Genomic DNA, 72,089 nt, shown 5'->3' on the forward strand with positions numbered 1-72,089 from the left:
TTTGGTAACTCGGTCCAAATTAAAGTTCCCACTTTTTCTTCCCCTCTAATCTACTTCCTTCATTTCTATTTAGTTGAGACATTTGATTTAGGCACACATATTAAGGAGAAGTGAGATAGACATGTGAAAGACAGTAATACCCTTACTTAACCTACCCTTTCCTTCCTCCATCTATTGCCTAGCCATATGAGCCACCACCAGCCCACCCAAACTCCACACCTATATCTAGTTATCTAAATTCTACTCCACCACCACCATTGCCACCACCCAGATCGGCCATCACATAAAACCCACAAAATTACTCAACCTTAATAATTATCTAAAACTCCAAAAGCATTCACAGCCCAATAACTGCTACTACCTTTAGGGGCTTTAGATCTCAATTCTCAAATACTCCGTACTAGAAGTAGACGATGATGATGAAGGATGACAAATATGATGCTGCAATCAATGTTCCAGTAATTCAATTTAAAAAGTTGAATCAAAGAAACCCATATCTACACTTTGTTAGTTTGTTATGTGGGGATGAAATTACTAGTCCCACCAAAATAGAGATCTTAATCTAGTGTGTTCGATGATTTGAGGGTTTTTGATGTGTTGAAGGCGGAGGGAGGAGAGAGAAAGAGGTGACGACTGATGAGTGTGGTGGTGATGAGGTATGATATTAGTATGTGGCCATGTGGGTGGTCTGTTTATTGGGTCAGGTGATAGAGAGAGGAGAGAGATTGGTCTAATAATCAGATATGAGCAGGAGAGAGGTAAGGGTGCAATTGACCATTCATAATAGAAAATATGCCCAAAATAGAAACGTGTCACTTTCAGAAAGGAATACGTGTCAACTAATAAAAGGGTAATATGTATTTCCTCAGTTTCCATTCATGTTAACGTTACATTATCCATCACATCAACACTGTTTTCTTTCTCAAATTTAATACTTTTTAGTTTTATATGTATTTATTGGTTCATTTTAGTTGACACATTTCTTTAGGCAAGTTTGCTATTGTATGATTTCAAACATAAATATTTTCAATTGTCAAAAATTATAAATAAAAGGCTTATATTTATACATTTAGACAAATCTAACAAGACCACAAACGACTTTTTTTTTAAAGTACAAATCACAAAAAAAAAAAAAAAAAAAAAAAAAGTGTCAAAGTAACTTGTGTAAATAGTATCCAAAGTCAAAATAAGTGTCAACTAAAACGAAACGAAGGATGAGAAAAAGTAAAAACATTGAGCTTCTCCAATGGAGGACTCAAATAGGGAACCAAGATTTATGTCGAAAGAAGCCCGCCATTGGATGTGTTAGGATTAATAAGAACACTGGATAAATTTGACAACTTTTTAAAATAGCTCTCTTTCTACAATATGGAGATTGTTTATGTACAGTGTACTACCTATACTTTTTTATTTGTTTGACTTACTTATTCCAGATACCTAGTTTATGAAAACTTTGAAAAAGATGACGGGGTGTAAGAAAAAGTAAAAAGGTTGTGGGTGTAAGATAAACTCTGTGTGTGTGTGCGCGCGGTGGGTGGTGTCAAATAAAGTAAGAGAGTGGGTGGTGTCAAATAAAGTAAGAGAGTGTGTGGTGTCAAATAAAGTAAGAGAGTGTGAAAATGTGTAAATATTGTGGAGTACTATGGGTATGATGGTGAAAGGAGTATGCCAAAATGGAATTATGGTGTCACCATTGGACATTTTGTCTCTAAATATTGAAGTGATTTTGAGTTAGACCATTGCAGCTTATAAGTTGCCACGAAAATTCTTTGAAACACAACTTGGATAGAGATACAAGCTTGGTTACTTAGTTTCAAATTTGGAAAGATGCATTCCAATTTTTGTAAATAAAGTGCTAAGTGTGCCTCCTTAGATTCACCCTCCATTTAGCTTATTTACTTTGCCTCTGTTGGACAGAGACTTGTAAATGTGCTTGTGATTGGAATTTTAAAATGTGGCAATGTGTCATATAAAACCTTTTCCTTGGCTTCCTTTTCATGAAACTCATTGAGAATTTCAAAATACCGTTCCAAACAATAAGCTGCAAACCATCTCTTGTCAAATGGATTCAAGCACTCTTACGTCTCTTTGCTTAGAAATCGCTTTTATTAGTTTTAGCCGGCCTATAAAATTAGAAAACAGACCCTCACTTGTTAGTTGTGGGCATTTTTAGTGGATAAGCATTAAATTATACCAATTAACGGACAGTGATATATATTTTTATTTTTGCATCCAAAGAGTTTGTATATATTTCTTACTACAGAAGTCCCCTTGATCTCCATGCTCATGTCAAGTATTGTATCAAGAAGGTTTATCTCTGCCTAATTTCTAGCTGTGAATATTTAACTAGAAATGTTTCTATTTTTCCGTTTTATAAAGCATTGACTTATAAATACTCAAATACTATAGAACAGTAATGATAATTATAATTTTGACCACTGTGGCGAGATCATTTCTATGTGAGAACATTTCAATGACCAACTGTGACTAGTGATCTTTTCTCTGTGAGAACATTTCAATTAAAGGGTATACCCAATCTTGGCAAAGTCATATTTGCAAGAATGAAGGGGTCTTTTCAGTTTACCAATTTTTCACGGTTGTTTTTAGCCTCCATCTGAATAGGGTGGTACCTAGTCTTTGAGAGAAGGCGATAAAGATAAAGACGACTTGAGTAAATTTGGTATTAGTTAATGTTACGAGTAATACACTATTCTTGCCAATCCTGCTTTAGTTATATAGCCCCCTCTTCGTATAATAAGCATGCATCCCATTTTCTTAGTTTGCATTTAGAAGAAAGTGTAATATTGTTTTTCAGATAAAGACTCATTTGTCTCTCTCTTTTTTTTTTTTTTTTTTTTTTTTTTTTGGTGAAGCCGAGGGGCAAGCCCCACTCATTTATCTCTTATAGGGTTGTGACTTGAAGTCATCGTCGCAAAAAATGTTGACCTAGTTGTTCTGTTCATTTTGTTGGATATCTGGTAATATTAAAGTAAGATATTTAAATTAAGGTACCATGATTGTCAGGTTTTAATAAATCAACTGAAGGAAGTTGCGCCTGCTATTCAAAATTCTATAGAAGAACTCACAGAAGAAGTTAACACTGTTTCTTCCAGCCTTCCTTTAATGAATAAATGTCCTGGCCAGTCTAGTTTGCCTATGCAAGCTCAAAGCTGTGGGAAGGTAATGGTAATTTTGTTTTGGTTTCCCATTATATGTTAAAGCTTAGATGTTTTAATGTTTGATTCTTTGTACTTTTTCTTTATTAAGATTGGTAAAAGTGATGATACTACTGAAGTTACGTCAAAAATGTCCAATGTTCAACTTGAGAAGGCGGTTGCAAGCCCTACTTTAAAGCTTCCTCCATTGTTCAATCTGACGCCAAACTCAACAGCAAGAGGAGGAAATTTACAAAAAAGTTTTACTTCTCCTGTCAACCATGGAGATAATTTATCTGAAAGGAAGAGTATTGATAGTGCTTTTTTGAATAATGCAATGGATATTCTGCCTCAAGGTTTGCAGCAAGTCTTATTTTATTTATTTATTCATTTTTTTTTTTTTTAAAAAATATTGTTATTATTGTTTTTGATTTCTGCTATCTAATATGGCCTTTTTCTGAATAATTCACTTCTGCAGACTCAGAGTCTTTGTATGTCCAGAAGTTTAAGCGGTCAGTCCGAGAAGCAGCTTTGGCTACAAAATCATGTGATTATGAATCATCACGTGATAGCCACTCAGAAGACGGTTCAGAACACTTCTTTGTTCCTCTTTCAACTGCTGGAATTCCTTCTGTGGGTGTCGAACAGAGGGGATCTTCAGTTAGGAATAACCGATTTTCGTCTGAAGCCGAGTCCTTGTTACTTGGGAATTCTATTGTTGACAATTGTGGAGGCAAAAAGTTTGATGAAGTATCAGATGCTTTTAATGAGTTTGATTCACTTTCAGAGTATGATCGAGTAAATGGGTTTCTATCTGCTTCCTGTTCAAATTATGCAAATTCTGAATCGCAAACATCTTTTTATGACCTTGATGAGGCTTCTGATCAAGTCTTCTCTCCACCTTTACTTATGGAAACATCATTGCTAGCAGATGCATATGAAGATTTACTAGGTATGTATTTTTGGTTTGCTGAAAGATTTGCTTCATCTTTCTTCCTAATGATTTTCTCCTATTCAAATATATTTCCTGGTATCATTGGTATGTTTCATATGTTCATACATGTATGTACTTTGTTCAGTTAGTGTGTGCAATACATATCTCAAAGGAAGATGTACGTCTTCTAATGATTAATGCCATACCCTTTTGTGTATATGAGCAATCTTCAATTTTTAAGTCTACATGCTACTAAAGTTTCTCATCATTTTGGCTGAGAAAATTGTTGGAACTTTTGACACTTGATGGACATTCATTTTGTATCAATTACGGGTCTTCTAAATTATCCTCTACAACAGCCTCTCATTATATTGGAAAATTTGTCAATTACTACCTTAAAAAATAGCGTCTTGTTAGTTATTACCCTAAAAATAAAAGTTGTTAATTACTGCTTTTAAAAGTAATTATTACATTTAGGCTCATAATTGACAACATCATTTGACTAATTTGCCGGAAAATAGTTTGATGTAATAATCGTACAAATTAATCACTCTTAAGGGTAGTAATCAACAACATTTTATATTTTTAAGGTACTAATAACAGCATCTATTATTGAGGGTAGTAAATCACAAAACAGTCTTTTTAGGGTTAGTAATTATCAAATTTTTCTTTTATATTCTTTATTAGACTCTATCCTTGGTCTTTTGCCCTTGTTTGGTCGATCAAATCTATGTAGAAGAGATTGAATGGGCAACATTTTTCTTTGGTTGTATCTTCCTTTGTGAGTCTTTATTTAGCTAAAGGGCCTATTGTTTTCTACTTTTATGTAAGAACTTTTTTCTTAGATTGTTTCATCTCTTTCTTTTGTTGATAAATATTTTTCTTATGCGCAAAGCTTCAACACCCGTTGACACTTCATTTAAGGGCCTATTGTTTTCTATTTTTTCTAGTAAGAACTTTGTTCTTAGGTTGTTCGATTACTCTCTTTCTTTATAAGATATTTTTGAAAGGCAAAGCTTAACATCCTCTCTACCACCCACCACCTTGCATGTGCGGTGAATCACGATTTTAATTATTTCCCCCACCCAGGGACGCTGGGCAGGGCAATAGGTGCCGCTGCCCAAGGCCCAATGGATGAGGGGCCCAATAAAAATTGGCTCAAGATTTTTTTTTTTTTTTTTTTTTTTTTTTTTTTTTTTTTAAGTTTTTTATTTAAAGATTAGATGAATAACAAATGCTCCAGTTTTTTTTTACTATTTTTGCAATCCGCATGTATAAATTCTTCCACCAATTACTTCCTCCAAATTTAATATTTTAAGTTTACGTCTATTGAAGTTTCATGTATTCCATTCTGGATTCAATGTTATGTCTTTAGCTAATTTTTGTAATTTTAGTCTTTTAGATTATTATACTTTTTCCTAAAAAAAAAAAAAGATTATTATACTTTAATATGGCCTATTGTATAATGGTTTTAATTTCTTAAGTTTGATATATTTTTTTTTCAGTTTCAATTACGTAAATTTTGATTTTGATATTTTTTGTTAATTTAAAAATTAAGTTAATCTAATAAATTTTTTTTCAACGTAACATACTCCATCCATTTACTGATTTTTAGCCAGTTATCATAGCTATGCAAACAAAGAAAAAGTGGTAATAGCGGCCATATATCTGAGTAATTTTATTTTAATAGATAGATAAAGAATAAGAAGTTTATTAAATAAAAAAATATATAAAAGAAAAAAAAAAGTAGGATTGGGCCTTAAAGTAGAGTTGTGGGTGATTTATAAAAAATTAAGTAAAAACATTTGTATAAGGAGTACCATATATATGAGTAAACTCAATACAACAAAAGAAATGTTTTAATAGTCATCTTTGGATGCTTAAATTTTAAATGTGTATTTTTAAGTATTCAATAGCTGTAATAATAAAACTAATGTATTAATTTTTTAAAAAATATTCTATATAAGCTAATTTAAATTTGTTAGTTTACTTTGTAATTCAGAGCCCAATTTATCATTGCGCCCATAGGCCACCACAAGCTTAAAAACGGGCCTGCCCCCACCCTGGCGTGAACTCACATAATGTTTTACATAAATAATAATGTACATGAGATGTAGCTTATGTAGTGATTTCCAAAGGGTAGATCAAGCTATCAAGGTTAAGAACAACTCTACATTCATATCCATACAAGGATGTATGGATACATTATTTGTTACCCATTTACAAATGATTTAGGGTCAATTGAGAAGCTCCTAAAAAATGAGAAGTATTTTATGTGTATAATTTTTATACTAAATGTGCAAAAAAATTCAACACAAATTTGATGTGCATAAAATTTGTACATAATGTGCACAATTTCTGTTCTATCCAGCATATTGAAATTTTTTATCAGCTCAATAATCAAATTTGCACATCTAATCTAATGAAGAAAATATGCACATTTATCCTCCTCATCTTTCTCATTGGATCCCAATCCTATATATCATGTTATCAAGTTCCTTAAGGGTTCATCAATTTAGGTAGCATTGCATAATACTTCATATATAGAAGGGGTTTTGGCCTTTATTTTCCTTCCCCCTTCCCCCCGGGAGGAGTGGGGGATGGAGTTTGGGAGAGGGTGGGGGTGGTGAGGGTGGAGGTGATGATATAAGTTTGTTTCTTAAGGTTTCTGATTGTAGATTGTACAAAATTTGTCATTACTACTCTTAAAAATAAAAATTGCTAATTATCACCTTTAAGGTGATTAATTTGTACGATTATTACCTGTAGGCTGTAGCTATTTTTCGGCAAATTAGCCTAAGTATGATGTCACTTATCACTTTAAATCTATTTATATGAAAGCTAAGGGGAAACGATTGATAAATAATTAAATTGGGACTAAAGTGCCATTGAATACATGTTCGGCTAATAAGTGAAGTCATAAATTCCCGCTTTCACACTAATAAAGTGATTTAGAGGTCACAAAATGGGATTAAAATGATATATTTAAGATAATAAGTGACATCATAATTAGGCTAATTTGCCAGAAAATGGTTGAAGAGAGTAATTGTACAACGTAATCACTTTTAAGGGTAGCAATCAACAGCATATTTGACTTTTGAGGTTGTAGTTAACAATTTTGTTTTTTTGGGGTAGTAATTGACAGCAATTGACAAATGTTTCCATTATTATCTCTATTGTAGCGCATGTAAACTTGTCTTTTATCTCTATGGTGCAAAAAATGCTCTCTTGGTACCAGAAACCCTCTAACAATGTGAGATCATGTTATTTAATGCAGCACCGCTTTCGGAAACAGATGCTGCTTTGATGGATCATTAAGTGGGTGTCATGCTGTTTTCTGGTTCTGCAATATGCGTCGTTTCATCCCTACATCTGAATGCTGTTCGGTTGAAGTGTGGATAATACTTTGCATATTATGCTAATTAATGAAGAAATGAATCCACAGATGCGGGAATGTAAGTTTCATTAGAACCCAAAGTCTGCCTATAATGCTAATCAGTATGACCTCGATAAAGCAAACCAAGGGAACAATAGGGTCAGCCTAGTTAATTTTGACATAACATGTTACATGGTTGTAAAAGCCTAATGGTTGTAGCTAGTAGCTGGTGCAACGTAGTCAGATATATCTTTTGATTGTTGGTTTGACACTGAGGATTGTTGACATCTTCCATCATGCAGCATAGTTGTTTAGCTCTTGTTTGACTGAAGTTTTGCAGATGGACTAGACATGGAGCGAGTTATATGATTTGTTTGTTTTGCGGTATATCTTGCATTTGGTTTCAGAATTCCGAGGGTGCCATATTTTGTTTTTTTATTTTGTGAGTAAGGATGTTCAAAATGGATTACCTTTGGGGTGGAGACTTTTGGGTTTGATGATATTAGGCAGCTGGACATCATCAAAGTTAGGCTGTTTATTGGTTTCAGAACATATTCTTCCCTGTGGTTGAGCCTTGGCTTTGGGTTGCTGTTTGTATCTATATGATGTTTGTACACCATTCTGTTGCATAATGATATTACTTGAATGGTTTAAATTTTTCTTGTGTATGAATATAATGTATAACATATGTTTAGAAATGTAACTGTAATGGAGTTTGTGTCCTATTAAAATTTTGCTGATGCTACTTTAAACAAACATGGGTTATGTTGAAGATGGCAAGAACATGTCTGCAATTAGATTAATGGTCATTGCTATATACTTCTTCATTTTGCTTCTCTTAGTAAGCATATTTGAGTATGTCTTTGTAATATAATCTTTGTTGAGAATGATTTTACAACACAACGTCAATATGTAAATTGATTTATTTTTTGACGAGCCCACAATGAACCACTGCCAAAAAAGTAGCTTTTGTGTACAATGTTTTTTTTATTTTTTTTTTGGGTGGCAATAAAGCCCCTCATCTTTAAACTAATACTTTGCATAACTTTTAAATTATCTATGAATTTTACAACATTTAGAGGATATTTTACATACAACGTGACCGTTAAATAATTTTTTTTTTCTCATCTATAAAACCAGTTACCAACTTGTTAACACCTAATTACAAAACTATTTTATTTAGCACAAGTAGAATAAAAAAAGGGAAATTTTTGGTTGTCGGATGGGTTAGGGGCTGGGTATGTCGCCTAGGTTCACGACGGCTAAAGTGGGGCTGTGGCTTTGACTGACTAAGGTTAGAGTTGTGGTTGGAGGCTGGGTGGAGAGGTTTAGCAGCTAGGGGTGGGGGTATGGGTGGATCATTACTAGTTAGGGGGTAGGCAAGGAATGTGGGCTGGGTGGAGAATTCATCAGCAAGGGTTGAAATGTTGTGTGGGGATTCATGATTGACGATGGAGCAGGAATAAAAGGTTAAGTAATGGCGCATAGCTGCTATTTACATGGTAAATAAAGTGAAACGCCGTCCAAATTTATTGCCACCACCATCATTTCGAGCAAACTGACAATTTTGCTCTTATTAAACCGAAACCCATTTTTCAGCCTTATTTTTTTTTCTCTCCTCAAACATCAACCACTCACCTTTCTTACCACATGACCACCACATATTTGAGAATTACCGGGAAGCAATTGGCGGCGAGCTCAGGCAGCGGTGGCGTCTTCGATAGCGGAATGGGTGGAAAGGAGGTAAGTAGTTTCCAATTTGTTTTTTTATGTAATGGGTGGCGGGTAACCGAAGGTGAAAATCGGTTGCCAGCACCGGTAACCAGCGACCTAATCTGGTTGACTGCAGCCAGTAACCGGTTTCACCTCCGGTTACCATGGTGGGCAACCGGTTTTCACCTCCGGTTACCAGCCACCATTTTTTTTTTTAAAGAAAACTGACCAATTTTTTAATTGGGCTCCGATAATCGGATTTGACCTCCGGTTACCATGGACGGTAACCGGATTTGACCTCCGGTCGACCGTGGTAACCGGATTTGACCTCCGGTTGACTGTGGTGCCCGGAGCCCAAATCGCTCCGGTTACCGTGGAGCTGCGGTTGACCCCCGATTCTTTTTCTGTCGAGCCACCTCCTCGATCACCATCCATTTCTCGTCGACTTTTGTTGTCGTTGTAGCTGTCCGGTGTAGAAGGTGGTGGTTGACACAGTTTTGGTTGATGGGCTAATGTTAGAGAATGAAATGGAAAAAAAATTAATAAGGCAAAATCGTCAGTTTGCTTGAAATGATGGCGGTGGCGATAAATTTGGACGGCGGTATTTAACACCCCCCATAATAAATAGTAGCTACTTCGTATAAGACAAAAGAGTGGTGAATTTTTTTTCTTCTAGTGGTACAAATTTTGTACCACGGTCACTTATAATGGCTATAAATAGTACTAATAAAACAACTTATACTCTAGTAATATAATACATGTATATACATTAAGAATATCATTGTAAGTATAATAGTACATTAAAAATACCACTGTAGCAATAAAAATCACAAGATTAAGTGAATTTACCAATTAATCCTCCTATATGCATCCAAAACAAATAGCAACTATGCGCCTAGTTGCACTCAGAATAAGGTGGCTATTTTTTTACATAATTTATTTTAATTTATTTGACTAATCACTTATTGTCACGTGTATAATTGTTTATTAGACCACTTTCAGTCATGGTAAAAAACATAAAATGTCATTTTCTCTCTACCCACTTTCTTACTCCTCTTTGCCACTTTTTTCATGGTCATTTTTTTAAAACAACTCCTCACACAATATGGACAAAAAAAACCCACAATAATAGTATAATTATTAATAATGACGAATTAAGTAGAGAAATGTGATTTTTCAAAGTGTGTAAAGCAAACTAAATGTCTAGAGAAAAATAAATTATGAACATTTGTAATTTTTATTTTTAAATTTGTAAAATTGATCAAAATAGCTGTTTTTAGATTAAATTTGTGGGCTCCACCAGTTACATTCTAAAAGTGTCATGGCTTTGGGCATTTCTAATTTTCCTCATGGGCATTTATTTATATGCCCATAAATGGGATGATGTTTTTGGATTTTTACCTTGAGTTTCTCCTAGAGGTGATCTAATTAGCCTAGCCCACAGCCCAGCCCGACGCGGACCAATTTTGGGAGGGATTTGGGCAGATTTTTCAGCTCGAAATTGGAGAAATTTTTTATTTTTGGCAAGTTTGGAAATGTGTTTTAATTAAGCATATTTACTCGATTTTTTTAGACTCGTCTCGAAAAGCCTGCACGGCCCGACCATTTTACACAAGTTTGGGCACAAAAATTCCAGCCCATCCGTAAAAGTGGGCTCAATTTTTTAACTAGAACCCGACCCGGCCCGCCTAATTTTCTCCTCATGAACATATTTTTGACCATGAGCAAGAATGCTCTTATAACAAGTTGGTGACTAGATAGGCTATGATCATAATTTAAAAAATAAATAAATAAAACCCTTCGAATCATTTATACTTCGAAGAAAATCAGTCAAAGCTGTGATTATTAAAACTATTGTTATTCCTTTTTCATTATTTCCGATTGTTTAAAAAAAAGGTAAATAGGGAAAAAATAAAATAAAAAAACTCAAATATGGTAAATTATAAGCTCAGGTAGGAATCTATGTACCACTTTGCAAAGCATCTCAATCCCAACTCCCTTCAGAGAGAGGGCGGCGACTACCTTGAGAGAGAGGCGTGACCTACCCTGTTCGTGAGGGTTTTGCTCCGGTCAGCGATGGCCGATGACCCAATTAATCAGTGTGTTAATCTACGAATTACCAATCCTGAGAACGAAGTGGTGGATGTTGGAGATGTAATTGATTCTGAACACAAGGAGAGAGTTTCCCTAATGTTGGTGGGGAAATTGATTTCCGATCGAAGTTTTAATCTGGAAGCTTTTAAGCGCACCGTGACTCATGCGTGGACTCTGTCTAAGAAAGTAGTAATTAGGGTTATCGGAACAAACCTCTTTGCTTTCCAATTGGAAGGATAAGGAGAAGGTTTTAGAAGGACGCCCATGGTGTTTCGGGAACAATTTGGTTATCCTTAGCGAAGTGGCTGGAGATGAGCAACCAACAGACGTCACTTTAACCCATCCCCCTTTCTGGGTTAGGCTTGAGAACTATCGTCAATCCGATGCGGTGGTCAGGGCTCTGACTGCTTCGATGGGGGAAATTCTTGAATTTGAAACAGATGACCTTGGACTGGAAAAATATAGGAGAGTAAAATTAAACCTGGATGTGACAAAACCTTTGCGAAGATTTTTGAACATGAAAGGGAAGGATGATAAGATAATAAGAGTTGACCTGAAGTATGAAAGACTACCTTTCTTCTGTCTTTTGTGTGGCATAATTGGTCACAGCGAGAAGGATTGCGCCAATGTCTCTGAAGAAGAGCAACATTTGGGGTTTGGGTGGAGTTTACGCTTGAGGGCTACTCCAAGGAAAGGTAGGCAAAAAATGATTGAGGAAGTGGAGGAGGTAAAGGCGAGTAGGAAAGTGCTTTTTGTGTGCAAAAAGCCTTTACAGTATAAAGAGAGTGAGGAATCGAGTGCTGGAGAGCTAGTGGTACATAAGGAGAAGGAAAAAGGGGAGGTAGAGGTGGGTATTTCGGGGGGAATTATAATTACTAACCCACTAGATTTTAGGAGTAGTGAGGGGAGTGATCTGGAGATGGTAGGGGGCAGTACTATTAGGGGTGTGGAGACTGGGATTGAGGGAGAGGGGGGGGGGAGGTTGACAGAGTTCAAGAGCAACCCTTGTTCTTGTTCTCAGCTACTGGTTTGGGACAAGGGAAATCACTTGCAAAAAAAGGAGTTAAGATAAGGAAGGAAAAGGGGTGTGGGGAAGGTAAAGGAGGTAGAGGTGAGTCTCTTGGTAAGTGAAAGGATTGCTTGTCAGGGAATTAAAGGGAAGTTCATGAGGTGAACAAAAGGGCTCGTGTATCTGATGCATTGGCTAATGATGAAGTAGCGGGTTTTGGTGTTGACCAAACCCGCGAACAACCATGAATCTATTGTGCTGGAACTGCAGAGGGGTGGGCAACCCTCTGGCAGTTAGAGCACTGCGTAGGTGGTGTTCGTCACTTGCCCCAGACTTGTTATTTCTTTCGGAGACAAAAATCAAGAAATGCGAGTCTAAGAAATTGAAAGATAAGCTTGGGTTTGATTCTGCAATTGGTGTGAGTAGGGGTGAACATGGTCTGGTTTGGTGCGGTTTGAGTAGCAGAGGTCTGTTAGGAGGACTTTGTTTATTCTTGAAGAGTATGAATATTTCTTTTTCTCTTGTCTCTCTTTCTTAAAATCACATATGTGGGGACATTGTGATAAGTGATATTTATGTCACTCCTAGGGGTAGTGTTTAGGTTATTTTCGTGTTTATTTTCCCTTATTTTACCTTTTATTCTCTTGTTTTCTCTTTAATAAAGCTTCTAATTTAATTTGGTAATTTTGGAGTGTTTTAGTTTATTTTCTTTATTTTATTAGTTTTAGTTTATTTTCGTATTTTATTTTATTCTATTTGCTTGCGTAGTTTTAATTGTTTTTAGTTTAGTTTTATGTCTCTTATTTTCTATTTTATTTCATTTTATTTTATTTATTCCTATTTTATTTATTTTATTTTATTTGTCTTGGTTTTATTTTATTTCGTCCTTTATTTATTTTCATTTTATTTTATTCTTATTCTTTTTCCCAATTCCTTTCTCGGTTTTGTGTGTAGGGTCCCGGGTTTCATGTCAAGTGAGTTCGGAGTTCGGGGATGAAACAAGTGTGTGCACATTTCCTAGCTTCTAGCTGCCACCTTATCCTTCACCACACTCCTCCTCTATTTTCCCCTAATCCTCCACCACACCAAAACACCAAACTCCCTACTCTTCCCCTGCTACCAGCCAACCTTACCACTACCCCCTGTTCTCGCGCACACCAGAAATCAAAACCCCCTGCTCCAATTCACACACCAGCAGCAACAATTCACACCCACCAACAATTCACAATCCTTCCCCAACAATTCACACTCACGCAACAATCACCACAACAAACCACCAAAACGCCTCGCGCAACCCCACAAACAACCACCAACAGCAGCGAACACAACTCACTCGCAACCACGCACCACCTCCAACCAAACCGCAACAATAGCAGCCCCGCACCTGCTGCCACCCTCAAAACCCACACCAATTAACCTCCTCCGTCCACCCTTCGCGCACAGCAACACCACCAAAACCAGAGCAGCCCGCACCTCTTCCCTACAATTCCCAAACCACCTCCAATCACCACCATTGAACCACCGTCAGCCGCCAGCAACAACCTCTAACAGTAGCAGCAAGCAAATCGCAGCAATTCGCCCCCAATTTCGATACCCTCTAGAGCGGGCGCTCAACTATATCGAAGCGGTCGCTCCATTTTTGGTTCGAATTCGCCAATTTGAGGCAGAAGCTCGGAGTGGACGCTCCGATTTGGGTTGCGCGGCCGCTCCTCGTTTCCATTAATTCTCATGTGACTTGCGCGTGAATGAGGGTTCTTATTGAAATTGAATGGCCACGATTGATGGAGAGGAGTAAGCTGCAACAAATGTCGTTGATGTTGATTTGATGATGACGATTGATGATGGAATTGGTGAGGCGTGTAGCAGGGGATCAAACCCCATTTGAGCAGCTAAAGAATCGAAGAGAAGGAGGGGGGGTCTGCTGTGTTTTGGGGGGATTTGGTGTTTTAATTATTTTCTTTTCTTTTTATTTTATTTCCTTTTTCCTTTCTCTTTTATTTTTCTTTTTATTTTCTTTATTTATTTTTCTTAGCTTAGTATTTCTACCCATTTTTGGGGTAGTTAGAAAGGACTTTTCAATCACCCATAATTTATTCTACTCTCTAATTAGTTTTTAGGAGAGCTTCTCTCTCTAGGTTTAGCTTAGGGTTAGGGTAGTTTAGAGAGAGAAAGTGAGGGTTTCACCATTGTTGAACTTGGATTTTGAAGAAGAAATTGATCATCTTTTCTATTGATTTACATCTTCAATCAATGAGAATCTCTAACTCTCTCTCCTCTATTTTTATTGCTTTATTTTATTATTGTTTTAGTTGGTAGTATTACTTGTTAATCATGTTGATTCTTGGTTATTTGTTAATTAATCTTGTTATTATCATGATTAGTGAGTAATTTCCCCATTAAGGGGGTGGCTGTGGTGTAGTTGGATTTTGAGCATATTTTAGGTTTAGAGTTGATTTATTTGTGATTAAAGTCTTTATATGCTTGATATTCTTTAGTCTTCTTGCAAGTGCACATTGTTGGTTGATTAAAGGTGAATCTTTGCTAACAAGGAACGGAAGTTGACTTAGTTAAGGTTCATTATTATCGATTGTTATTTGATAGTACCTCCTAGTATATGGTTCTAATGTGGAAGCATAGAGGCTATGTTAGGAGAAGCCAATTGACCCCGGAAGGCGGCTAGATTGGATCTTTTATTTCGATATTTGAGCATGTTTAGTTCATAATTAATTCAACTTCTATGTCTTTGTTTATGTTCAAGTGAATGCTATACCTAAACCATTTCCCTTAATATTTTATTTCTTGTTTTAGCATTTTTAGACTTTAGTTTATTTATCTCCTATTCCGGACTAGCTTAATTGTCGATAACATTTGGTGGTGTTTATCCGTTCTCTGTGGTTCGACCCCTATGCTTGCCTTATACTCGTATTAGGTTTGTTTAGGTTGTATAAATTGTATTTGATCTAGGGATAGGCAATTGACGACGCGTTTATTCCCTTGTCACATTGCAACGACGGATGGTAGTATTTGGAGGTTTATAGGTATCTACAGATGGCCTGAAACCGAAAATAAAGCCAAAACTTGGCAATTAATTCGAGAGCTATGCAGCTCTTTTGATGGTCCTTTGTTAATGGGGGGCGATTTTAATGAAATCTTGCATTATGATGAAAGGGAGGGGAGATCTGATTGTGAAAGGAGAGCTATGGCTGGTTTCGTGATGTTTTGGAGGAATGTGGCTTGAAGGATATGGGATACGAAGGACAGTGGTTCACGTGGGAAAGAGGTTTGACCATGGAAACCTTGGTGCGAGAACGCCTCGATAGATACCGCTGCAATGAAAGGTGGAAAGCTCTGTACCCCGACGTGAGAGTTGAGCATCTGGTGCGCCGTGCGCTTAACTTCAGATCATACTCCTATTTTGGCTCGCCTAAAGCGTGCAAAGCATAAGAGTAAACAAGGCAAGAAATAAATAAAATTTGAGACTTCATGGCTTCTTGAGTCAGCTTGTGAAGAGACTGTGAGGAAGGCGTGGGGTAATTCGGTGGGGTTGGATGTTGGTGGAAGGTTGGAGACAACTCTTGCAGCCTTAAAGAAATGGAGTGGGAATTAATTTAATGACCTTGTCAAGCAAATTGAGGAAGCAGAGAAACAATTGAAAGGGGTGCAAAGTGGGCGCATGTGGAATGAGAACCTTGCCCATCATGCGAGACTTGAGAAGCAAATTATTGATTTGGGTGACAAGTTGGAAGCACACTGGTATTTGAGATCTAGAGCAGCGGAGATCAAAGATGGCGACCGCAACACCACTTATTTCCACCATAAAGCATCTCAACGGAGGAAGAAAAATGAAATAAAAGGACTTTATGATAAAAATGGGGAATGGCGTGTGGAGGAGGAAGATTTTGAGGGCATCGTGGAAGACTTTTATAAGGACCTTTTCACCTCGTTGAACCCATTAGACGATTGTGCGAAGGTGTTGGATGCTGAGAAACCCACCATCACTCCCCTCGATAATAAGTTTCTTCTTCGACCTTTTGACAAGGATGAGATATTTGCGGCCATATGTAATATGCATCCGTGTAAGGCTCCGAGTCCGTATGGTTTACATGCCATTTTTTTATCAGAAATTTTGGCACATTATTGGTAATGAAGTCTTTAGCCAAGTTCGTAATGTTCTCCATGGAAGGGCTTCCCCGAAATCGGTAAATAACACTAACACTGCTCTCATTTCGAAAGTTAATTCCCCCACTATTATGTCTGAGTTTCGCCCTATTTCCTGGTGTTATTTATGTAATGTGCTTTATAAAATTGTCTCGAAAGCAATTGTAATGAGGTTAAAATCAATCCTTCCTGGTGTTATTTCTGAAAATGAAAGTGCTTTTGTCCCAGGAAGATTGATCACTGATAATGCTCTTATTGCTATGGAAGTTTTTCATACTATGAAGAAACGAAGTAATAGTAAAAAAGGAACAATTGCCTTGAAATTAGACATGAGTAAAGCATATGATAGGGTGGAGTGGTTTTTCCTGGAAAAATTGTTACTCAAGATGGGGTTTGCGGAGCAATGGGTTGAAGTGGTCATGAGTTGTGTTACAACAGTGTCTTACTCTTTTATTATCAACCGTAGTGTGTATGGTTCGGCTCAACCCACTCGAGGCTTAAGGCAGGGGGATCTTCTCTCCCCTTACCTTTTCATTATTATTGTTAATGCTTTCTCTGATATGATTAAGAAGGCAACGGATCATACACTTGTTCATGGAGCAGGTGCCAGTAGGAATGGCCCGAAAATTTCCCATCTCTTTTTTGCAGATGACAGTCTGCTTTTTGCTAGAGCCAACCGCGAGGAATGCTCAAAGATAGTTGATATACTCAACATATATGAAGCAGCTTCCGGACAGAAAATTAATTATGAGAAATCGGAGGTCTCTTTCAGTAAAGGCATTTGTATGCCAAAACGGGAAGAGTTGGTGGAGTTTTTGTAAATGAGAATGGTAGAGGCGCATGAAAAATATCTTGGCATTCCAACAATTATAGGTAGATCGAAGAAGATGGTTTTTCTGCTCTTAGAGATAGAATTTGGAAAAAACTGCACAGGTGGAAGGAAAAGTTATTATCTAGAGCCGGGAAAGAAGTTCTTGTGAAAGCAGTAATCCAAGCTATCCCCACCTACATTATGGGGGTATATAGGCTGCCTAGCAACGTGATTGGGGAGATAAGATCTTTGACTGCAAGATTCTTTTGGGGTCATTCTGGTTCTTCAACATTGGCGGAGTTGGGAGTCTATGTGTGAACCGAAGTGCCTTGGGGGTTTGGGTTTTCGTGATATGGCAGTTTTTAATGAGGCCTTGCTCGGGAAGCAAGTTAGAGGTTAATTACTCATCCGGATACACTTCTTAGCAAAGTTATGAAAGAAAAATATTATCCAAATGGTGGTATTTTAGGAGCCTCTCTTGGTTTAAATGGCAGTCACGCTTGGAAGGGGATTTGGGGCGCAAAATATTTGGTGAAGGAGGGATTGATTTGGAGGGTTGGGGATGGTTGTAGTATAAATATTTATGATGACCCCTGGGTTGCGGATGAGCATGGAAGGTACACCTTGTCTCCCCGTGCTAGTGGTGTGGAGAAGGTCCGTGATTTGATTGATGACGAGAGAAAGGACTGGAACTATGATTTAATCACCAGTATTTTCTCGAAACGTGATGCCGATTGTATATTGGCAATCCCCTTAAGTGCCCGAGCTCATAGTGATTGTTTGACATGGGCTTTTACGAAGGATGTCATTTATTCAGTCAAGATAGCATATATGCTTGGTAAATCTTGCAATATCGACTCCTTTCACCAAGTTTGGGTCGATATTTGGGGACTTGACACCATCCCGAAGGTGAAACATTTTCTTTGGAGGATGTGCACAAAGTCCCTGCCTACTCATGAGCTTCTCTTTAAGAGGCATATGCTGGAATTTGACTGCTGCCCATGGTGCACATCAAGCACCGAGACTGTTGTACACGCCTTATTTACATGCCCAACAGTTCGTGATTTATGGAGAGAGTGTGGGTGTGAGGAACTGCTGTGTGATGATCCTCAAGCTGTTTTAAAGGATGTAATTGTTGGCTGGGGTAAGCTTCAGGATGAGAAAAGGTTGAAAGGGGTTGCCTTGCTGTGGTATATTTGGAGTCGCAGAAATGATAAAATTTTTAATAACAAAGATGTGCCGCACCAAGTTGTTGTTGATCGTGTTTCGAGGCTCCTTGAGGATTGTGGGAAATATATGAAGCGTATCTATGGCTCTGCCAGCCTGTGAAGAAGAAAAGCCCGAATATTTGGCTCCTTCCCCCGCAAGATTTTGTTAAGCTCAATTGCAGTGCGTGCTTAAAAGACGAAGGTTGGGTGGGGCTGGGTGCTGTTCTGCGTGACTGGAAAGGGGAGGCGCTCCTTACTGGTTGCCGTAGAGTGTGTGGCAGATGGTATGCTGAAGCTGCCGAGTGCAAGGCCATTTTATATGGGGTGCAGCTTGCGAAGAGGTTCGGCTTCAAGCGGATCATAATGGAATCAAATAGCCAAGCGATCATTAATCGACTGTCGAAATGTGCTACCTTCTTTTCTGATCTTGATTTAATTCTAGATGATGTTTTCTTTGTGTGTTAGGACCTTGAATTTGTGTCTTGGTCTCATGTTAGGAGGGATGGTAATGCCGTTGCTCATCATCTTGCTAGACTAGTGCCTTCTAGGAACGAACAAGTTTGGGTTAATTGTTGTCCCAAAGATGTGTCGTCGTATGTACTTATGGACAATTTGTCCAATGATTAATAATAGGAAAATTTGTAAATTACCACCTAAAAAGGGGTCCTGTTTTGAAATTACCACTCATTAAAACTTTTATTTAAAATAACCACCCATTAAATTAAAAAATATTTCAGATTACCACCTTTTTTCCGGTGGAAAATCCGGTTGAGAGCCCCACATAACGGCTAAAAACGGCGAATTTGACTATTATAAATGTTTCCCTCGATTTTTTTTTCTTTATAAATTATCCAACATCAATTCACAACTTTTGCCCCAAATTTCATCCAAATTTCCTCAAATTGCAGCTGGTACATGTCTGAAATTTTGGAATTAGGGTTCCTGGGGCAATAAAATTGGGGGTTTTCCGCAATTTTGAAATTAGGGTTCCTGGGCTTTAAAATTGGGGGGTTTTTGCAATTAGGCTATATGTCTGAAATTGTAAAGGGTCCCAATTGCTCACATCAGGCTCGCTATTGACATCGCCATTTGACAAGAGTTTCACCTATGCGCTTTTGGTCCCCTGAAAACACACCAAGATGGCGACTTCAACAGCAAATGCAATTACAAATAGGGTCCCAGAAAAAAAAAATAGTTAGGTTCTGATTCAATCCTTAAGCGGTAATTGCAAAGTTGACAGAGAATTAAAGGAAGAAAAAGGGGAAAGATTGATGCTTTTGGATGAATTAATTGAAGAAATTGATGAGAGAAGATGTATTTTGAGTTTAATGTTTTAATCAGAAGGTTAGGTCGAAAAAAAAAAAGAGGGAAGTTATTAGGGAAGGGCCCTCAACCGGATTTTCCACTGGAATTCCAAAAAAGGTATGTTTTATAATTTAATGGGTGATTATTTAAAATAAAATTTTTAATGGGTGGTAATTTCAAAATAGGTTCCTTTTATGGGTGGTAATTTACAAATTTTTCTTAATAATATGCACTAGTCTAATTGCTTTCAAAAAAAAAACAAAAAAGCATCTCAATCCCAAATAATGATACAAGGTCTTTCAACAAATGCTACTACACAATTCATAACATGGGAAGCAGAAACTCCCGGTGTTACACAAATAACATAAATTCACTAAGGATGAAAACACAATCAAAATTTTCGGAGACTCAAGCTCACAAAGGCAAGATGGACAAGGTACCAACTCTTAGTCATCTTCTTCCATCGGTACTTCTGGTATATCAAACCTGTCTTCCTGGATTGGTTCATTGATAACAGATACTGAAGAGGAATAAGTCAAGGGAGACAAGCAACTTGCATAAACAAGTGTCAGCTATTCATGAAAAAAGACTAAATCTAGAAAAATTGCGAATATTAATAAAAAAAGATGACATTAAGACGGAACAAATCACTATTAGTAATACCCTATATTAAGTAGGATGAGAAGCTAATAGCATACAAGCTCATAGAACTTACAATTTTTCACAGTATTTTCCATTAAAAATAATAGAGCTTGATACCTTGAATAAAGCAAACAAAAGCATGACTTAGCACACCTGGCAGAAACTATAAGAAATAATTTTGAAGGACCATGAAAGTCCTGTATACATTCTATCCTTTTCTATTTACATTTGGGGGAGGAGGGAGGGATTAAAGTGGTGCAATAGAGCATGGAAGGCACAGCTCAAACAGGAAAAGTGGCATATGATCAGCAAAAAACTTATCAAAGTGAAGGATTTTGAATAGAATTTCAACTTCTGATAAGAATGATATAGGGAGGTTGCAGCACACATTTTCAAAAGGTCAATATGAAATAGTCCATTTGTCACAAAGACTGCAACAGAAACAATTCGCTGGACAGACAACAGATAAAAAGCTAGCTAACCCAAGGCTAATCTGCTTCCAATAATCTGGAAATGATTCCGTAAAAGTATATGAGTTGAAAACACTATGGATCAGGAAAGACTGCTAAAAGTAGATGAAAATAAATGGACGCATTTCCTCAAAAGATTATTCTAAATGCACCTGTCCAATGTCTCCCAACGTTATAAGACGACCTGCTCCAAATAAAGAACAAAGACCAAAATTTAATGAAACCCTAACCCTTACTATTACATTTACTGCCTACCTCCACATCTGGTATTCTCTTTGTTTTCTAGGACCTCTAAAATTAGACATACATCTTTGTATCCATTGTCTGTCCTTATTCTCATTCGATGCAAAACACAGCTTTCCCCTCTATCCATTCCATTTACCATATTTGAAATCAATCATTCGAATCAAAACAACACCCACTCTATTTAAAATCATTTTTCGGTCACATGTAAGTACCAAACATGCATAAATTTAAAAGATGTAGCAGGAGCAATCTAGCTGTGCGTTCTCTTTTTCAAATCAAATCTGTGCTCCCAGCATCCAATCTGCTAAGTCATAAATACCAAGTGTATTCAGCTAACGTTGATTAAACCAGTCATTTTGACTAACTCCATCAAAAATAAAACAAGATTCTTGACTAACAAGTTGGGCTCTCCTAGCACTATAACATGCTATCCAGCAAACATGAGACATGTAAAAAGCATTCATATATAGTATGCCCAATCAAGCAAAAACAAACACTACATGATTAGATTCAACAGAGTATTGCAAAAAAACTATCAATGGAAAGAAGGTAATATGTTGGCATAAGCATAGCCACATAAAGTAGAGAAAAACCATGAACACAATATGAAGCAAAGGATACACATCATAGAATCGTCTTCTTTTTCACCGCGATTACGACTATTATTAAGCTCTCTAGAAATCTCAGGTGTTACCTGCAATAAACAATAATAGAACACACCTCAGCCAAATAAACATACTATGATTAAACAAATCCTTGCATAGGTGGGGATGCTCTTACCAAATAGTGTCTTTGGTTTTGCATTAATATATTAAGATTATCTTTATCTTCCTTTCGTAATTCATGTTTGTACCTGTTGAAAATACAAAATGCCATGCCACCATTGCATTTAAACAGATTTCAAATTGCTAAAGCACCAGATAGTTTTCAACATAAAACACACATTCACGCAAGACAATTTAGTACAAATAATATCTTGAGGAATAAAACCTACCCCGGCAATGAAGACATATTTAAGGCTTCAAGAAGCTTTACATCCTAGATAACATTTATCACAGGGTACTAAACTAGAAGCAAATGCATAATTCAATACCATGTTGATCAAAAAGTCATAGTAACAAAATAGTACGAAATATGTCCCAGGAAATTGTCAGTCACATGGCCACATGATATTATTATCACTTTTTATAATCCCAAAAAGAATTGTACCTATGTTTGCCCAGTTATTCAAACACAAGAAAATCTTCCATACCCCCTAGAATTTCATTTACTTCCTCTGTTTCATTTTAGATGCACGGACTCCTAGGCAAACTTTAGAGATGAGAGATAGAGAGAAAGAAAAAAGAGTATGACATAGAGTGAGTATATACCTATACTAAACTAATTACAGCTAATAGCATTACTGCCCACGTGTCAACTTCTCATATAAAAATTTTCCAGCCAAAACTATTAATGACATCATTTGTTTTCAAAATCAATAAAGGTTTGGAAATGGTAGATTAATTGTACAATTTCCTAAAAGATTTTATGACTAACTACACAATTTTCCACGGAGTTGTGAGGTGTTAAGAAAATCCTACATATCATTGTCCAAACAACTGCTTTCATAAGGCTCATAACATAAAATGTGACAACTCATAAAAAGAAAAACATATATACAAGAACTTCATGAAGGATTGAAATAATTGTCCAATCATTGAATGTTTCATTTAGTAAGATGTCACAGAGAAAGATATTGCAAAGAAAATCAAGAATAATCAGGAATCAGAGAATACTGATACATTTGGAGAGAACCCTGAGAATTTGTAATCTTCCAGAATAGGAAAAATAATTAAATAAAAAAAAATCTGGGAAACATGTATGTCATTGACAAGGGGACAATTACTTACCTCTGAACAAAAGCAAGAAGCGTCTGATGCCAGATCACAGGCATGACCCGTGAGTCTTCTAGAAATCTCATGAAATGTGCAACCAAAGCATCCAGCACACGATAAGGCAAAGCATACTTCTTGTCAATAAAAACCTTGATTATATAGCTGCGTTAAGGTTCCAAGTCAAATCATATATTAGAAATATTCACAAAGTCCCAAACTCCCAATAGTTATAGCCCTTTATTGTGTTAGGACACCAAATCTTGTTATCAAATCAGAGCAAGTAACAGGAACAAGATGAAATGATTCATTCTACAAGAAACTCTTAGAAAAGAAGTAGAAAAGAGTTCCAAGTCAAACCATATATTAGAAAAATTCACAAAGTCCCAGTAATAAAGCCCTTTATTGAGTTAGGACACCAAATCTTGTTATCAAATCATAGCAAGTAACAAGAACAAGATGAAATGATTCATTCTACAAGAAGCTCTTACAAAAGAAGTAGAAAAGAGTAATAGTCAGAACAGATTTGTGACCAAGGTGTCTATAGTGAGCATAAGCAGGCGTTTTATATACCGCTACAACAATGTAAAAGGTCAGTACCAGGGGAAGCATTATTTCACTCAATATGGCACACTAAGTCTATACATGTTCACCTTTTCCAAAGTTAACGTGTAAAAAGCAAATAGGGAAATATTCATTATGAAGAATTTAAAACAATGAGATTTAAGATTTATATTAGATAGATGGAAAAGAAATCATAAGGCCCCTTATAAATTTACATTTCAACAGGTAGAAGGGTACATATAAGTTAATCTGCTTTGCATACAAATACCTGCACTAGGGTATGGACAAATCTCTTGAAAAGTTTTTTCTTCTATAAGAAACTTCACCACCAACGGGGTCTCATAATCAAATACGGCTATACGAGGGCCAACAGATTTTATCACTATATAACCTTTTACCGGTAAGAATGCTTTGTCATTCCAAATTTCATAGCAGAGAAAAATAAGAAACATAAATTGTACTTGTTATCAAGGACAACAAATCTTGCCATATACTTCCTCCGTTTCTTTTTAGTTGACACGTTTCTTTAGTCACGTTTGCCAATGCACAACTTCAATCGTTAATATCTTTAATTACCGAAAAGCAAAAATTATAAAAAGTTGATATTTTGAAAATCTATTCCGCGACGAATCTAACAAGACCCCACATGATTATATTTTTCATTACTTATAAAGTACAAAACACGGTCAAAGAGAGGCGTGTGAATAGTGCCAAAGTCAAAACGAGCCAACTAAAAAAAACGCAGGTAGTATATATGGATTCTTTTTTCTAGAAGAGTGAAAAATCGGTAGATAAAATAAGAAATTAGGTAAATAGGTGGGTGGGTATTAGAAAAAGGTGAATTAAGTAAGTAAAAGAGAGTGAAAAAGAGTAATCATTGTAAGATAAAGCATAGAGTAGAAACCATAACAAAAAGACGGATTTTACCTGGTAGTCCCACAGTAATCCATCTCAGCTAGCCTCAACAACGCAACACTGCATATTCATAAAACTACATGTTATATAAACAGCTACAACCTCATATGCACAGTAAACAAGAGATATACATTAAAATCTAGCAGCAAACACACACATGCATAGAGTATTTGAATGACACAATATATACAGGTTTTTTTCAAGGGCAAAAAAACCAGGTCTTCCAAATTTTTGAGAATGCAAGCCCAGGATCGATTACAAGTTTTGCAGTTCCAGTCTCCATAGAACATCAAAGGTAGATTTACAAGGCATTATTTAACTTAAAAGGCATTCTTCAATTTTAGAACCACAATTTGGGGTCTAAGGTATTGTGCACAAAGCTGAAAATGCTCACAATGCCAAACACTAATTATCCTAGCAAAATCCAAGTAAAAAACAGCACATCTAATTTCATTCACATCTATCCATGACTCTCACAATTGGAAGCTTGTACAGCTAATACATAAAAAGTTAAAAAGCTTCTTGTAGATGTACATGTCCTCTTTTTGTTACCTTCGCCCTCCCCTTCTTCACACCCTCTAAATTCATATTTAGACCCAAAGCATGACATAACATTTGAAGATCCAAGAGTAAAGAACAGGTCAATGAGTAGCATAATTTTGAACAGATTTTTAGAAAGTGGCTTGGCACTGGTACCATCATTTGACACATTTGAATAGGGCTGTGGAGAGTACAGTCTAGACCGCACCAAACCGCAATTTTGCGGTTTGGTGCGGTTTTCAAATTTGACCAAACCGCAGTTTTGCGGTTTGGTGCGGTTTCAAAAAAAATTCAAACCAAACCGCACCGCAAACCGCAAAATCAATAAATATACTAAAATTTAAAAATAAACTAAAAAAAAAAAAACAAATTTAAAAATAAAAGACCCTAAAATTTTGTAGGGTTACTGATTTTATTTTGCAATACATTAGTAGCCGACATCTTCATCTCTAATCCTCATCTATCCTTCCTCTCCCTCATTTTTCTTCCTCTCTAACTCTTTGTATCAATTTCACATTTTCTACATCTCTTTCTCCTTCAAATCTTAATTTTTGAGAGATAAAGACCATTGATTTTCAAACAATCGACCACCACATACAATCATATTGTTAATTGCTCGCCTCCAATACTAAATTCACAAAGAAATCTGGTGTGGGAAGGAAACATGGAAAATAGACTCTTACATTGTATTTATATGTACTGAATTGTGTGGGTCATTATTAAGAAAACCAAAAGTTTTCCTTTCTTACTGTACGTTTCTTGTGCTTTGGAGTTGTAAGGCTTTTTCATTTGTGATTTAACTTTTGGTTTTTGTATCAGTTAAGTTATAACGAAGTGGTTATGGTTTACTAAATAATTTTGCTTCATGTTTGCCTTGGCATGTTACTTCGGTCACTATTAGTAAAGCCCTACCTCTTGTATTGAATCATCCGCATAGTTGTACAGTTTTCAAGTAAAAATTTCATAAGAGAAGATAAGCAAATAAACATTATTTGTGAGGTAAAAAAAACTGTGAAAAAACCGCAAACCGCACCAAACCGTATATTGCGGTGCGGTTTGGGCGGTTTGTATATAATTGCGGTTTGGTGCGGTTTGAAAAAATCACAAACTGCAATTTTGCGGTTTGAGATCCAAACCGCACCGTGCACAGCCCTACATTTGAACAAGTGCCAATAAAGCAAAAATTGACATAGGGCCTCTTCTGATGAGTTTGAGTTGAACTTCACTTAACTTATTGGAGCTTAATTGAACTGAACATAAGCTGAATAGAATAGGCCCAGAGAATTCATACACATAATATTGAATCTTTTGTTTTAAAAAAAAAAAAAAAAAAAAGAAGGAAAAATTGCCCGGAAATCCAAAATTTGCCTCATCCGCCCAAAATAATCCCACCTTTTGATTATTTTTGAACAATCCGACCTTTATATCTAATCCACTCCCAATGGTCTCAAGTGACTTGAAACCGGCTAAACAGGTTATTTTATGCGACTTGGACATGTTTTCACATGTGTCACCACACAATTAGTCTAAATTTTCTTATTAAAAAAAAGAAAGAAAAAATAATAAAAAAATATTATAAACTACAAAATAAAAAAAAATTAAAAAAAAAAAAAGATGATCACCCTCTCTCCAGCAAACCCACCACTAAAACCACCTCAACTACCCAGACCACCCACCAAAACCACCTCCTCTACCCAGTCCATCCACCTAAACCACCTCTCTACCCAGTCCGTCCACCTAAACCACCTCCTCTACCCAGTCCGTCCACCTAAACCACCTCCTCTACCCAGTCCGTCCACCTAAACCACCTCCTCTACCCAGTCCGTCCACCTAAACCACCTCCTCTACCCAGTCCGTCCACCTAAACCACCTCCTCTACCCAGCCCACTCACCGAAATTGTCACTTTGCCCTTGGATTGGCGGCTTTAATGGGTTTAATTTGCGATTTTGGGGTTGATTTGTGGGTGCTCGAAGCGGCAGCTCTTGTTTGTGGTGCATGTCAGCTATTATTGTTGCAATTTTGGTGGTTAGCGATTGATTGTGATGGTGGTTAGTGGCATTGTTTGGTGTTTGCTGCGAGGAGATTGGTTGTGATGTTGTGGCGGGTTTGAGGATCCGCATATGTGAATTGCGGAGGAGAAGCAGCACTGCAGCAGTCGCTCTACTTTTATGGCAGTTTTGCGGGCTAGTGCTACGGTCGAGTCGGCCGAAAACAAGGAGGAAGAGGAAGGGGTGGTCGGAATTAGCAAGGGAAAGGGAGTTGGTGCCTGGATTCGAAGAGGGGAAGGGAGATGGTGGCCGGTGGCTGGGCTGCCGGAATCTGGGTTGGGGTTTTTTTTCTGATTTTAATTTTCTTTTTTGTTTATTATTTTTTTTAAAAAAATTATTTTATTAACGAATCACGCGTCTAGTAACTTGTAATAACAAGTTAGGAGACCGGTTAGGACCATTTAAAGCGAAAGAGATATAAAGGTCGGATTATTTAAAAAAAATCAAAAGGTGGGATTATTTTAGGCAGATGAGGCAAAGGTCAGATTATTTTGGCAATTTTTCAAAAAAAAAAAAAAAAAAAAAAAAAAAAAAAAAAAAAAAACAAACAAAAAAAAAACTAAGATTGTTATTTTTCAAATTCAACAAAATTTGATCAACAAATTCACCTAATTAGCATTTCCTTAAGTTCATTCACTTACATCCTAATAAGGGGCAGATACCAAGGTGTACAAAAAGTGGTGGAAAAAGGAAAAAAGGAAATAATAACAAGAAGTTGACTATGTAAAAAAAAAAAAAAAGTGCTTAAATATGTTGTTATTGAGCCAATCACAAGTTCATAATATCAACTCCTTTGTACTTACAGCACTTCTCATTTCATGATTGCCAATGCATTATTTTAGTTACTCATATCCCCTACTCCCTATGTTTTCCTAAAACCTACTCACTTTTTGTTCTCATCTGTTTTTCTAATCAATATTACTCTACTACTTTTAACGTTTTTTTACCGTCTACAATCCCACTTTGTGGAGGCAAGTTAAAATAAATAACACCTTACTCTCTATCTCTCCCCACTTTAAATCAAAAGTAGTCACATGCAAGTTAAGAGAGTATTATTTATAAGTAAAAAATATAAAAATTTAATATTATGAAGGTATACACTACGGCAAATCTAACAAAATCTAAAGTGAGTATTGTTTTTCTAAAGAAAATTTGAAAAAAATTATACTCATTTTGCTAAACACCACCAACAATTTTTTTTTTTTTTTTACTTTACTACCAACAATTCTTCAAAACCTAAAAAATTGTCACCTCTTTTCCAAAATTCACCTACATAACGTCACCGTGGGCCCCATTAACTACCTTCCCCTTAAGTTCCCCAACTCCAATAAATGTTGATAATTACACAAAATTTAACATTAAAAAACCCCTAATTAATAAACCCGTAATTAATAAACCCCTAATCAACACAAAACCCACTACTTCAAATCACATCAAAGTATTAAACTACAATTCGATGCACTAATTTAACATTAAAAAACCCCTAATCACACAAAATTGGAAAATTGCAATAATTCATTACAATTATAAACTAATTGCATGTATTAACAATGTACGGACTCTAGGGTTTACCACAGTCAACCTCAATTTTCAACACCAAAATCTAAACCTTGGTCCCCCAAATCCAATGCATCTAATTTGGCTACGCTTTTGGTCCCACCCCCCCTCCCCCCTTGCGCTTTTTCATTTTGAAAAAAAAAAAGAAAAAAAAAACAAAAAAACCTAATTTTAGAAAGAAAGAGGAGAGCGAGAGAGAGAGAGAGAGAGAGAGAGAGAGAGAGTGATAAATGTAGGGTTTAAAATTCAATTTGGGTGAGTGAGAATTCAAGTGTTAAAGAAGAGAGGGAAGTGATGGGGAGAATAGGGGAGAATATCGTGAGAAGAGAGAGGAAGTGATGGGGAGATTATCGTGAGAAGAGAGAGGGAAAAGGAGGGAAAATAAGGAGAAGGTAGTTGGTGGGGCCCACAATGGCATCATGTAGAAAGGTTTGGGAAAAGAGGTGACAGTTTTTGGGTTTGAAGAAATGTTGGTGGTGAAGTAAAAAATAAATAAATTAAACAAAATAAAAAAATTGTTGGTGGGTAATCTGCCTTTGGTGTTCTTATCTGCCTTTGATGTTCTTATCTTACATGAACTCAGTTACAATTATCAAAGATACATTTATGTCCCCAAGTGCAAAAGTTATAACCAAAAATAATTTTACCACATAAGAATTTCGCATACTCATGCTAATATGGATGCACAAGTCTAGTACTCCACAATTTCGCTGAAAATTCCTAAAGCCTTTAAATGTCCATATGGTGGTACATATGCATTAGCAAGATCAAATATGGAAGAAATGCAAATGTTGTTCAATAAGGATATTTGAATACAGATTTTGTAATGAACTGACTAAGGGGAGGGTATTATGGGTAGTTTAGTATATTAGTAATTATCAAATGTAATATGGGCAATATGGGAAGTCTAGTATTATTAGGTTAGTAGTTGTTAGCCTTAGTATAAATAGGGAAAGGAGAGAAAGAAGAGGTAGGCAGAATTTTGGAGTAGTTTCTTAGGAGAGTTGTGACCTAAAGTCACTGTTGGAGCTTTGTAGGCTAAACCTACTACTATCGTTGTAAAACCATTAATTTGTTTAATCAAATTTCTGAGTTTTGTCCTTCGTTGTACTGTTATTACAGAGAGTAATTTCAGTTTATTACACTTGGTATCAGAGCGGTTTTCCTGAGTAATTTCAGTTTATTACACTTGGTATCAGAGCGGTTTTCCTGGCTGTCTGGCGCCGGAAACCACCACTGCGTATTTTTCAAAAAAAAAAAAAAAAAAAAAAAAGGACAGACTTTGAAAAGTCAATTAAAAGGGAGGTGGAGGCAGCAATCGCCCAAGCAATGGAGGATTTCAGGAAGAGGGTTGAAGAGGCCTTCATGCCCTTCAAAGGCTTGCCTACGCGGCGGAACAGGGAAGGCATATCAGGATCTCTAGAGGAGCCTACCATCAGTGTGGAATTCCACAGAGAACACCGCAACTCAAGGGGTTGCCCAGAAGAACTGCTCTATCACGTTAGAGGTTGAGAAGAAAAGTGAGGAAGACGTTGAGGACGACCCCACTCATCTTATCGGCCGAGAAGAGAGCAGATCCGTGACGGCTGGAAAACAAGATGGCTCCAAAAATACTTGACGGCGAGTTAGATTGCGGAGTTGTAGGTGTCACAAGAAATTTTAAATCCGGTGGAAGGCTTGGAGATTATGGAGCGGGATTTACTGATGGAGGTCGAGGCGGCTTCGCCGGCGAATCTGGTGGACGTGCTGGTGGTTTGACGGGTGGATTAATCGGTGTTGGTGGTCTTGGTGGTGGGGTTAGCATTTTAGAAGGTGGCTCGGGTGGAGATTTTGGTAGTGGAACTCGTGAAATTGGGGGTGCTCTTGATATTGTAAGAGGAGGGTATTATGGGTAGTTTAGTATGTTAGTAATTATCAAATGTAATATGGGCAATATGGGAAGTCTAGTATTATTAGGTTAGTAGTTGTTAGCCTTAGAATAAATAGGGAAAGGAGAGAAAGAAAAGGTAGGCAGAATTTTGGAGTAGTTTCTTAGGAGAGTTGTGACCTAAAGTCACTATTGGAGCTTTGTAGGCTAAACTTACTACTATCGTTGTAAAACTATTAATTTGTTTAATCAAATTTCTGAGTTTTATCCTTCGTTGTACTGTTATTACACCGAGTAATTTCAGTTTATTACAGATTTAAGACAGGGAAATTTCCATGAATAATCAGATGAGTGAAGACCACTAATTCTCCAAAAATTATTTATGAAAACAGCACTCCTGTTTGTACTTGGGAGAAGACTCGTGAGTATGAACCCAAGTATATACGAGATAGACTACACATAAAGATATGTTGCTAGATTGCCAAATGCAGAAAGTCCTCTTCTTTCTCCAACTATAACCACCACGTTATAACAAGCATAAATTCTAACTGCCACAAACCCACAATATCTTCCACCCAAATTGCTATCACATCTCATACATGAAATTTATAGTTGCTCCAAAATGGTGGCTGAACACACTAAAACATCCTAACTACACATAAACTGAATGCATTAAAAGATAGGTTGGCTTACAATGCTAAATAATGTGAGATGCCTAGAAACTAAAAATCTATTTGGATAGAAGCCAGCAAATTAGCATAACTTAATGGGATTGTAGCTTTCTCAAATAGCAACTCTTTATGTATCTCAAGAAATTTCTATCCAGTATTATCAATTTCAAACTTAGAGAATTCACGAATTACAAATAATCTAAAAAACAACAAATTACCTTCTTTTTTTTTTTTTTTTTTTTTTGCAGTGAAGAGTGAGCAAAAAAGCCCTATACAAAAGTTGATGATTGGCATCACACGCAAAAGACTTAAATTCACACAAGGTCCAAAACAATCACAGATTGTTAAAATTTCCTTGCTCTCTTGACCAGTTTTGATTTTACTTTATATTTTCACCCTTTTTTTCTATTAAATATTTAATAATGTGATTGTCTGAAAATACAGTCAAGATATAGGAATCACAGGCAGTGTGGTAACCAAATAAACACCCATCAATCATCACAGGTAAATAAGTTCATCTGAGAAGCTGTCAGTACTGTGCAGCATAAGCACAGAATCAAATCGCTAAAAAATATCGATTAGAAAAGGAAGATGAGTACGTCTTTGACTCTTTGTACATAGGTATGTACAACAGCATATGAATACTCAAACAAGAAACTATTGAAAGATAAAGAAAACATGCAACTTCCATGGTCAAAAGATATTACATTTACCTCGAATGAGCAGGAGGGATAGACATTTTTTGGATCACACTACCTATGATGACTGCTTCCCGAAGATTGCAATTTCCAGACTGTGAACATGACCAATAAAAAATGCTTTTAGGGCAGCAGGAAAAAAACAGAGTATGCAGAATTAACCTAGCTACATGAACTTCTGAAGAAGTAAAGAGCATAGATAGCAATGGCAGCATGCACAGCTTAATCATGGGCCAAAATACCTTAAAAAGGGGGAATAATATCCCTTTATTGAAAGCAGCTGGTTTGTATAGAGCTTTTTTCAAAGTTTGATACAACTCAAAATGCAATTTTTTATGTTTTCTGATGTCTTCCCGAACTCGCGGAAGAAGCACGAGCTTGTAAAATCTTTCCGCCCTCATCCGATTCATGTTGGAAGCAAATATTCTAGTAGCCTGGTATACTGCAGCAGGTGACCATTTTTCAGGTTCAGTTAAATGTAAAATCTCCTCCCAGCACTTCACAGAAGGGATATGTTTAAATCCTTTTGGTAATCTTCCTGCAGTATAAGTACTTAAAACCTTCCCCATCCTATTCAACGATTGACATGAACATGTTAATTTAAAAAATGACAATTAATAAATGAAAAAAGATGAGCAAAGTATACAACAAGGCAGGATACATACGTCTTGTAATGCTCTATAACCTTGTTATCTAATTTGTCCATCGGTTTTCCTCCTAGACAAAACAGCACATAAAGTCAGGCACAAATCAAAAAAAAAAATCATGAGAAAGGCAAATATCACAGTAATCAACTAAATCTTCATATGCTAAAAAAAAAAAACCTTTAAGTTCATTGCAAAAAAAAACCTTTTAAAAGCTTTATTGTAAAAGAAAACCCGAAGTTCAATTTTTTTTGTTTAAATAAACCTAGTAACACTAATCCACCTAATTAATATCTAATTTCATCTAATCACTCTATAACTCTTACTTAACTATTTAATAATTAAATTAATTTATAAATTTAAAATAAAATAGAAAACCATCACCCCACCACCGGGCAGCCACCTTTCCTCCTCCCCTTGCAGCAGCCCCCACCCCCGGCGACCCAACTCCACCGTTGGCCGATCCCCCTCCCTTTCCCCTTTCCCCCGTTGCAACCCTCCCCCTCTCTAAACCCTGTCAGCAGCCCCCAATCGCCATAATCGTTGCCGCATAACCCAATTCCATGTCTTCTCCGCCGCAAACGAAGTAGAAAACTGCTGGGGTGTTCTTATGCACTTATCTTCTCTCTCCTCGAGGTATGTTCTTATCCTTCACTATTCTAAAATTTTTGAGGCTCTTGATAACAGAGATGGTGGTTTTCGTGGCCGAAGTGGTGCATAATTGAAGGTTTGTGGTTTAGGGGTTTTGGAAGAAAGGGTTGGGAAAGGGGAGAATGAAGGGTTTGTGGAAGTAGCCACCATTGTTGAAGGCTTTAAAGGTTGAGAGAAAAAGAGAGATTGAAGAAGAAGTGGGTTGCTGCCATGGTTTAGGGAGGGGGGAGGTGGTCGCCAGGGGTGAGGGCTGCTGCCATGGTTTAAGGAGGGGGAGGTGGTCGCCGGGGGTGAGGGCTGCTGCCAGGGGAGGGGGAAAGGGTGGCTGACCAGTGGTGGGGTGGTGGTTTTCTATTTTCTTTTTTTAATTTATAAATTAATTTAATTATTTAGTTAATCAAGAGTTATAAAATGAATAGAAGGAATTAGATATTAATCATGTGGATTAGTGATACTAGGTTGTTTTAAACAAAAAAAAATTTAACTTCGGGTTTTCTTTTACAATAAAGCTTTTAAAAGGTTTTTTTTCGCAAAATGACGCATTTAAAAGATTTTTTTTAACAAATTTGCCAAAAAAAAAAAAAAACAAATTTTTACCAGAGGTCACAGCAGCATCTTGTTCTTTGATGCGAGCAGCAATAACATCCGCGAGTGTGCGCTGTGGACCAGCATCTTTGGACAAAAAGGCATCCAACAATGTCTCATCCTCTTCATTAATTTGATCCTGTTAATTATTATTATTATTATTATTATTATTATTATTATTATTATTATTATTATTATTATTATTATTATCAAGGACAAATTATATAATTCAACTTCAACACATTCAACTATTACACAAAGATCTTTCAAGGGTGAATTAGATTATACACAATCCTTACAATTGCTATTTCTACGAAGTACATATACGACTAACTAGCTCGAATGCAAAGGGTGGTCAGTTCAGTTCAGTTCATTGCATTATAATTGCTAAACATAAAATCAATTCTAATTATACATAAAACACAGCCATAGTTGCTAAACACATAAAATCGCAAAATCTCGAAAATTTTTGAATATTAAAACTCGAAAAATCAACAATAAAATTCTAATGAAAAAGAGAGAATTTAGACCTCGTAATCATTAATCTGGGATTGGGTCTCGGCAAACCCGGCAAAGTCATCAAAATCTTCCTCATCTTCATCCTCATTATGAAGAATAGCAGAAAAGGAGGGAATATTAGGGTTTTGGTCATCATTCTCCTCATCAACAATTTCCTTCTGCTGCTTAAACGCTTCCTTAAGAATTTTATCACTCATATTGTTGGAAATCATCTGCAAATTTAACAAACAAAATCAAAAACAGAACCAAAATCATCCATACAAAAATTGAAGTAAATTCAAAAACTGTAACATCAAAATTTGCATAGAAAAATTGTAAAAAATATGCCTGTTCTTGCTGTTGGTGGCGTTTGGAAGGTTTAGAGCGGTTTTTAGAAACGACGGTGGGTTGGTCAGCTAGGAAAGGCTGAGAATTAACCATTCTCTCTCTTCCTCTCTTCTTCCCCATTGTTAGCGTCAAGGTTGCCAGACAGGAGGAGTGCGCCGCAGCCGGTGGAGTGGTCTGCGGCCGAAGGAGGCGAGGAGAGTAGAGGGAAAGAGGAGAAATAAAAAAAACCTACTACGTAAGTGAGGAGACTGAAAGTTCTATTAGTACGGGAGTTTGAAAGATTTTGGGATTTTGTGGCTTTTCAAACATCTAAAAAAAAAAAGTTTTAATTAGGAAAATTTGATAAATTACCACCATTTATTGTTGTCAAAATTGAAAATACCACCTCAAGTTTTATTTTATTTTATTTTATCACCTAGTTTTCAAATTCCCACCTTTTTGCGGCATGACGTCATCATGGGACCCACACTTTTGTTTTTCCTAATTAATCAATTCATAAACCCTAATTTTTTGAATTGAACAAAAACCCTCAAATTGATTACCCAAACCCTAATTAAACTACTTAATTCAGTTTATTGTAGGTTAGATTATAGCAATTATAACCTAATTTGCGAAATTTTTGTATTTGAAATCAAATTTAAAGATGAAATTAGAAGGAAATCGTGGGAACAAACAAGGAAGAGAGAGGGAAGGGAGAGGGAAAACAAAAGTGTGGGACAGTGATGACGTCATGTCGCACAAAAGGTGGGAATTTGAAAACTTTTGGAAAAAACTAGGTGGTAAAATAAAAATAAAAATTAAAAAAAATTTTAAAAAAAAAAAAACCTTGAGGTGGTATTTTCAATTTTGGCAACAATAGTTGGTGGTAATTATCAAATTTTCCTTTTAATTACTACTCATACTAATCCTTGAATACAATCAATTAGGTCGGGGTTTTTTTTTTACCAACTATGTAAGCTATACTACTGAACTTCTGTAGTACTATTTTAATAGTACACTAGTGAGTAGCCCGGACATTGCTCCGGGATACTACTTTTATAGTTGTGCAGCTTCAATACTTTTATAGTATTATATTATTTAGTGTGCAATATTAAAACATAATTAGCTATTAGCCTAGATGGTTACACAATAATCTCTTTTCCAAGAGGTCTAGTGTTCGAACCTTGTCATTCTTATTTTTTTTTCAATATAGATGAGACAACATGGAGTATTTTTGGTAGTGCGGTGATGTGGCATATTGAGGAATGGAGTAGATGACGTGGCATAATAAGGAGTTGAGTTAGTGACGTGGCATAGTGAGGGGTTCTACGTGGCGTAGAGACGTTTTTATAAACGCCTTTTAATATACTCCCTTTGTTTCAAGTTACTCGCAACAATTACCAAAAATGGCCGTTTCACATTACTTGCAACAAACTTTTTTTTCCTCTTATAGTAAGTTTTTTTGTGTGATTGTACAAAATTACCCTTACTTTTGTTTTTTAACACCCTAATTAAATTACTAATTTTATCTTATTAACTTAAGTATTATCATAAATTAACTTAACCATTTCCACCAAAATAATTCCCCTTCCATCTAAATTCATCATCACCTTCTTTATCAACCACAACCACCACCACCAATCTCCTATCTCTTCATCGCCAAGAGCTTCTCTGCCGCTGTTTATCAACCACTACCACCACCACCACCGGCGATCTCCTATCTCTGTTTATCAACTCACTGCCGCTGTCCCGTTGCTTGTGGCCGCCACCGTTTTCTCTCTCTTCCTTTTCTTGTTGTTTCGTCGTTGCCGGTGAAGCTCAAATTTGAAGGTTTTATGGTCAAATTTAACCATAAAAACTCTAGATCTAGAGATTCAATTAAAGCTTTAATTGATGAATTAGTTTGTCATTTACATCCCTATGGCTCATATATTTAGGGTTCCATTTTTCTCCGGGGATGGATTTTGGGTTCTCTATGTTCGTGGATTGTGGGCGAAATCGGGGTTGTGGGTTTTGTGGTTCGACAACGGGGTTTTGGGTTTTTTGTGGTTCGAAATTTGGTTCGTGGGTGGTGGTGGGTTGTGGTTGTTGGGTGGTTTTGGGTGTTGTTGGGTGGTTCGAATTTTCTGGGTTCGTAATTTGGTTCGTGGGTGGTGGCGGGTTGTGGTTGTTGGGTGGGTTTGGGTGTTGTTTGTTGGTTCGAATTTTCTGGGTTCAATTGCGGTGCTGTTAGGTGGTGGTGGTGGTATGTGCTAGGTGGTGGTCCTAGGTGGTGGTGCTTTTAGGTGGTGGCGGAGGTACTGCTAGCTTGCTAGGTGCTTGGTGGTGCTGCTATGTGCTTAGTGGTTGTGTTTGATTTGGTTTTTTTTTTTTTTTTTGGATTGGATTAATATTAAACACATGCCCTTATTTTTCATTAATTACACTTACCATCTTTTGCCTAGGAGTCCGCAATCACCCCATTTGTTGCGAGTAACTTGAAACGGAGGGAGTATTAGTATAGATTAGTACAAAAGATACTAATCTAATATATTATAGAACTAATATATAAAGCTAAACTTTTAGCCAGGTCACGAGGCAGCGACATTTAGCGTTCCAACTTTTCGCCAAGTATCGCACCACGTTGGATAGATGTAAATAGACTCCATAAGATAAAAAAGTTAGTTTAGAATTATATTTGGATAAAATTTTAGGATAAAATAGTCAGTTTAGAGTTTTATTTTCGATAAAATACTAATATTTCAAAGGTACAAACTGAATTATAATTTTATTCAAAAAAATTAGGAAAATTTCACATGTGCTACCAGCGAAACCACCTAGCTTCACATTTACTACCGGTTTAATTTTTTATTTTATATTGCTACCACACAAAATCACATAATTTTAATTTTGCTACCACTTAACACTTTCCGTTACAATTTTTGTTAGTGACATCAAACACCCTCACTACCACCCCTCCCTCCTCGGACACCCTCACTACCTCCCCGTAGGTCACCTTCGACCACCTGTGGTACCTGATTTTCAGTGGACAAAGATTAGTCTATAAAGGTTCCACTTAGGTGTCTGATAAGACTTATAAACAAAAATTAGAGTCGCCGCCTTATTTTTATCCTAATAAGGACGGATTTTAAAACAGTCGATTTTAAGAAATAAAATTAAATAAATAAATAAAATCAATTGCTAACTCTATAAAAAAAAAGCAGGGTTCGGGGTTTAGGTTAAGAGAATCGAACGTCTGGAACTCGTCTTCTCTTCCGTTCTAAGGAACGGGCTCTTACTATTGTGTTGTAAAAAAAAAAGTATTAAGACATATCAACCAAAAAAAATAATTAATACAAGGTAGGTTTGAGCACCAAAGTTTCACTACGTACCGATCATAGTGAGATTTTGAATTCACTCACCGATCAAAACCTTCGTAGTTCGAACATATGCCATGTTTTAATAACCAATTCCATTGGGTTTTTAATTTGGGTTGTTGACATAAATGTCATTTTTGTAAGTGGAATTTTAGTGATCTTTGACGGATTCACTCATAAAAGTAAAATGAACCACCTTGGTTGAGGAAAATCACCCCGATTAGTGATCACCAAAAATGTCTTTTGAATAAGACCAATTCAACAAATGCGTCCCAATTGACGACTTTTTAGTGGATCAAAGTATTTTTTGGAGCAAAACTGTAAGAGTTCACTATATAATCTCACTTTGGGTTTAAATTCACTCAAGGGTAATTTTTGTAAGGTTTTAAGGGTTATGTGTTTAGGCTTAATGGAATTGGCCAAGTAAAACACGACACCTGTCAAGGCCTTACTTCCAAATAAAAGGGAACAATAAACTATTTAATCATATCTGATTGTCAGTTAATCCATCGGGTAATTATAATGGGATGTAAGCTTACTTTCATGGAAATGGATAATTGTTACAACCTTATATGACTAAATAATTAATCTTAACCTCATGTTTGGAAATGAGGCCATAACCTCATATCTATACTATCTATACTATCTATTAAAAGGTGTTCCTAAGAACGTCCATGTGCCACGCAGTTCCTTTTTGTTGCGCCATGTCATCTTCCCAATGCCTCATGATGCCACATCACCCGAACAACCAACATTATTGAATATAAAAACATAAGGATAAGGGGGATCGAACCCTCAATCTCTTACAACAAGAATAACCATTCCACCATCTAAGCCAATTATCAAGTATATTATCAATATGTAAAAAAAAAAAATTATATAAGTGCAAACCACAAGAATCAATTAAAATAAAATATACTAAAAAAAAAAACTCAATTTTAGTTTGACAATAATAATTATTATACAATTTTAAAAAGTCTTTTAAAAAACTTATTGATTGCACGTCTACAACAGTAGCAACCCGGGGCAACGCCCGGGCTACTCACTAGTTAACTATTATTACTTATTAAAAACAAACAATCAAAGTTATGATTCATTCTTGTTCACAAAAGGGTTTGAAATAAGAAGGTTCACAAAATTATAAAAGAAAAAAATTTGTTGAAACTTTTATTTCTAAAGTCTTAAAAGAAAATTAAAGTCCTTAAGACATCATTTATTTCAAAAGGTATCTTAAAAACTAATATAAGATTAAAGATTTTAAAACAACAACATTTAGAATCAAAGACTCTTATTTCTGAAGTCATCTTTAAAATAAGAGTAAAGTTTCTTAAAATAACATTTAGAATTAGGCTTGTTAAAACTCTTATTTCTAAAATCATTTTTTAAAATAAGATTAAAGACATTTTCATTAAAACTTCATAAGTCAAGAAGAATATATATGATATAGTGTAATATAGGTTTCATACCACCATTAATAAAAATTTTAAAAAGCAATTAAGAGAAAAACGTGCATATTTTATCTTTTTGATAGTTTAAACTAACAAAATCATTAAAAATCATAGAAAAATCGAAAAAACTATTGTGAGATATGGTTGGAAAGCTCTTTAAAAGTTCTATCACTTAAGCTAAAGAACTGGAACTGATTCTAGTCGTAACGGTCTTCCATAGGCCATCTTTGGGACGTGGTAAGTAATTCCTCACTCTTTAACATCCTCTACATAAACTCTTAATTCATTAGGTCTTTAAGCTCACTTTAAGAAATAAATCATTCTAAAAAATATGCTTTAGGCAGACACATGAATTTATCAACCTTCCATATTTAAAAATGCATTAAAAAGAGATGCAATGCAAGATGCAATTACCCCCCCCTCTTTTGTAACCTATCACCTCACCAATAGGCTTGGCTTTCTAATGTGGAGTAATGAAAGATTTAGGGCTAATTTAGCACCTAATATCATCATTACCCCTATTGGTAACATCACATGGAAACAAACATATTAGTTAGCATAATAATAATAATAATAATAATAATAATAATAATAATAATAATAATAATTAAGGAAATTAAGAAAAGATTGAAGATAATACCTTGAGCTAGATGTAGCAATTTTTTGGATAACCACTTTGGTTTATCAAGGACGAAAATATGATTACTCCTTAGTTAAAATGAAATTAAAGAGTCTAAGTAATTTTTTTTGGAGTTTTGATATATTAAAGAAACTAAGGCAAAATGAAGCTAATGAACTCTTTTTTTGATTTTTTTTTATTATAGAAAATAATCTTGAAAAATAAAGCTAAATCTTAAGAAATAATTTTTTGGTTTTAAGATAGAATAGGAATACTTAAGCAATTAAACTAATATTTTTAAGAAGGATAATAATAACAACAATACTTGAACTTGAAATATTTTTGTGTTTTTTTATAGGAATTAAAGATAATAACAATACTTAAATAAAAATAGCAACTTAATTATAAGATGCTTTTTTAATAAGTTATTAACTTAATAATAAAGCTAAATTAGAGAGATTTTAACTAAAACAAAGATTAGAAGAGAATTTTTAGAGAGAAAAGTTGTAAGAATTTTTGGTGTGTTAAAACTTGAGAATTAGGGGGGTATTTATAGGAAAATAAAGGGGTTAATTTGTAAATAAAAGAAAGTGAATAAGTTAAAACTCAAGGATTACTTTGGTAAATATCAAGATTTTGGTAATAATGAGAATCTTGATATTAAATTCTCTTGTTTTATATGTAACAAACTTGCTAATCTATTTTGCAACGCTTAAGCTGATAATATGAAGAAAACCGTAATAAAATCAACTCTAATATTCACATAATAAAAAGGTTCTAAAATGCCATGGTATATATATAAAAAAAATATGTATGACCAAGTCGTGTCATAACTCAAAAAAAAAAATAATACTCACATGGTATACAATAAAAGAGTGACTAAATTTAATTAGTCACTATTATACTCACCAAGGTGTTAAAACAACACTTATATAATAAAAAAAAGTTAGCTATGAGATTTCAGCTCTAAAAGATACACAAAGACATTAGGTTACAATACTAAAAGGGTTGGACAAGATATTGATGGGACGGAGAACGGTAGGTCGTTGGGCTACCACCCCACCCAATCAAACAAAATTTGTAGCTTAACTAACCCCTATTTAGCGTAGTGGTAAGTCAAGGTCGAACCCAAGGGAATGGATATCAAATGCACGATGCCTAAATCAAGCTATTTCGGAGTCAAGAAGGGGTTGAGGTAGAACTTAGGCTAAACTAGGCAATGCAAAACTTATATGAAATCAATCTAAGACACTAGAGCAATGGATCCACATGCAATCATAATGGAAACGGTAATTTGGGAGGTTGAACCAACTAAGTCAAGCGATATGAAGGAAAATCATCATGTATCCAAAAGAGCATACTAAGATGGTTCACCTAGAGGTCTAACTAGCGTCAACTACGCTAAACACTACCTAGGGAACGTCACAAAGCACCTCAATCGTGAAATTGCAAGTTTACTAATCAATGGTCCGTATCATAGCAAGCTTACAATGCAATCTAGTGTGAATAACTAGGGTGATCAAGCCTAAATCAAACACACACATGCACATAATCAATCAACCAATTTAATCACATCATCAACTCAATCAATATTCCCCCAAATTAACCTCAATTCATCATCAATACATGCTTCACCACTACCCTAGCAAATAAACTACTCACAATCCATAAAGAACAACAAAATCAAAGCTAAACTAATCATCATTCCCAAATTCATCAATTGAAATCAAATTGAAACAAGCAAAATCAATCAACTATCAATTAGTCAAATCAAACAACAATACTAATGAAATCAAACTTTGAATTGCATTAAAGAGTAAAGAATCCTTACAAACTTGATAGAAATCAAATCAAATGAAGCAATCTTCAATCATCAATCATCAAACCCACACTTTCTCTCTCTAAAAATGCTAAGAACTAATGTTTTCTTTCTCTAAAATCTAATCTAATCTAATTCTCCCCTCTTAGATCCCAAACTTCTCTCTCTATAAAAGGAATGAAATAACTAACAATCCCCAAGAGGAAGTTGGGAAAGACGTCCAAAAATAGACCCACGTTGGTGCGGGTGCTCGAAGGAGTGTACCCAGGAATGTGCGCCCGCACAAACCTGATGTGCGGCCGCACACGACAGATGTGCGGCCGCACACTCCTCGAGTGCGCCTGCACATAGCTGCAGCTTCCTCCTTTCTTCTTTGCCCTTGCTCACGAGGTGCACGCATCCTAGATGATGATGATGGAGGACAAGGTAGGCAGCAACTTCCTTGAATTTCTTGAAGAAAATGAGCCATGAGGAAGGCATAAACAAGACTTTGAAGCATGCTCCTTGAACCTCTCATTGACTTGAAACTTCTTGCACAAGCTTTAGGCATGAAAATCAACGGAAAACTATAGAAAGGAAGCCCGGGAATCCTTGGACAATCAATCACAACCTACAATCAAAGGATAAAAAGCAAGTAAAAGGGAAAAATAGCAAGTAAACAAGAAAAAGCACGAAATAGAGAAACTAACCACAAAAAGCATAAAATGAAGAAAACAAGAATAAAACTAAGGAAAACTAAAGAAAAGAGAGATAAAAAGAAATAAAAATCATCCAAAAAGGAACCAAATGAGTGCCAAAAATGTCACTCATCAAATTCCCCCAAGCTAAACTTTTGCTCGTCCTCGAGCAAAACAAAGCAAGAAAAAGAGAGGATGAAAATTTTATTGGAAACGAAAAAGAAAGACTTAAGATAAGAATGTACACTAAGACTCATTGTCGTAGGAATCACGGTTGTTTTTAGCTACAACAAGCCCTTTAAACCCCAAAGTCGCCTATGAGGACGAGTGAGGTCTCGTAAGGGTATCCTAAGAGTTTGACCCATAACTCTCCACCAAACATCAATGAGGCAAACCATAAAAGAAAAAGAAAGAAAAACAAACCTTTACGAAATGAATCAACATAAAGACTATAAAGCGAATGAATGACAATCTTTCTCAAGTAGTTAAGGTATGCACGTTTCAAGATATCCAAGGTTGATTGAAATATAGGGTATGCTAGGCATAGGAACTAGTTATCACAATTCACTTTCATCCCAAACAATCTTACCGCGTTCTTCCCACTAGTCTCAAATCTCCCTTTAGTGAGTGTCCCAATGATTCCTCGAAGGAACCGGAAAAGAAATATTTTAAGGCTACTCGACATCTTGACTATGCATCCCTTTTCCTTAGGCAATGACCCATGATGCCCTCCCTCGAATAGTGACTCAACTATCTAGGTCAAAAGGTCTTTCCCAAAGGTTGTAACGTAAGGCATAAAGGGTGAAGGTAGGCTAAAATTTAAAAATTTGGTGGTTTTCCTAATAGTGAAGCAAAGATTGCGCATATCTTTACACCAAGACTAAGCTGTCACCAAACAAAAACAACACCCCCAAGCTTACTCGAGGCTATACTCACAAAAATATATACAAAAAGCGTGAGAACGCTTCCCCCCAAGCTTAAATGGAGCATTGTCCTCAATGCTCAAAAAGGGAGAAAACTCACATCAAAATATTTTGGAATTTTTCATTTTTCATTCATTTTTTTTTCTTTTTTTAGTGCTTTGTCCTCGCCTCGTTTAACTTTGGACGGCTTTTTCGATTTTGCACTTATTTGTCCATGCCTTTTGTAATGTAGGACAGCTTGTACTCAAACTCATTTGCCATTATTCACAAGGAAAATAAAACACAAACTCGCTTTCATAAGAACCCAACATTTCAACTTCTCCACCACAAACTCCATCAACATGATCAATTGCTTCACAAAAACCAAGAAAAGTAGAAAAACGAAACAAAAGGCCAAAAGATCTAAAGATGTGGCTTGGAAAGAAGGGATAAGGCTCAAATGGTTGCAAGAAGGCAAATGTAAACCCAAAATAAAAGAAAATAACAAAATATAGTAAAAACGAAAAATACCACCCCGAAAAATGTGCCCTTGTCCTTCCTAGATAGTTCGGTCTCGTGTTTGAGAATCATACATCAAGCTTTATTAGATTAGGTATGCATAGTCAAGGATCCACGCCGCTCAATCAAAGAATGTTGAAGGCCAGAAAAGCAAGTAACCTCGCAAGGTAGTGGCAAAAACTCACTAATGGTGTCAAATCAACTATGGGAAGCAACTACCAACGTGCCACAAACAAGTAGAATCCGGCTTCATGATCGCTCTAGTTCAAACCAACTACCCTAGCATACACTATCCTAGAGTCAACCAAACATAGTCTCAAACCGTGCATACCTTGACAACCTAGGAAGAAAGTCATGCAAAAGACAAGTCCAATGTACAATGATCATCTCAAAAGAAAAGAAATGAAAAACAATGCCTAAAAATCACATCAAAAATTAAAAGAAAAATAAAAGAAAATAAGAGAAAAAGGTAAAATAAAAGAAAGGAAAAGAAAAGAAAATGGAGACATAGGAAAGGAAAACATAGGAGAAAATCATGCAAAGGTCTAGAAAGCATGTTAAACACATAAAAATCCCAATCGACAAACAAGTGATCGATAGACAACAAAGTCACCGATCCCGAACACATTACGTGTTAACAAGCATCCATCCTCGAACCATTCAACTTCTCCTAAACTAATCCTATTCTATGCAACCAAGGAAAATAGAGAGAAAAATAAGAAAGATCTCACCGGCTCCAAGCTTAGCAAAAATAAACGAAGTAAGTAGAAACCACCTCGTTGCATTCCATAAACAAAAGCTTCTACTAAAGACCAAGTGAGAAAAAGAGAATAAAAGAATCTATATACAAAGAAAATTGTTAGTAACTTCCAAAAGAAACCAGCCGAAAATTCGGCAGCATAACGACAGGAAATGAAAAACATATATCAGAGACAGGGAAACATCATCAGCAACAAGAATCATCGGAGCAAGAGCAGAGCAGATAGATAAGGAATATAGCAAGTCATCATCAAAGAAACAGCAGATAAAACATCACAGAGACACCAGAGCAGACAGAGGACATAGAGGAAAAGAAAGAAGAATGCAAAGTAAACCACTAGCAAGGAGGAGAACCGTGCAAATCATAACCAACCTAAACCCACTCCCCCAAGCTATAAATGAGCCACCCCACCCCCAAGCTAAACCCAACCATAGGGCAAACACAAAACACAATCATAAAGCATGCATACGGAGGGGGGTAGCCAAAATGGCTCACTCGGCACTAAAGTAAGGGGTAGAACTAGTACTCCCCCCACCTAACGAAACAACTTCCTTCCCTTTAGCCTTACCCAACCTCCTAAGGGCATCAGCAGCAAAATAGTCAGACCAGTCATCCAAGACAGGGGGCCCTGAACGACCCCATCTCCCCTCAGTCTCAGGGGAAGGGAAAGGAGCAGGGTTTGCTGGATCATAAGTCCAGTCACATCCTCCCGGCCTCCTGTAATCGTAATCCCCTTTAGAGGTCCCACGAATGGCATTATGCGCCATATGCGGGCCCTCCCAGTAGGGATAGCAAAGACGGGGCCCCACCGCCTTGTCAAAAGGCTCCCACTGTGGGACAGGGCCCTCTTGGACCGGGAGATATGGATAATTCACATAAGGCTCAATATCCCCTCTAGAAACATGAAAGTCATACACCCTCCTAGCATGATAATCATAACCACCCACAAAACAAGTATTCCCCATAGAAGAAGAAGACAATGCAATAGAAAGGGCATCAATCTTGGCATGCAAGCTAGATAAATTATGCAAGGGAGGGGATGAAGGAGGAAGAGGAGTAGGAGAAGAAGTTTGAGGGATACCTCCTTTAGATGAAGAGGCCTTAGACTTTGGAAGAACATTACCCGAAGAAGGCACGGATCCCCGACGAAAAGAAACCGGAATGTCTCTCTTGGGCGGCTTCCAAGGATAGGGCGAACTCTTGTCTCTCACCATCGACCCTTCATAGGGAATGAGGCACCAATCGGTTGTTCGAGACACCTTCCAAATAAACAAATCGTCCATAATAGTGCGCTCGATGAACTTTTGATTGATTAAGGCAAATGTACCCAACAAACAAGACGGAGACTTCTCTCTAGGATCTTTAATCTCCACAAGATCTCCAATCATGGAAGCATATTTCTTGTTAAGTGATAGCACGATGAGGGTGATCATACCCCCAATTTGAATGCTTCCCGAGAGAAAGAAACCGTCACGAATATCGATGAAGCGGTCAAGCAAATGCCTTGCAAAATCAATTACATCAAAGTCCTCCAACATATCATCCCGATATCGATGAGCCAACCATAGCCAACTTAATTGCTCTTGAGAAATAGCTCCAAGAGATTCCTTGGAGAAAAATGCATAGGTTAGCATGCGGCTAAAATAGCGCATCGCTCCATGGACAATTGTGGCCGATTTGGAAGTTTGGGCACAATAAGTATCCTCAATAGAAATATCATCCCACCAATCGTTCTCATCATACCTATGGTCGCGATGGAGAGCTTCATAGGCCGGATAGATCAAAGGCTTGCCATCAATAGGCTCCGGAAAGTTGAACATCTTATTAAGGAATGAAAGAGGGATGGAATAGTCCTCATTGAATACTTGGAAGGTAAGTGTTGGACATTCATCATCGTCACCATCCTCTTGCACCTCGAGCGAAGAAAGGAATTCATAGGTGAGCCTTGCATAGGAGGGAGCTTTAAGGTCAATGAATAGCTCAAGACCCAAATTTCGAGCTAACATCCGCACATCGTCGTCTATCCCAAGAAGAGTAGTGGTGTCTCTATCATAGAATCTTGTGGAATACAATTTCCTTGAAGAAAGACTTTCAAATCTAGACCAATGCTCTTGGACCGTGAATTTGATGCCATAGGTTTCCTTGATGGAAGAAGGTGGATAAATTGTGTTCCTCGATTTCGTAACTTTCGCACGCTTAGCTTGTCTTGAACCACCCATCTATAAGATAATGCACAATGAAAATGATTTCAATAGTAGGAATGGTGTGCTAAAATTAATCATGAACATGGGGAAAAATAAAAGGACAATATGACATGAGTTTAAGCAAAATTTCAATAGAGGTGAAAAATGCATAATCAAGGCATCACAATTGACACAAGTACTACCCCAAATCACAATTAACAAAAGCAACTATACTCCATACTACCAACAACCACTTTATCCATTATCACCATCAACATCAACAAAACACCCTAGAACTTAAACATATGTAAATCCAACAAGGTTCATGCCAAAATTTGTAAATGCTCAAGTAAAATCAACATCATAAATAGATTTCACAAAACCATCATCAACAATTCCACATTCATCATCATAGAAACAAGAGGTAGTAATGGTGAAGAGTATGAGTGTAGTACTAGTCATGCTCAAATATGAAAATTGAAACTTTATCACATAAAACATGCAATTATACTTTCAATTGATTGAAAATCACAACAATTAAGCAAGAAAAACACCACTACACATAACATCTCCAACAATCATACCAACAAGTTTCAATTAAAAAGTACCTAAAATTGTCAAACTAGGAGTGAGAAAATTACCTTTAAGGATGTAGAATGAAGACTTGGGGAGCAAAGTAATGAGAATTATGGAAAATTTGATGAGGAAGAATGAAAAATATTATGAGGAGAATAGAGAGCAACTATGAGCAACCACAATATACCTAAGGAGGAAGGAGAATGAAATAGGGGAGAGAGAGAATGAAGAATCGGGGTTAAGTGAGGAGGAAAAACACTCCCCACGTATACCCAGCAGTGTGCGGCCGCACAAGAGGGGTGTGCGCCCGCACAGGGCTCGTGTGCGGCCGCACATTGCTTTGTGCGGGCGCACAAAATCTGGGTTTTATTCCCGATTTTTCTTCCTCCCTCACCATGTGCGCACACCCCATGATGGTTATGAGGAACCATATAGGCAGTAGCTACACTTCATATTGGAGAAAGAAAAACATGAAAATCATGAAAATAAGCACAAGTATTCACCATTCTCCATACTTACCCACCTTTCCAACTTAAGAATTGGGACAAGTTTACCTCAAAATTCGCATCAAAATTGTTGGAATTAAACTCAAACCATCCTACAACATCAAACACAACAAAATTAGATCACAAAATCATCATCAAAACCAAAAGAAAAACTAAAAGAAAAAGGAAGAAAAAGTTAGAAAACACGGGTTGCCTCCCGTGAAGCGCTTAATTTAGAGTCTTAAGCTAGACATCCTCCACCTTTTTCAAGGCGGATCATAAAGAGCCATGTCATGAATGACCCCCACGAACACTCCATCATAATACCTCTTTAGTCTATGACCGTTAACCTTAAAAGTTCTTGAAAAATCCAAGGGAGAAATTTCGATAGAACCATTTGAAAACACCTCTTGAACAACAAAAGGGCCGGTCCAACGAGACATCAATTTTCCGGGAAAAAGTCTCATTTTGGAATTGAAAAGAAGCACCTTATCCCCCGGAACAAACTCTTTCTTCTCAATGAGCTTATCATGCACCTCCTTAGTTCTAGCTTTATACAAGCTAGCACAATCATAAGCATCCAACCGAAGCTCTTCTAACTCATGAAGATCTAACCAACGTTGCTCACCCGCACTAGCCAAATCAAAATTGATCTTTTTAATAGCCCAATAGGTGCGGTGCTCAAGCTCAACCGGAAGGTGACAAGATTTCCCATAAACCAAGCGATAGGGAGTGGTACCAATAGGAGTTTTGAAAGCCGTTCTATATGCCCATAGAGCATCATCAAGCTTATTTGCCCAATCTTTCCTACTCCTTGCAACCGTCTTCTCAAGAATTAACTTAATTTGACGATTAGATACCTCAACTTTCCCATTAGTTTGAGGATGATAAGGAAGACCAAATCGTTGGTTCACTCCATGCTTCTTCAACATCTTCCGGAAAGCATAGTGCACAAAATGCGAGCCATTGTCACTTATAACCGCTTTGGGGATGCCAAACCTAGGGAATATTATCTTTTTGAACAATTTCATCACCACTTTATGGTCATTAGTGGGAGAAGCAATGGCTTCCACCCACTTTGACACATAATCAACGACAACAAGGATATATTGATTCCCATAAGAAGATGGAAAAGGACCCATAAAATCTATACCCCAAACATCAAATATCTCCAATTCAAGTATTGGTTGTTGGGGCATCTCATTCCTCCTTGAAATATTCCCGGTCCTTTGACATTGATCACAACTTTTGACATACTCCCAAGCATTCTTAAAGAGGTTAGGCCACCATAATCCACATTGAAGCACCTTAGATGCCGTTCTTGAAACACCCATATGACCACCACTAGGATCCGAGTGGCACATCTTCAAAACATTTGGTATTTCCTCATTTGGCACACATCGGCGCAACAATCCATCCACACCTCTTTTGTACAAGATTGGTTCATCCCATACATAGTGCCTTGCTTCTCTCTTAAGCTTTCTCTTTTGATTGTTGGAAAAAGAAAGAGGGAACTCCCCACAAGCAAGAAAATTCACCAAATCGGCAAACCAAGGGAGCTCCTTCGTATTGATAACATACAAAGAATCATCCAACATCCGGTCTTCTATAGGAAACCCATCGTCTTGAACTTGAAAATCTTCAAGTCTAGACAAATGATCCGCAACAACATTTTCAGCACCTTTTTTATCTCGGATCTCAAGATCAAAAGATTGAAGCTCAAGGACCCAACGAATTAACCTCGGTTTGGATTCTTTTTTCCCAAAGAGATACTTCAAAGCCGCATGATCGGTGAAAAATATAGTCTTAGACCCCAACAAGTAACAACGGAATTTCTCAAAAGAATGAACAATAGCCAAGAATTCCTTTTCCGTTGTTGTGTAATTTCTTTGAGCACCATTGAGAGTCTTTGACATATAATAGATGACATGGAGCTTCTTGTCAATTCTTTGACCCAACACACCTCCTATAGTCGTATCACTTGCATCACACATGAGCTCAAATGGCAAATCCCATCTAGGGGCTTGGACAATAGGAGTAGAAGTCAAAGCTTTCTTCAATTTATTAAAAGCTTCCAAGCAAGCATCATTAAAGACAAAATCAACATCTTTTTGGAGAAGATCATTTAAGGGCTTAGCAATAAGAGAAAAGTCTTTGATAAACCTTCTATAAAATCCGGCATGACCCAAAAATGACCTTACCCCTTTCACATTGACCGGGGGAGGCAACTTCTCTATTACCTCAATCTTAGCCTTGTCAACCTCGATGCCTTTATTGGAAATTTTATGGCCTAGAACAATCCCTTCTTCCACCATGAAGTGGCATTTTTCCCAATTAAGCACTAAGTTGACCTTTTCACATCTCTCTAGGCATCTTTCAAGATTTTTGAGGCAATCCTCAAATGAAACACCTCCCACGGAAAAATCATCCATGAAGACTTCCATTTCCTCTTCAAGCATGTCCCCAAAAATGCTCATCATACACCTTTGAAAGGTCGTCGGAGCGTTACACAATCCAAAGGGCATTCTTCTATATGCAAAGGTACCATAGGGGCATGTGAAGGTTGTCTTTTCTTGATCCTCGGGGTGAATAGGAATTTGAAAGAATCCCGAATATCCATCAAGAAAGCAGTAGAATTTGTGCCTAGTCAACCTTTCAAGCATTTGGTCAATAAAAGGGAGAGGGAAATGATCCTTTTTGGTTGATGTGTTTAGACGTCTATAGTCTATACACATCCTCCAACCGGTGACCGTTCTAGTTGGAATGAGCTCACCTTTCTCATTCTCAACTACGGTCATACCCCCCTTTTTAGGAACGACATGCACGGGAGAGACCCCCTCGAGCTTGAAATGGGGAATATAATTCCCGCATCCAAAAGCTTGGTGATTTCTTTCTTGACTACTTCTCCCATTTGTGGATGTAGTTTCCTTTGTCGTTCAATAGAAGGAAGGGTGCCTTCCTCAAGTGTTATGTGGTGTGTACACAAGGCGGGGCTTATGCCTTTAAGATCCTCGGGGTGAATAGGAATTTGAAAGAATCCCGAATATCCATCAAGAAAGCAGTAGAATTTGTGCCTAGTCAACCTTTCAAGCATTTGGTCAATAAAAGGGAGAGGGAAATGATCCTTTTTGGTTGATGTGTTTAGACGTCTATAGTCTATACACATCCTCCAACCGGTGACCGTTCTAGTTGGAATGAGCTCACCTTTCTCATTCTCAACTACGGTCATACCCCCCTTTTTAGGAACGACATGCACGGGAGAGACCCCCTCGAGCTTGAAATGGGGAATATAATTCCCGCATCCAAAAGCTTGGTGATTTCTTTCTTGACTACTTCTCCCATTTGTGGATGTAGTTTCCTTTGTCGTTCAATAGAAGGAAGGGTGCCTTCCTCAAGTGTTATGTGGTGTGTACACAAGGCGGGGCTTATGCCTTTAAGATCATCAATTGTGTACCCCAAAGCACCTTGGTGCTTTCTCAAAACACCACATAACGCTTGAGCTTGGCTTTCACTCAAGGATGCACTAACAATAACGGGATATGTAGAATTAGGGCCTAAGAATTCATACCTAAGGTGTGATGGTAGAGGTTTTAGCTCTACCATGGGAACACCTTTACCTTCTTTGGTTGAGGCCACTTGCAAAGCATCTTGACTTGATATCCCCATGCAAGTTTCTTCTCCACTCCCTATATCGCCTTCATTAAGCAAATTTTCATACAATTGCTCTTCCTTGGTTGAGATACCTACCTTTTCCTTGTTCAACAAGACACACTCAAGAGGATTGTTAGATGTGAGCAAGTGCTCATGCATGGAATTCACAATATTATCAAGCACTTCAACTCTCATGCAATTTTCTAAAGAAGAGGAAGGATATTTCATTCCTTCATTCAAATCAAATTCAATTACTTCCTCTCCTATCTTAAGAGATATCTTAGCACTTTTCACATCTATCATAGCCCCCGATGTAGCAAGGAAAGGTCTACCTAAGATGATAGGTATTGTAGCATCTTCATCCATGTCCAACACTACAAAATCAACCGGAATAACAAATTTTCCAACCCTTAAAGGCACATCTTCTACCTTTCCCTTAGGAATCTTGATTGACCTATCGGCTAATTGCAAGGTAATTTTTGAAGGTAGAAGTTCTCCTAGACCTAATCTTTGATAAACCGAATATGGCATAAGGCTAACACTAGCTCCTAAATCACATAAGGCATTATCAATTTGGGTCTTGTTGATAGCACAAGGGATGGAAAAATTTCCGGGATCCTTCAACTTAGGAGGCATCTTATTCATGATGATTGCACTACAATGCTCGGTAAGGCTAATGGTCTCCACCACATCACAAGTCCTTTTTCCACTCAAAATCTCCTTAAGGAACTTAGCATAATTTGGCATTTGTTCAACAACATCGGTGAAAGGAAGAGTTAAATGAAGTTGCTTAAGCATCTCTACAAATTTCCCAAATTGTTCATCCAACTTATATCTATTATATCTTTGAGGATAGGGGAGCCTTTGTTTGCAAACCTCTCTCTCTTTCTCTATCACCTTCTCTACTTGTTCCTCACCGACATTTTCGCTCAAGGGGCATTCATCACCTTCAATTTCAATGGAATTCTTACTAGTTCTCTCATTAGCAACACTCTTCTTAGGCACACCTCCTTCAAGGACCTTACCACTTCTAGTAACAATGGCATCCATAGGGTTCCTAGAATCTAAGCTAGGTGGAATCAAAGAAGAAGAGTGCGCATATTCCTTGAATATACTAGTCAATTGAGAAAGTTTTTCACTCAAATCTTTGTTATAAGCCAACATGTAATTAAACTTCTCTTCATTCAAAACCATACACATTTCCAAAGTCTTGGCTTGTTTCTCAATGACACTTTCCAAAAATTCTCTAGAAGGAAATGATTGGTCATGGGAATTATCATTTAAACTTTGAGCATTTGGAACTAAATCAATTGGGGAACCATCTTGAAAATTTGCTTGAAAATATCCCCTAGATTGATTATTCCAATTGCCCCTTGTTTCATTTTGGCTCCTTTGTTGACCATAGTTATCATAACCTTGGTTATGATCCCCATGTCTATAGCCATGACCATGACCATTACAACCATGATGGTTATAGTTACCATGAATCTCTTGGCAATCATGATTCCTATAACCTCCATTTTGGTTATAATCATCATGATTCATATGATGATTCCTATTTCCAATATTCCTTTGAACATCATTTCTAGGTTCACAAGCATGATTATTGACATAATTCATGTGTTCCATTTCACTTCCATCACATTCACTACAAGAAACATTTGGGCACATAGAAGCATTGTGATCATTCATTCCACATAATTGACATGGCCAACATTCCACAATCATGCAACAAGTTGAAAGATTGGAGTTAGAGTGAGAAGATGTACCTCTCCCCTTAATTTGGGAGGGAAGAATTGGAGCTTGGGAAGGAGGCTTCTCAAGCTTTTCCTTGAGAGACATAACTTCTTTCCCTAAATCCGCAATCAAAGTGGTCAAATCATTAATGATACTAAGTTGTTCGATCGAGTAACCCTTGCTTGTTGGTTCTCTTTCCACTTCTTGCCAATTCATATAATGACGAGCTACTTCATCAATAGCATCAACCACTTCTTCTTCCGTCTTGTTCATGATTGGGCCTCCGGCTCCGGCATCCAAATTTGCTCTCCCATGAGAACTCAACCCACCATAAAAGATATGTATGATTTGATAGGTGGGAATCCCATGGTGTGGACACTCCCTTTGATAATCCTTGAATCTTTCCCATGCTTCATAAAGGCTTTCGTTAGGCTTTTGCTTGAACCCTTGAATCAAAGCTCTTGCCTCCGCCGTTTTCTTTTGAGGATAGAAACGGAACAAGAAAGCTTTGGTGACATCATCCCAAGTTTTCAATGAATTGGGCTTCATCTCTTTATCTAGCCATTCCAAAGACCTTCCTATGAGGGAGAAAGGGAACAACTTAAGGCGGATGAATTCTTGAGACATCCCATTAATCTTGATTGTGTTGCAATATTTTTCAAACTCCTTAAGATGGTTCAATGGGCTCTCGTTCTTCGCCCCACCATATTGTCTCCTCTCAATAAGGGTGATCATTGCCGGCTTTATTTCAAAGTCATTCTCCGGTGATATAGGTGGAGCTATGGCGCTCTCATACCTATAAGCCCCGGGCACTCCAAGCTCCTTCAAGGTAACTCTTGAACTACCTCCCATGACTTGGGATCTACACACACAAAACTCAAAGACAATATTAGTAGCACGGCTACAAGTGTAGCCTAAGTGTCAAATCTTTTTATATTTTATCAAAATGAAATAGACTCAAAAACAACATGCACTCAAGCACCATTCCCCGGCAACGGCGCCATTTTGATGGGACGGAGAACGGTAGGTCGTTGGGCTACCACCCCACCCAATCAAACAAAATTTGTAGCTTAACTAACCCCTATTTAGCGTAGTGGTAAGTCAAGGTCGAACCCAAGGGAATGGATATCAAATGCACGATGCCTAAATCAAGCTATTTCGGAGTCAAGAAGGGGTTGAGGTAGAACTTAGGCTAAACTAGGCAATGCAAAACTTATATGAAATCAATCTAAGACACTAGAGCAATGGATCCACATGCAATCATAATGGAAACGGTAATTTGGGAGGTTGAACCAACTAAGTCAAGCGATATGAAGGAAAATCATCATGTATCCAAAAGAGCATACTAAGATGGTTCACCTAGAGGTCTAACTAGCGTCAACTACGCTAAACACTACCTAGGGAACGTCACAAAGCACCTCAATCGTGAAATTGCAAGTTTACTAATCAATGGTCCGTATCATAGCAAGCTTACAATGCAATCTAGTGTGAATAACTAGGGTGATCAAGCCTAAATCAAACACACACATGCACATAATCAATCAACCAATTTAATCACATCATCAACTCAATCAATATTCCCCCAAATTAACCTCAATTCATCATCAATACATGCTTCACCACTACCCTAGCAAATAAACTACTCACAATCCATAAAGAACAACAAAATCAAAGCTAAACTAATCATCATTCCCAAATTCATCAATTGAAATCAAATTGAAACAAGCAAAATCAATCAACTATCAATTAGTCAAATCAAACAACAATACTAATGAAATCAAACTTTGAATTGCATTAAAGAGTAAAGAATCCTTACAAACTTGATAGAAATCAAATCAAATGAAGCAATCTTCAATCATCAATCATCAAACCCACATTTTCTCTCTCTAAAAATGCTAAGAACTAATGTTTTCTTTCTCTAAAATCTAATCTAATCTAATTCTCCCCTCTTAGATCCCAAACTTCTCTCTCTATAAAAGGAATGAAATAACTAACAATCCCCAAGAGGAAGTTGGGAAAGACGTCCAAAAATAGACCCACGTTGGTGCGGGCGCTCGAAGGAGTGTACCCAGGAATGTGCGCCCGCACAAACCTGATGTGCGGCCGCACACGACAGATGTGCGGCCGCACACTCCTCGAGTGCGCCTGCACATAGCTGCAGCTTCCTCCTTTCTTCTTTGCCCTTGCTCACGAGGTGCACGCATCCTAGATGATGATGATGGAGGACAAGGTAGGCAGCAACTTCCTTGAATTTCTTGAAGAAAATGAGCCATGAGGAAGGCATAAACAAGACTTTGAAGCATGCTCCTTGAACCTCTCATTGACTTGAAACTTCTTGCACAAGCTTTAGGCATGAAAATCAACGGAAAACTATAGAAAGGAAGCCCGGGAATCCTTGGACAATCAATCACAACCTACAATCAAAGGATAAAAAGCAAGTAAAAGGGAAAAATAGCAAGTAAACAAGAAAAAGCACGAAATAGAGAAACTAACCACAAAAAGCATAAAATGAAGAAAACAAGAATAAAACTAAGGAAAACTAAAGAAAAGAGAGATAAAAAGAAATAAAAATCATCCAAAAAGGAACCAAATGAGTGCCAAAAATGTCACTCATCAGATATCTCAGAGTTAGTAAAAAAAAAGTAAAAGAGAAATAACCCCTACCCTTATTAAATAGTACATATAAATTTACACAAGAACATCTGAATATACGACAAAACCTTATACATACGAGCATTTTAAATAATAACCCTTACTAAAAAAAAGTGGATCATATTAAACCATAAGATTGACATGGTCAACGTGAAAAATACATCACACAATATCAAGTCACACAACATAAATTTAAGGTGGTCAAGAGTAAAATATATTCCCTTAACCGAATGATCTTTTTTTTAAAAAAAAGTGAACCCTTATCTTACTTTACTCTACTAAAACACAAATTTATATTTATCATAGTCGTAAAAAACAGAGACAAAAGATACAAAACTAGATCAAAACAACAGGAAAACAAATAAAACAGAAGCCAAATATATGTCGGCAAAGTAAATTTTCATAACAGAAATTACTATTTGGAATAATGCCAAATAGTGTTTGCATAGTGTCAAATAGTGTTTCGAATAGTAAAATACAATACATGACGCGTATGAAATCCTGCTTTTCCAATTAGCGTCGGATAAATATTGATTAAATTGATCCAAATTGAAATTTGTTGGATACCACATTTACCGCGGGGGATAAAAAAAAGGTAACGTTAATTCACTATTGACAATTGCTTATCAAAACTGATCGAAGAAGGAATACACAAACTAGATTGAAATAAGCAAGTTATACAGAAATATAAAAGATTAAAAAAAAAAAAAAGAAAAAAAACAAAACGACACTGAGCAATTAACGTACAAATGATGAATGATGAATGATGAATGATTGAAAAGGAAGAAAAAGACAAAATAAATAAGTTCCATAATGCATGTCTCCACTCATATATATCACGTAGTGATTAAAACCATGCATTGGTATCACTAGTAGAAAAAGGCTCATTTGCGTCGCTCATTTATAGTGTATTTGCGTCGCTTCTATGAGCGACGCAACTGCTCGCGACGCAAATGACTTTTAAATCATTTGCGTCGCTCCTAGGCGCGACGCAAATAAGAGTTATTTGCGTCACTCCTATATAAACAAGTGACGCAAATAGCTGTTGTGAGGAACTTCTATTTTTTAATTTGCGTCACTTGTTTATATAGGAGTGACGCAAATGGCTTACTAGACAATACAAAAGCGAGTTTTTTGCGTCACTTGTTTGTTTAATGAGTGACGCAAATGATGTGAATTTTTTTTTATATATAATTATATTAATTGCTTGTATATGTTTGTAGTACCTGTTTCCCTTGGTAGTGGTATAACGTAATATGCTAACGCCAATAATTGAAATTAAAATGCAATATTAACTAATTCAAATATAAATTTCGGCAGAGTTTCCTTTGAATTTTGGCCTACCCATAAAATTGGGAATGACGGCGGCATATTATAAACTTGTCCAATAAGTTTACAACTCAATATCATTGACATTATGGTCATCATCCAACACAATCACCAATACCAACCAAAATTGTTGGTAAACTAAATACATTCATGTCAAGCCCAACAAATAAAACAAGAGTCTAACAAGTAAATGGAGTTTGATCTAAAGTTCAACATAACATTGCCCAAATATCTCGAACCTCGTTTATCTCCTCCTCTGTATATGGTGTAGATCTTGGAAAATCCTATTAGCACAACACAAATAGAAGAGCAAAGGTGTAACTCAAGTGTAGGTACTTCAAATTGTATTTATCAAGTAAAAATGAAATATTTGACAACTTATACCGTAATAAAATACTCATTGATATGATGATTTTAAAGTATTTCGAACAGATAAAAGATTCAAATTACACTATGCGAGAACAAGAAATAATTCAGGTGACAAGGAATTGCAAAACTTAAATAGTACTTTCTCTATTTTTATTTCATTTTCTTTGGGTTAGGAGTTATCTCTTTCTTTCTCTTTGGGCTTTTAAACATCTTAAATTGTACTTTCTCTATTTTTATTTCTTTCTTAAAATTTAAATTGCTTGGCACAATTCATATTGAAGAATGATTTAAATTTTATTGTTAATTATAATGTTATTTCCTCCTTTTCAAAGAATTTTTACTGTTGTGATGGTGATTATTAAAATACAAAGAACTTAAGAAACCAACGTACAAGTGATTGAAATACCCAGCAGCCCACAGCCCACTTAATTAATCCCAAAAGTCAGAACATACATTAAAATGAAACAATCAAAAAGAAATTCACTAGTTCTTAGCTAAATTATCCCCCTGCCAACAACATATATATTAGCTATTTTTTTACCATTGCATTTTATCAAAAATGTAGTAGTGCATCAAATAAGCATATTGAACTCAATTTAGCAATACTAGTGGCCGAAGCTTTTATACCTGCATTCATCATAGAGAACACTGCAGCTATAATGACTCTCATTCATGAGGTCTCCAAGCTTCTTAAGCATATCATCCTCCCTGTAAAGACAAGTTATTTAATTATAAGAATCCAATATTTATTTATACATAAAACAACAGGAGAAAGAGGATCCTATTGCCCAGCAAATAGCTAAATTCAACTCACCTCAAATCTGAGGATACAATCAGGATTCATGAATGGAAACATAGTTGCAACTTGCAAGGGCCTAAATACAATTAACAATCATAGACAGTCAATTAAGTACTGCAAATATGCTGCATCTTTACTATCATACATTCATACCTAATGCAACTTATAGTGTTGGGCCGCCTTCAAAACTTATACTATCATACTGCAGATATGCTGCATCTTTAAAATCATACATTCATACCTGATGCAGCACAATATGAGCACTCTATTGAAATATGCCATCGTATAACACGACAACTTTGCCCCTAAATAAAATTTTCTCTACACCCAAGTGACCCAACACATTCTAATTAATGGTATTATGGCATGATCCATTGCCCGGCTCCTAAAATAACAAGTCACTAAACCTTGGGTCATGCACTATAATGCAAATATTATTGCAATTTCAATCAATTATATCATAATTAGAAATCCAATAAAATTCACAATCATTATACAACCACAAAAAATAAGTTAAAACTACAGAGAATGGTTAGAGTATATACCGCCTCAATTGTTAAAACTACAGACGATGTCGTATGTGTACTACCGCCTCAATTGTTTGTCCACAATCACAAACTCGTGGAACTTGAGGAATTCACTTCCACATAGTTGAGAGTCCAGACATAAATTTACATATATTAATTAAACCAACAAAAGCCAAACAAGCTAAAAATTATTTTCTAATGAACTAACACCATTTTTGTAATTAAACTAAGTACTTGTTCAAGTTAAATGCTGAAGTTTATCTACCATGAAAATATTTAACATAACAACAAGAACCAATCTTACTTGAGTGAAATCGACTTCACAAATTAGCTGCTACAATGGGTCGAACTCCACAGATTTTTTCCTCTAATTAGGTCGAAATTTCTAGGGTTTATGGGGGTAAAATATAACACGTTTTTAGGGGGTTTTGCTTGAATTTTCTGGGGTATTTAGCACTGATTTTGAGCTCGAATTGGGGCATTTTATTGCTCAAATATGTTTGATTAATCTGGTGTTTTTAGGGTTCGAAGCTGCTTGGGGTTGAGGTTCGAATTTCTGCTCGAATAATTGGGGGGTTTTTGGCTCCAAAATGTTTAATTTTTCTAGGGTTTTTAGGGTACGAATTTGCTGGGGTTAAGATACGAATTTATGCTCAAATTGGGTGGTTTTTAGCCAAAAATTGTTTGATTTTTCTGGGTTTTTAGGGTTCGAATTTGTTGGGGTTTTAGGTTCGAATTTCTGCTCTAATTGGGGGGTTTTTGGCTGGAAATGTTCGATTTTTCTGGGGTTTTCAGGGTTCGAAATTGCTGGGGGTTTAGGTTGGAAATTCTGCTTGACTTGGGGGGTTTTTGACTGGAAAATTTTTTATTATTCTGGGGCTTACAAGGTTCGAATTTGATGGGGGTTCATACACCAAACTTCAGCTCGAATTAGGGGTTTTTTGCTCGATTATTATGGGGGTTTTAGTGTTCGATTTTGATGGGGGTTTTGGTTTGATTTTGAGCTCGAAAATGAGAGATTTTTGGCTTGGATCTTTATATTTTTCTGGGTTTTGGTTTGAAAGAATTCTGATGTTGAAGGCACAACAAATGGGTTAGCAAGAGTATTTTTTTGTGGGTATATTGAATTTGGAGGCAGCAGCAAATGGCGAGATGGGTGGAAAAATTAGAATTTATTACTAACCTAGACTTATTTGCGTCGCTCATTAATTAAACGAGTGACGCAAATAACTTAAATGTAATGAGGTGAATTAACTATTTGCGTCGCTCATTAATCAAAGAAGTGACGCAAATAACTCTCAAACTCATATGCGTCACTTGTCCCTAAAGGAGTGACGCAAATAGGACTATTATTTGTGTCGTTCTTATAAATAAACGCGACGCAAATAACATAAAGCTGAAGCATATCAGGCTTTTGTGTCGCTTCATAGCTAATGTGCGACGCAAATAACTTATAATGAAGCTAAAATATATCATTTGCTTCGCTTGTTTCTACGAGTGACGCAAAAGAGGCGACGCAAATGAAACATTTTCTACTAGTGTATGGTGATCCGCAAAATGTGCTGCCAATACAGTAAATCCTAACTGAAATCAAGATAAATGCTCCACTGTCTGTACTCACCGAAATACTGACCGTATTATTTCTATACGCGTAACATTCTAACCATCAAATTTCCACTGTCCCGCAAATCGCTCACGTCTATATATCTATCATGCTAGATAAATGTTGGTATAATTGGCCCGAATTGAAATTAATCGGATCCAATATAAATTGAGGGAAAATAAAAAATAAAAAGGTAGTATTGTTTAGGGTAATTTTACCCCTGCACGTGGCCCAATCAGAGGGTGACACGTGTCACCCCGGGGATGGTCCAAGATGGACCTATCCCTGTGTGACACGTGTCATCCCAGATATTTGGGAAAATGTCGGCCTTCAGGCCCAAATCCCGAGAAAGCCGTAATACGGCGCAGCCCATCTCTGATTAGGGTTCTGTCACCTAATCAGGGGCACAAATCCCAATGACCCAATAAATAGGGAGATTCCCCTCTTTTGGAGGACACGTTCTTTCATTTACTACAAACTATCCCTTTGATAGAGACAACTGAGCTAGAAAACCTAGCAGATCCCCACCTAAATTTCCGCACCTTTTTCTCTCCTTCAAGTTACTAACTTGAGCGTTGGAGGCGGAGCACCACCCAAACGGTGTCTTCGTGATTTTGCAGGTACAGAAGCCCTCCGGACCAGTGTTCGAGTTGTAACTCTCCCAAGGGACAAAAACACCTAAAACATTTGGCGCCGTCTGTGGGGAGAGTACCTCAAGATGGTTCAAAGTTCTGTACCGATTCTCAATTCTACCTCTCTACGTCCGGGCACTCAGACGGGTACCCCGGACGACATGCAACCGGTTATTCAGCCGGTAGGGTTTTAAATCCCTCAGCCTCCCCCTCAGCCTCAGCTAGAGGTATTCACTGAGGAGGAGGAAGAAGATGAAGATGATGATGTGGAGACCTACACATCCAAGGATGGCTCCCTCATCTCTAAATCCATTCGTTCCAGGGATCAACTGGAGCGAAATGAAGACCAGGCGGGCCCAAGCAGGCGCCCGTCTGGAAGGCCAGAAGGGGAAACCCAGAAGGCCAAAGGTCAAGCCCCAGTCACCCGAGATGAGCTCATGAAATTCATGAACTCTTTCAGAGGTGAAATCAAGGCCATGATCAACCAAAACAAGGCAGGCTCTAGCAAGAGTCAGCCGGCTAAAAAGACTCCCAATGATGGGAAGAAGAAGAAGCCGGTCAAGGACAGGCAGCCAACTCCTCACCCAAAGGAGAAGGCAGCCGCAAAACTTGACTGGTCCAAGATTCTGATGCCCCGGCGACCCCAGCCGGAGGCCAAGAAGACGCCTACCTTCGATGCAAGAGAAGTCATTAATCGAAGGAGGCAGCAGCAGTCTGAGTCAGCCTCCACCTCGAGCTTTCCAAACAGCTTCAAGCAAGCATCAGGAAGGAACTCTATGTCCTTGCATGAGAGTCGGACAGGCGGTAAATCCGTCAACACCGAACCTCAGCTGATGATAGGGTCGATGCCATACGCACCTCAGGCGCAGTATGGGCAATACGGCCTCCAATTCATGCAGCCACCTCCTTTTGGAGGTCAGGCGACATATCCTCCTGCCCAGCCTCTGGACTGGCAGCTTCGGCTAATGAGGCTAGGCGAACAACCGTCTGCCTTTGCAGCCAATATAACCGAGGCGGCTCAGCCGGCCAAGGTTAAGAATGTACTGGTGGGCACCTATGATGGTACCACCAACTCGGAAGACCACTTGATGGCATACACCAACCTCATGTGCTTACAAGGTTGGGACGATGCCACCTGGTGTCGATGTTTCCCGGCTACACTGAAGGGCATTGCCCAGCAGTGGTTTGGCAACTTGCCAGCCGGTTCTATTGACAGCTTCAAGAGGCTAGCCTTCTTGTTTGCTACCAACTTCTCTATGAACATTCCTGCCAAGAAGACGAGCCTTGATTTGAGCACCGTCAGGCAGGGTGAGAGAAAAGGGCTACGCTCATATGTCAGGCGGTTCAACCTGGTCAGAATACAGATCCAGGGGCTGTCTGACGAGGTAGCTTTCACAGACTTCTTCAAGGGTCTGAAGGACGGGTCGGCCTTTAAGTTCGACCTTGTCCGAAAAGGGGCATTCACGCTACAAGCAGCCCTGAGGGAGGCGGAGAGCTACATTCAGGCTACCGACCTCTGCTCGCCTGGTAGCTAGTCAGACTCCAAGAAGTCTAACAAGCAAAAAGAAAGCCGGTCTGCTCAGCCGGGTAACAAAAAAGAAGAGAGCAAGAAAAGAAAAGAAATCTGGGCGGTTAGTGATTCTGACCAGCCGTCCCAGAAGAAGAAGAAAGAGTTTAAACCGTACATCCCCAAGTACGAGTTTAACAAAGACTGCAACTCCATCCTCATGGAGGTGAAGGATCGGCTGTCTATTGAGAAGCCGAATCCGATGAAGAGTTCCGTCCAGTCTCGGAACAAAAATAAATTTTGCCAGTTCCATGAGGAGGTTGGCCATGACACCAACGACTGCTTCAGTCTACAGCGGACGTTGGACCGTCTAGCTGACAAGGGGCTCCTTAAGTCTTACATCTCTAAGTCCCCTGCCGGGGCAAAGAAGAAGAATAAGGGTCAGTCCTCCAAGGCTGGCCCCCAGCCTGCTAGTAGCTCGGAAACCGACAAGGATCCGGTCTACACTATAGCAGGCGGATTTTCATGTGGTGGCCCTACCATCCGGGGCACCAAGAGCCATCTTCGAAAGATGGATAAGGATGATGATGAGCAGGCGTCTGCCTCCTCCACCTTCCCAGACGTCCTTATAACTGAGAAGGATAGGGGCAGCGTCCGCCGTCCGCATGACGACCCGGTCGTCATCGAATGTAAGGTTGCCAACTAGCTGGTTGGACGGATCCTTATTGACACCGGCAGCTCGTCGGATATTATCAGCCTCCGGTGCCTGTAGAAGCTGAAATACAACGTCAGCAGCATGCATCCGGTTACCCACCCCTTGGTTGGCTTTGGGGGTGGGATGGTCTACCCAGCCGGCAGAGTTGACTTGCCTATCCGGCTGGGAGAAAAAGGCCAAGGGCGACATATTGTCGTCAGGTTCTTGGTCGTTGAGGAGTTGACCGCCTACAATATCATCCTTGGTAGGCCAACCCTCAACGAAGCTAAGGCAGTCATTATCCCGTCTCTCATGCTCATCAAGTATGAGCGGGATGACGACTCTGTTGGTTCCCTGAATGGGGATCAGAAGACGGCAAGGGAGTGTTATCTCTCAGTCGTGAAAGATACTGTGGCCCCAGACGGCCAAGAGAAGGAACCAATAGACCTTGACGATGTCAAGGATGCAAACCCTGCCCCACCAGCCGTTGGTAAGAAAAGAAAAGCACCTCTGCTGGTGGAGGTGAAGAAAGAGAAGAAATAGCAATCACTGACCGGTGAACGGTCAGACGAGCTCCGTCCCCAACCGGCTGGAGAAAACATTGATCTCGTTCTGGACGACAGCCGTCCAGAGCGTATGGTGAAGGTTGGGACGGTTGCTTATGCTACTCTGGGTGCAAGCTTGCACCTTTTGCTGCAAGAATTCAAAGACATTTTTGCCTTTGAAGTGGAAGAGATGCCAGGCGTCAGCTCGGATCTCGCTGTCCACAAACTCGCCGTGGATCCCAAAAAGAAGCCCATCCGGCAAAAGAAAAGAAACCATGGCGAGGAAAGAAGTCAGGCGGCAGCTGCCGAAGTCAAAAAGGTGCTAGACGCCAGGTTCATTCGGCCCTGTAATTTCCCCGACTGGGTGGCCAATGTGGTCCTTGTCAAGAAACTGAATGGGACCTGACGCATGTGTGTAGACTACACAGACCTCAACAAGGCGTGTCCAAAGGACAGTTACCCGCTTCTAAAGATCGACAGTCTGGTTGACTCTACAGCCGGTCATGCCTTGATGAGTTTTATGGATGCCTATTCCGGCTTCCATCAGATACCCCTCTGGAAAAAAGATCAAGAGAAGACGGCCTTCGTCACCGATTTGGGGTTATTCTGTTATACTGTGATGCCGTTTGGCTTGAAGAATGCGCCTGCCACTTTCCAACGGATGATTAATACGGTCTTCATTAATCAAATTGGGAGGAATGTGGAGGCGTACATAGATGACATGATAATCAAATCCAAGCAACAAGCGGATCACCTTGCTGATCTCCGAGAAACATTCACCACCCTCAGGCGGCATAAGGTCATGTTAAACCCCAAGAAATGCGTCTTTGGTGTTGAGTCTGGGAAGTTTCTCGGATTCCTGATTGATCAAAGGGGGATAGAGGCTAACCCCGAGAAGATACAGGCGGTAATTGACATGAAGTCACCCCGTTCTGTCAAGGAAGTTCAGAGACTAACTGGTTGCCTGGCCGCCTTGGGAAGGTTCCTCAGCCGGTCAGGTGACAAATGCCTCTACTTCTTCCAAGCAATCAGGAAGAAGACCAGGTTCGAATGGGGAGACGATGCTGAGACGGAATTCCAGAAGCTGAAAGAGCACTTGCACTCTCTGCCTAGGCTGGTCAGTCCTCTACCTAGGGAGACGTTGTATATGTATTTAGCCGTCTCAGATCATGCTCTCAGTGCCGTTCTCCTTGCTGAGCGAGACGGCGTTCAACTCCCGGTTTACTTCATTAGTCATGTTCTTAAAAATGCTGAACTCCGGTACCCTGTGGTGGAAAAATTTGGTCTTGCTTTGTACATGGCATTCAAAAAGTTGAAGCCTTACTTTCTGGCTCATCCGGTGGTGATTTACACCGACCAGCCACTCAAGCGGCCAATGTCTACCTTGGAGTCATCCGGCAGAATGTTAAAATGGGCTATTGAAATGCAAAGTCTTGAAATCACTTACGAACCGAGAAAGGCAGTGAAAGGTCAGGCGTTTGCCGACTTCATTGTGGAAATGACCCGTCCGGTGGCTCCGGATAATCTCAATCAGGTTTGGAAAGTGTATGTAGATGGGAGTTCAACAAAAAACGGCTGTGGTGTAGGCGTAATTTGTGAGTCTCCTAAGGGGGACAGATATGAGTATGCACTACGGTTCAAGTTTCAGGCCTCAAACAATGAGGCGGAATATGAAGCCCTGCTAGCCGGAATCCGCATGTGTAAGGCGGCAGGGGCAACAAAAATTGACGCCTACTCTGATTCACAGTTGGTCGTTAGCCAATATGAGGGCACATTTGAAGCAACTCACCCGGCTATGATCAAATATCTTCAGGCGGTCAAAGAGGAGGCTGGGTCACTTGAGGAATTTCATCTGAATCAAGTACCCAGGTCTGATAACAACCAGGCGGATGCTTTGTCAAAACTTTTATCCTCCGCCTGTCATAATACGCCTCGGTCAGTCTTTTGGGAAGTACTTGAAAAAAGAAGCATCTATGAAGATCCCATTGGAGTCCTAGACCGAAGCTCTACTTGGATGGATGGCATCCGGGCTTATCTCTCAGACGGGAAACTTCCTGATTCGCCACAGGAGGCAGCCGTTCTGAAAAAGCGAGCTGCAAACTTCGAGTTAAGAAATGGAGAGCTCTTCAAGGCGGGGTTTCTTAAGCCTCTTTTGAAGTGTGTAACCCCAGAGAAGGGGAAGGAAGTTCTCGAAGATTTGCACTCAGGGTTCTGCGCCTCCCATATAGGCGGCAAATCTCTAGCCGTCAGAGCCAGACGACATTATTTTTGGCCCACTTTAGAGGCAGACGCCAAGGAATTGGTGAGAAAATGTGACAAGTGCCAGAAATTTGGCAAACTTATTCACCATCCGGCTACTGACCTGACGGCCATCCACAGCCCAATCCCGTTTGCAAAATGGGGGATGGACATCTTGGGTCCTTACACGCCTGCACCAGGCGGAAAGCGCTACATTTTGGTGGCTGTGGATTATTTTACCAAGTGGGTAGAGGCTGAGGCGGTAAAAAATATTAGGACCTCAGACGTGATCTCCTTCATCTGGAAGAATATCATCACCCGGTATGGTGTTCCAATGTCTATGGTGTTTGATAATGGGCCTCAGTTTGAGACGCCTCAGCTCAAGACTTGGTTGGGAGATCAGGGGATCTCAAGTTATTTTGCATCAGTTGGCCGGCCCCAAGCAAACGGTCAAGTTGAAGCCTTCAACAAATTAATCTCAGACGGTATAAAGAAGAAAATTGAAAGAGCCGGTGGCTTGTGGGCTGAAGAATTAATTCATGTCCTATGGGCCATCCGGACAACTGCAAAGGGGGCAACCGGTGAAACCCCATTTCTCATGGTTTATGGTGCTGAAGCCGTCTTGCCCATTGAGCACTATGAGCCTACTCTCCGAGTCATGCTATATGATGAAGAGGCAAACTGGGAGGCAATGCGCCTAGCATTGGACTCACTTCCAGAACGCAGGGGCAATGCCGCCTTGCGTCATGAGATTTACCGTCTGAGAATGACAAGAGCCTACAACAAGAGAGTACACAGGCGTCCCTTGAAAGTGGACGACCTTGTGTTACGAAAAATGGAGGCAACCGGTAGGGCCAATGAGCTTGGAAAGCTAACTCCTAATTGGGAAGGCCCCTACCGGATTTATGAAGAAGTAAGAGACGGCACTTACCGCCTGGAAACTCCAGACGGCAGGCGCCTGCCTAGAACTTGGAACGTAGATAATTTAAAAAGATACTACGTCTGAGATTTTGTAATAATTTTTTGTAAACAAGAAGTATACATTAATGAGAAATGGCTTTTTGTTTACATTTTTGAAGTTTTTTATACCCCGCCTGAAACACAGACGGGTTGCATGTTTATTTTTCTAAGTCTGATACTTGGAAATTGAATGAACGTCTGATTGACAAAGAGGCCAATGGCCAGATAATTAAGCTGAGCACAAAAACGCTCAGTGGCTACACAGCCGGTCTCAATCAAGACCAATGGCCAATGGCCAGACGGCTGATTTTCCCATAAAATCGCCTGTCCCTACATGGACCAAGGCGTCCGGCGACACCCCTCCGGGTGCAATCGTCGCAGAGAGAAGCCAACATGCTTACTCTACGTACCAATGCAGGCGGCCACGATTGGAAGGCTGAATCAACCACTCATAACCGTCTGCCTGAACAACTTAAGGAAATATTTAGGTTGGAGAACCGGATGTCAATTGACATCAGTCGGCTTCCTCTACCGGCTGCATTTCTTAAACGTTTTTCGCATTAAAATTGTACACACCCTCGTCTGGGGAAAAAGAGTTGTACAAATGGCTAAATGAACTTCACCTAGGCGGTCATAACCGTCTAGGTAGAAGCGGAAACGCCTGTAAATGTACGGCTGTGAACTTGGTTTGGGGCAATCACTATTGTGATTGATTGACTTACAAACGTATCATGCTCTCTGCAGCATCAGACGTTCCCAAGTCAATCAACCAACCCGGCTTAAAACCAAGCACACAGCCGTCCAGGGGCAAGGACAGCCGCATACTTTTGATAAGTTAGGCAAAAAATTGAAACATTGGAGTGCAAACACAAGCGCAGAAAATACCAAAACCGACTCAGTCGGTGCATTCATTAAGATTCCACCCAGCCAAACGGCTGTGGTGGATCAATTGTTATCCGAACCCCGTCCGGGAAAGAGAAATTGTTTAACAAACACGGCTCCCTAGCCGGTAAAAATACAAATATACTCGGCACACAGGCCGGAAAAGCAAGTTTGTTGGCATACTGCCGCAGAAGAAAAAATAAAAAAAAAGACTTGGCGCACAGCCGCTGAAATTATTGCCCTGCAGACGGCCCTTCCTGGTCCTTCCCGCCTTCCTCCAGGATCTCAACCTCTGGAGCTTCAGCCTCAGCTTCGGCTTCAGGCTCAGGTTGCTCCGTCTCAGCCCAGACGAGGAAGGACTCCGGCTCAGGCAGCCCCTTTTCTCTCAAGTAAATGACCTCGTCGGCATACTTGTGAGCCAGAGCCCAGACGCCATACTCCTTCCCAGGATACAAAGCTTCCCAGGCGATCCTCATCATGGCATCATTGTCGTTGGCCATCTTAGAGACCAGGCGGTTTTGCTCCGCCTCAAGAGTTGCCTTGAAGTTCTCCTGAGCTTTGGTCGCCGCCTCCTCCATCCGGGCCACTTTGCTCTTCAGATCAGCATTTTCTGAAGAGGCTCTTTGGAGCGCTTGGAAGCTCTCCTGGGCCTTTTTGAGGTCCTCCCTAAGCTTAGGGAGGTCAGCCTCCGCCTTCTTCTGGGCCGCCTCTGCAGCCTCAGCCTTCTGGTTGGCCGCCTGCAGCTGCGACTCCAGCTCTGAGATCCTGGCCGCCTGCGTCATTTCGGTTGCTTTAGTTTTAAGTTCATTAACTATAGACGTGTGTAAAGCAACGTCATTGGCATTTGTGGCGGACTGATTGGCCCGTCTTACCTCATCCCGTTTGCGGGTGTAAGGACGCTTGAGCCCGTCTACCCGCAGCATGGCCTGCAAAAATAAACAAGGTCAAGAATACAGGCGGGGAAAGGGGCAGAAACAGTTATAAAACAAAAAGAAGAAAGAAAAGAGAAAAATGGCTAAGTAAGCTACCTCAGCCAGAAGGGTCAAGATACGTTCCAGATTGAACGTCTCAATCCCCGGGATAGCATCTTTATCCCGTTTGCCCACAGCCTCCAGCATTGCCCGCGCATGCTGCTGGACGTCTGGCCAGCGAGGTGATCGATCTGCACCACAATCAGCATCAGATTGAGTTACTAAAGCTGCGCCTATCTGGTTTCGACCGTCTGAGGATGACGTTTGCTGGGAGTGTGATTTCACTCGCAACGGCCATCCCAGCTCAGGCGGGGATTCAAAAGGATTCTTACCTGCAGAGCCGGCGTGGCGAGAGCCGCTCACAGCCGTTGATTGCCCCCCGGTTGCAGGAAGACGGACCAAATCTAGGCCAAAGGGGCCTGACACTTGCTCGCTTCTCCCCCCAACTCTCATTTGCCTCCCAGACGGGGCAACAGGGGTGGTCACGGAGGCAGCCTTTTTTGAGGACTTGTTGGAGGACTTGTTAGTTTTGGAGACAGGGGTCTCCTCCCTAGCCCGTTTGAGAGTCTTCTCAAACGTCTTGTCCACTATGCCTCCCTGAAAAAATAACAACATAATGTCAGCAGACGAAGAAAGGAAACTTTGAAAGAAAACGCTTAAAAGAGGTCAGGCGGTTACCTTGGCCTTGAGTTCTCTCGCCTGAGCTTCCGCCAAGTCCCGGCGGATCTGAGCGGAGGACTGCTTGGGGGTCTTCTCTTCTAGCAGCATGTTTAATGCGTCTTCTGCAAGTTCAAACGGGAAAACAGTTAGAACATAATCGAGAACTATATTTCCGATACAAAAGTACTACAAACGGAAGTAAGTCAGGCGCATACGTCTATCAAACATGTGCCCTAGCCCGCAGGCGGCTAGGAAGCACTCATCCCTGAACCAGGCCCTCTTGGGGATCCAATTCTTTGGAACCTTTATTGTTTCGCCGGTTGACAGAGTTGCGTCTGTGAGGCCGAAGAGATCAGCCTCAATTATTTTGTCGTAATCCTCATCCGGGATTCGAGGAAGACAACACTTCCGACCCATAAGGTCGGGCTTCTTATTATACTGCCGGAGTTCGTAATTCTCCCGCTTGGTGGGAGCCGTGCACAGGTAGAACCTGTGTTTCCAGCCGTCAAACTTGGACACTTTGTCCAAGGTCATCATATACTGAGGGAACGTGGTCAGAGTATACCACGCTCTGTACCCGCCTGGGTTGCGACTTAGATAGTGCATTTTGGCAAATGCCTCCCAGCCGGGGTGAACCCCTTGAAATTCGCAGGCGGCAACATACCCCAAAATGTTTGCCCAAGAGTTGGGGGTAAGTTGCCAGACTCCGAGGCCATAGCCTCTTAAAATTGCCTTCACCGCCTGGTGAAGGGGGAAATGAAGGCCCGCCTTGAACGTTGCCTCGTAACAGCCAAAGTAGCCGTTTGCATTACGTTCAGTGCTTTCCCAAGAAATGGTGCCGTCTGGGGGAGGCACCCTTATTTTCCACCCGTCTCCCAAAGGGTGAGCCTGCAAGAATTTGTCAAGACCTTTTTCCATAAGGTCAATATCTTTTGAGGAGACGTGGATCTTGTAGGGATCATCTTTCTCCTTCCACGTCTTCCTCTCTTCCTCCTCACTATCCTCAAACGGAGGAAGATCGTCGCTGCTCTCTGAGGAAGAGACGTTGAGACCACTTCCCGTCTCCTCCCCAGACAAGGATACTGAAGCTGAGGCGGCCTCCTCACCGCCTTGGTCGTGGGTCTCTTCCACGCTTTGGTCGCATTCCTCCAAAAAGGAATCTGGAGGAGTTGGGGGGCCACGCGGTGGAGATCTCTCTGGAGCCGTCTTGTGTCCAGAGCCAGACGTCTCCCTTTCAGGCGTTTGGCCGCCTGAGGCATCACTCCTATAATCTGGGTCTTGTGCCGTCTGCATTGTCCGAGCCATTGTGTCCTGCACAGAATCCAAGCATGAGGGTGGTCCCAGAGACGGCACTACCAGTCCTAGACTCAGCCGTTCCTGGTGAACGACTGGATTCTACCCTAGGTTGTGCCGTGTGTGTTGGTGATGAATCCATTTATTGCAAGGAATATATACAAACGGAAAATGTAAAAAGAGCTGAAAGAGTCAGAGACGGTACCTTTAGATTTGATATCTGAAGGTAGACGGGTCCGCCTGTGTTGATGCGGCTAAATTCTTCGGAAAATACGCCTGACTCAGACGGATGACTTCTGTTATCTCTTTCAGGAATCTCTCTAAGTTTACTCTGAAAATTTTTGTGAAGCGTAAAATGAAAATATGAGGGTAAACGGCTATATAAAGAGGGTAAATGAAGGGGTATTCTCGTAATTTACCCAGAAATTGAAAAGTTAAATTAGGCGGTAAAATTACCACCACTCAGAGAGTGACACGTGTCACAGATGCCACGTGGCGTGCCACGTCACACCTGTGAGGGGCAAATGTTTAGGGTAATTTTACCCCTGCACGTGGCCCAATCAGAGGGTGACACGTGTCACCCCGGGGATGGTCCAAGATGGACCTATCCCTGTGTGACACGTGTCATCCCAGATATTTGGGAAAATGTCGGCCTTTAGGCCCAAATCCCGAGAAAGCCGTAATACGGCGCAGCCCATCTCTGATTAGGGTTCTGTCACCTAATCAGGGGCACAAATCCCAATGACCCTATAAATAGGGAGATTCCCCTCTTTTGGAGGACACGTTCTTTCATTTACTACAAACTGTCCCTTTGATAGAGACAACTGAGCTAGAAAACCTAGCAGATCCCCACCTAAATTTCCGCACCTTTTTCTCTCCTTCACGTTACTAACTTGAGCGTTGGAGGCGGAGCACCACCCAAACGGTGTCTTCGTGATTTTGCAGGTACAGAAGCCCTCCGGACCAGTCTTCGAGTTGTAACTCTCCCAAGGGACAAAAACACCCAAAACAAGTATTATCTTAGCTCATACCTCATAATAGTAAAAAGTGTTCATTCAAGGAGGTCCCTTTAAGACTACAACATGTAGTACCCATTTAGATGTGGGAATGTTTGTCATTTCCCTATATTGGTTGGACA

At 38.7% G+C, this 72,089-nt stretch overlaps 3 protein-coding genes and 1 non-coding gene across 4 annotated transcripts in view; 3 read left to right on the plus strand and 1 right to left on the minus strand.

The window, feature by feature from the left end:
* Positions 1 to 8,221, plus strand: part of LOC145604666 (AUGMIN subunit 6-like) — a 15,656-nt gene extending 7,435 nt beyond the window's left edge. Inside the window, exons 10-13 of the mRNA XM_081660577.1 lie at positions 3,025 to 3,180; positions 3,268 to 3,511; positions 3,634 to 4,107; positions 7,367 to 8,221. Coding sequence (XP_081516703.1) covers positions 3,025 to 3,180; positions 3,268 to 3,511; positions 3,634 to 4,107; positions 7,367 to 7,407 — 915 coding nt within the window. The 3' untranslated portion in view covers positions 7,408 to 8,221. The remainder of the gene's footprint in view (positions 1 to 3,024; positions 3,181 to 3,267; positions 3,512 to 3,633; positions 4,108 to 7,366) is intronic.
* Positions 8,222 to 17,682: 9,461 nt separating this feature from the next.
* On the plus strand, positions 17,683 to 18,579 carry LOC145604085 (uncharacterized). The gene has a single exon (XM_081660033.1). It carries the CDS (start codon positions 17,683 to 17,685, stop codon positions 18,577 to 18,579), a length of 897 nt encoding a protein of 298 aa, XP_081516159.1.
* A 1,448-nt stretch (positions 18,580 to 20,027) lies between these two features.
* Positions 20,028 to 34,822, minus strand: LOC145604676 (bystin-like). The gene is made up of 11 exons (XM_081660589.1): positions 34,580 to 34,822; positions 34,264 to 34,464; positions 33,746 to 33,872; positions 32,519 to 32,570; positions 32,096 to 32,423; positions 31,869 to 31,948; positions 24,484 to 24,531; positions 23,011 to 23,157; positions 21,902 to 21,974; positions 21,743 to 21,815; positions 20,028 to 20,283 (listed from the first exon to the last, which is right to left on the minus strand). Exons 1-11 carry the CDS (start codon positions 34,697 to 34,699, stop codon positions 20,210 to 20,212), a joined length of 1,323 nt encoding a protein of 440 aa, XP_081516715.1. The 5' UTR covers positions 34,700 to 34,822; the 3' UTR covers positions 20,028 to 20,209.
* Positions 34,823 to 53,651: 18,829 nt separating this feature from the next.
* LOC145606523 (small nucleolar RNA R71) lies at positions 53,652 to 53,757 on the plus strand. Its single transcript, XR_014105383.1, has one exon. It is a non-coding gene; the product is annotated as a small nucleolar RNA R71 (small nucleolar RNA).
* Positions 53,758 to 72,089: the final 18,332 nt, after the last annotated feature.

The sequence above is a fragment of the Chenopodium album genome, chromosome 22 (assembly GCF_948465745.1).
Source record: "Chenopodium album chromosome 22, dcCheAlbu1.1, whole genome shotgun sequence".
NCBI lineage: Eukaryota > Viridiplantae > Streptophyta > Magnoliopsida > Caryophyllales > Amaranthaceae > Chenopodium > Chenopodium album.

Bases quoted from the DNA above. Each gene is read 5' to 3' on its own strand.
- LOC145604085 (XM_081660033.1), top strand. From the start codon at position 17,683: ATGAAAGAAAAATATTATCCAAATGGTGGTATTTTAGGAGCCTCTCTT.
- LOC145604676 (XM_081660589.1), bottom strand. From the start codon at position 34,699: ATGGGGAAGAAGAGAGGAAGAGAGAGAATGGTTAATTCTCAGCCTTTC. The intron at 21,816-21,901 runs GTAAGAGCATCC...TGTTTATTGCAG, and splicing joins AAAACCAAAGACACTATTTG to GTAACACCTGAGATTTCTAG. The intron at 20,284-21,742 runs GTATCCTTTGCT...ATTCCTCTTCAG, and splicing joins AGAAGACGATTCTATGATGT to TATCTGTTATCAATGAACCA.